Source organism: Haemaphysalis longicornis, unplaced genomic scaffold (assembly GCF_048455015.1).
Source record: "Haemaphysalis longicornis isolate Haplotype H1 unplaced genomic scaffold, Haemaphysalis longicornis Haplotype H1 scaffold_2, whole genome shotgun sequence".
In the NCBI taxonomy this organism is placed as follows: domain Eukaryota; kingdom Metazoa; phylum Arthropoda; class Arachnida; order Ixodida; family Ixodidae; genus Haemaphysalis; species Haemaphysalis longicornis.
The window spans coordinates 67712884-67784219 of record NW_027526295.1 but is presented as its reverse complement, the minus strand read 5'-3'; the positions used below and the strand labels follow the sequence as shown (position 1 = coordinate 67784219).

The 71336-nt window shown below is 50.4% G+C and overlaps 1 protein-coding gene across 1 annotated transcript; it reads right to left on the bottom strand.

Annotated features, from left to right (window-relative positions):
• Nucleotides 1-20202: 20202 nt before the first annotated feature.
• Nucleotides 20203-70430, bottom strand: LOC144168035 (uncharacterized). The gene is made up of 8 exons (XM_077697125.1): nt 70368-70430; nt 68766-68902; nt 60178-60404; nt 57347-57565; nt 55379-55470; nt 53544-53733; nt 36082-36485; nt 20203-20487 (listed from the first exon to the last, which is right to left on the bottom strand). The coding sequence occupies exons 1-8, from the start codon at nt 70428-70430 to the stop codon at nt 20203-20205; spliced, it is 1617 nt and encodes a 538-aa protein (XP_077553251.1).
• Between the last annotated feature and the right edge of the window lie 906 nt (nt 70431-71336).

Below are 71336 nucleotides of genomic sequence, written 5' to 3'. Positions count from 1 at the left end.
TTAACAAAGAGCAGTATACAACACTGTAGGTCACGATAACACGGTCGGTTAAACGCCGTTCAGTCGTTCGCCTTCAGTCGTTCTATAGGCGATAGCCAGTCTTGTGCTGCATAAAGGGAGAAAATTTGATCTGTCTGTCTGTCTGTCTGTCTGTCTGTCTGTCTGTCTGTCTGTCTGTCTGTCTGTCTGTCTGTCTGTCCGTCCAGCCGTCTTTTCCAGCCGTCCAGCTGTCTGTCCGTCCAGCCGTCCATTCAGCCGTCTGGCCAAAGATGAAATGAATTCTTGAAGAGAGAAGTACATATAGGCAAGAGCTTTCCGAACTGCGAAATCTGGAAGCATAATTTACACTTTTCAACACTGTTCAGCAAAATAAAAATATTAGTCTCATTTGAAGCAAAACGTGAATAAACTTAAACTAGCAGTGTTCCTTTAATTAAAAGGGACTGGGCCTAATTTTCGCGATAGCAAATAAACCCGCCGTGGTGGCTCAGTGGCTAAGGCGTTGTGCTGCTGAGGCGAGGACGCGAGTTCGATTCCCAGGCCCGGCGGCCGCTTTTCTGATGGAGGCGAAAAGCAAAAAAAAAAAAAACACCGGTGTGTTTGAGATTTCAGTGCTCGTTAAAGATCCCCAGGTGGGCCAAATTATTCCGGAGCCCTCCACTACGGCGCGCCTCATCGCCTGCGTTGCGTCGGCGCGTAAAACTCTGCAATCAATCAATCAATCAATCAATCAATCAATCAATCAATCAATCAATCAATCAATCAATCAATCAATCAATCAATCAATCAATAAATAAATAAATAAATAAATAAATAAATAAATAAATAAATAAATAAATAAATAAATAAATAAATCGAAAGCAAATAAAAAAGGTAAAAGCAATATTTTAATCTAAAAATGCAAAAAAGGCTTACGTGCGAGGCTCGAGCGCCAGACACGCCCAAGAGTAACAAAACGTCTCAACAGATGGCGCGCCAGCAGTGCGAACGCGGAAAAAATTAATGGATTTCCGCAAACATCCACCGCGTTTAGCACGGGAGGAGCGAAACAGGATGGGAAGAGCGTGAGTGGTAGGCGGGGGAGAGAGGATAGGCAGTTACGGGGCAGGGTCGCGATCGCTAGAAGACTATCGTCTTTTGACGACATTTGCTCGGAAGGGAGCCCATACGCGGCGAATTTTTCAAGCGAAGCTTGTGTTAGCTGGATCGTGTCGTCGTCTGTGTTGCTGCTGGCGCCGTACGCCACAAAGCCTCCTCACCCGCAGCTGGTGTCCAGTAGGCCCGTGGCCGACACTGCACTCAGTCCGCGTTTTTGACAGAACAACGGAAAAAATAAAAAATGTCAGAAACCATGAACTGGGAGGGAGCTGATTGAAAGAAAAAAATATCTAGCGTAAAAATGGGCCTTATTCATTCTTTTTTATTTATTTAAGGACAAACCACAGACCATGGAGGCCCAAGCAGGAGGGGAATAAGGCGGTAACAATATCCATGCTAGAATAATACAAACAGCAAAATCAGAAACAATGCAACAAAATGCAATAACCCAACAAATTAACAACAACAACAAAAATGGCGAATTTCAAACACCAGTCGCGAGGCCGTCTCCGCATGCCTCGCTACGAAGACCGCAGATGGTGCCACGCGGACTAGGACATAGGCCAACTCATGCCAACCCACTGGTCCACGCCACACCACCTGAAAAAAAGGGGTTGGGTGGGGATTGGTCGAAATATAGTGTGCTAGTCGAAAGTTGGGTTGTGGTTGGTCAAAAATTGTGGACATAGAGGCAAGAAAAGCCTACGAGATGCCCTGGTGTCACCTCTACTGAAGCCGGAAAAGTCATTTTTTTGGGGTCGCCCCTTTTTGCTCGTGTTTTGAGCGCACATGCCACCTTCTCCGCCATCGCTAGCTCCACTGTCGTCTGCTTCGTTTCCTCCTGCCGACCGATGGCTACCGGTCGGGCCGCGCAGTGAAGTAGGGGACGCAGGGCCTCGGCAGCCTCGGTGGGCTGGCCTTCCGCGCCGTTGCTACGACACCCGATGAGCTTGACCCCCAGTGAGCGTGGTGGTGGTGGTGGTGAAAAACGTTCTTTACTGAGCTCAAGGGGTAGGGAAAGGGGTGTGGTCAGCCTCCTTCGTCCAGGAGGCCGCGGGCCTGCGCTGCATCCGTGGCTCGTTGCACCAGCGCGAGTTGACGCTCCGGCGCCGAGCTGGTCAGCGCAGACTCCCACTGCTCAGGGGATCGGGATGGGATGGGGTGAGGGTGGTGGGGACAGGAGTATACTAGGTGGTAAGTTGAGAGTGGGATGTCACACTGTGGGCAATTGTAGGGGAACAGAGATGGGGAGATGTGGGACAGGATGGTGTGGTTGTAGTATGTCTCGGTTTGCAGTCGCCGGTAGATATACGCTTGATGGTTGGAAAGAGTGATGAGGAGGTGGGTATATCCTTCTTGTGTTTGTGTAATGAGAGAGAATGGAGCTGTATGTGAGGTCGAGTGGGGTCAGTGCCTGTGGGACAGGTGGGGCTTGTCCGGTTCTTCCTGGCCTTGCTGTTGGGAGTGCCCGGTTGAGGAGGTCGCGGGCTACGGCGTGGGCCGCCTCATTCCCTGCAATGCCGGTGTGGCCTGGTGTCCAGATGATAGAGATGTCGATGTCTTCGGGGAGGTGTTGTAGGATCTGAATGGCTTGAGGGGGTGCGAGGCCGGCTTGGTATAGGCGGCAGGCTTGTTTGGAATCCGATATGATGCTCAAGTAGGGTTTTTGTTGGTGGGTAGTGGTGGCGTGAGCGATGGCTAGCGCTTCGCGTGAAAAAAAAAATGGCTTGAATCCAGGCTGTGAAGGTGGTTGGAAAGCAAAGTTTTAAACGACACCCACAACAACTGCCCAAGCAACATCACTTGAATTCACACACGTGGCTCTACAAAGAGTAAAACCATAGATTCTGCCAGCCGTAACCTGGAATTCGCGGTGGTGGCTTCCCGAAAGCGGCAGCGTCGGCCCCTGCCGGGCTTGAGCGCGGTGGACGCCGCCGTTGTAGTCCGGCCGTGCGTTGGCGGAAAGAAAATGGAGAGGAGCGTCTTTCGAAGGGTGAGACAGCGGAACCTAGCCATCCTGATGTGCTAGCTCGGGGCTACACCACCGCGCGACACAAGCGCAGAAACCCAATCAATTCGGCATGTGAGCTTTGTGATTCCCATAATACCGATTTAAACTGGTTAGTGTAGTAAGTTTGAGAATTGCGAGAAAGCTGAGAGACTAATATAATCGCTATTTATCGGAACCAGTTGCTACTTTCGCCTTTTGTAATACCTCTTAAAACACAACCGAATTGGTATTCAGCAATTTAGAAAAGGGAGTCCCATTCGTGGTAAGCAGTGCGCAAAATGTAGCGTTTCTCTATAGCGGCCAGATGCCTGTATGTGGTTTTCCCGCACTGCAAACCAATCCTTAACGCAACTTTGCCGTTCCCCCACTTAGTTCCGCCGGGTCCGTGTTACTCAGAAGGTGCTGTCGAAAAAAGTCAATCAAGCCGTGCGATGAAAGCGCGAAATGGACACGAAGCAGTGCCAAAACAGGTCAAAACAACTGTAGCTAAAGCGGACGACAAAGCCGTCCCGCCAAGGCGCCCGCCGGTGCGAGCAGTCACCTGAGTGCAGGGAACGCTGGGTAATAGCGCCCTATCACCGCGCCATCTTCACTGTGCTCCTTGAGTTAAAAGCGCCCTCCTCCTCCCCAGCCGCGTTGGGGGTTTCTTGTCCCGCACGCCACGAAAGAACCGTTGGGAGGTAGAGGTAGAAAGTTTCGCTTTAAAACAAGCGACTTCCTCCGCACTTCTTCCGATGCGTCGGTGGCCGCCGGGCCTCTCCTAAGCTTTTCTTTCCTCCATGTATGGGCATATGGTTTGACAGGATTTTACGGTTTCGAAGGGATGGACAAGCTTCGCGTGAACCCCTGTTCAAAGCAGGGGACGTTTTTTTTTTTGTTTTTAGGGGAACTTTTGTTGAAAAATTATTCACGAGGATTTGCTGGACCTTAAAGAAGGTGTTAGCATCTTGCGCCTCTCCCTCGAGAACTTGAAGCTAGGCCCGATGCGTACGCCTTTCGGCGGCTTCAGAAGGCCGCAACGCGGGGTTTGTCGTAAGTCTGTTGTACACCGTTGCAACTGCGCTACGCGCTCCAACATTCTCAGTGGTAATGTGTGCTCACTTAACAGCGGAATTGGCTGCCTATCAACGCTTTTGTTCACCACGAGAATCGGCATTCGTCGTCGTCATTTTCCCTCCTTTTTTGCCGCCCGCACTGGCTGCAGGCACGATTCTTCAGTCGCGTACTGGCGGCAGCGGGAGTCACACGACCCGTCGAGGCACATGCAGATGTTGAGCAGCGCTTGGACTTATTGGGTCCATGGCAAAATTGACAGAGCAGCTGAGACAGCTCTCTCCGCTCTCGAAGGCAGCTCTCCCCACACTCTTCCTCCACTTAGCCATCCTGTGTTCTTCTATCTATCGTTGCGTTGACAAAGCGTCGCGAAAATTTTGCCGACATGCCCCACCTATTTCTCACGCAATAACACTCCAGATTGGAAAATTACGTTACCACGTGGATGACATTACCACATATGACGTCTACGTTCCCTTTGATATATAAGCGGCGCGAATTTTATTCGCTCCATGACTTGTATTACTTAAGAATAATAAATGTAGCTCGAACATCAACGGCTGTAGCCGAAAATAACAACAAAACGATTGCCCGTGTCCGGTTATCGGTTATACGCGTTGCTCGGAAATGTAAAGCTTCAGAAAAAAGTGCGGGAAGCATTTGCAATGCATGAGAGTTTGCTAGAAATATCGAGACCTGCAACCTTTTCACTCTAATCCACCCTGAGCAGTGGGAGAGTCCAGCTCGCTTCTTGGGGACCAATGTAGAGCTACTTGAGATTGGGCGAGTTGGTTCATATCGACTGCAAACTTAAGAAAAATATATGGGCGGTAGGAAAAAAACACTTACACAACGCTTACTATCAAATGAATTTACTAACGACAAAGCGCACGAGAAAGTGCCAACTCCCGCATCCCACGAGATCAGTGCACAGGATAATCACCAAACAGGTCAGCCCCTGTTTTGTAGCATAAGCTGCACTGGCCGAGGTTGAGCAGTTTTTTCGTGGACTCTGAAGGGCCGTGCTGCGCAGCCGCGAGGAGCATTGGATTGGATTGGATTGAATTAAATTAGAGTACGGGTATGTAAAGAATTGGGTCTGCAAATTCGGCGGTCTGCGCATTCCAGAGGGGTGACGTCATAGCCACGGCAGACGCACAGGCGCAGGCGCGTGCCTAGCTGTGCGCTTCCGTTGCGCAGTAGCCAAGTCTGACGCTGTTCCGGAGCCGCTTGATAGCCGTTTCGCGTGGCTCCTGGAGAGCGGTGCTGCACATTCGCGAGAAGCAGTGACTGGACTGGACTGGACTGGACTGGACCGGACCGGACCGGTCTGGACTGAATTGGATTGAATTGGACTGGACTGGACTGGATTGGATTGAATCGGATTGCTGAACCCTAGCTCACGTTACGTATATCCTGGCATAGCCGGGCTAAGCCACTGCTAATTTTTTTTAGTGCGTATCACTTAAGCGTCCGGTACTGTGGTTTGACGGCGTTGCCGGCCTTTTGATTGAGCTGACGAAAACGACACCAAAGACCCAAGGGAAATGGAGGAGGAAAGCGTTGTGAAAGTGTGGAGCGAGGGCAGTATGCCGAAGACGCGCCACAGAAGCCCAGCACACGCTGCTTGCTGGAAGTACATCGATCCTTTGGCGTTCTCCTCGTTGCGTGGCTCACTCGAACCACGTGGCATTTGCGCGGGAGGCCCAAATACGATTTACAACAACATGCTCGGTGGCGGCGACGCGCTGCGAGACAACGGCAGAGTAGCGCGCGCCGCCGTGCGTTCGCTGATCACGCGATCACTTACTGAGATGCAGCAGCTATGCGCAGTAACCGAGAGGAGTGCAGTTCCCGCCGCGCACAAATTTCTCATTAGGGAGTATAGTAATCGTCAGCTGAATTTTTACAGCAAACATGCATACCTCTACCCCCGAACGATTTCGTCGCCGTGGGCAAAAACGATCTCCGTGGCAAAAACGCCAAGGCGCCAAGGACTAAGACGCCAGGCGCATGCGTCAGGCTGATCAGGCATACAACATAGAGCTCAGAAATAGTTAAAAGAAACCACAAAACAAGCATCCGAACCGTATTATGAAGGATAAGGCCCCTGTGAACAATTGGACCCCTCCCGACCACGTGTTCCTGGTAAGATTTGCAGATTATCTCTGCAGGCTAGGAAGGACTAGTGTTACTGAATAGAGTAGTTTTTTTCCCAAGACGCCGAGCGCATGCGTCAGGCCAGGGGTTTATGCAGAATTTCGATTTTGGGGGGTTGTGGGTGGGATGTTTGGGGGGGTGTTGTATAAATCCCTAGGCAGGGTGCATGGTTGTGGAATCTTTTTGGGGGGGGTGTTGGGGGGGGGTGTTAGGGGCGTGTGTATAAATCCCTGCGTCAGGCTAGGCAGGGCCCAGTATTTGCCGCCAGAGAAGTCCTGTAGATAATGTATTAAGATAAGATAAGATAAGATAAGACAGAGTACCGCCACTGAAGCAGACATGTCAGCAACCGCGGCCATTTTTTCGTTCATCAGTGTTGCGAGATTGCCGCACCTAGGGCCTCACCGTTAACTTCTACCGGGTCGTTTGTGTGCAACACTAAACGGCATCTTTGGACACACATCTGCTGCTGTAATGCTGTTACACGCGTTATCTTCGATTCAAATTGGGAACGACCTCAGTCGCGCGCAGCCGCCGAGCAGGGAGGACAAGCTAAGCCTACCAGAGTTGACCGACCGAAACGCATTAACAACAAAGTGGCGGCGCCCATGAACCGCCGCCGTGCAAACAAATGTCATGTAACGCGAACTGACCAATGGTCATGGCGGCGGCACGGAACAATGGAGAAACGAGTACCAGTATAGCTTTTACCCTAGTGACACAAGCCGATGGCAACAGACAATCCCGCCGAGACGACGAGAAACATTTCATACCCTCCTCTTTCACCATTTGTAAAGGTTTACAACGGCTTTGATGGTTATCCACTTTGGCAGGGCGGGAGCGAAACCATTTTTTTTTCCATTTCTTGCATCAACTTTGACTCGCTTTCTTTCTTGGTATCGGTAACAATGTGCATTTCGAGTTGTTGTTCAAGTTGCCTTTACAGTACGTCTAAACGACTGTGGACCTGTTCTGGGAGGGTATTCTGCAGGTTTCCCGTTTTGAAAACGTCCATTTCGTGTCCGTTTTATTGTGACGTACATCCCGTTGTAGGCGAGCTTCGGGTGGAATCTTTCGAAACTGCATCGCAAACACATTTTCCACGACTAAACCTACTTCAAACTATCCTATACGGGTTTATGTGAATGTATTTTGAAAGCGTACACATGGTATGATTTTTATATGACGAAATAAAAATTCTTTACCACAAGGGGGTCAATGTCTGAAGAAGCCAGCTGCGGCCAGCTGTTTCCTGTGGCAGTAGAGCGTAAACAATGCTACGGCTGCTCAATCTTTTCGCGCTTCGACCGCGATTTTTATGTCCATGACGGGTATATCACGATAATAACTCTCTGTTAATTGATTTGATTGATTGTAGGGTTTAACGCGCCGACGCAACGCAGGCGATGAGGCGCGCCGTAGTGGAGGGCTCCGGATTAATTTTGACCACCTGGGGATCTTTAACGTGCGCCGAAATCTCGTACACACGGGCGTTTTTGCTTTTCGCCTCCATCAGAAAAGCGGCCGCCGCGGCCGGGAATCGAACCGGCGACCTCATGCTCAGCAGCGCAACGCCTTAGCCACTGAGCCACCGCGGCGGGTAACTCTCTGTTAAGTTTTTGTCATCGATACACTTGCGGCATGCTGACGCGAGCTTTGCGTTGGAATTTCTGTGGTACTTTCCGAGTGAAAACCTGCGTGAGTGGTCGTTATTGTCGTTGCTTAATTACGTGTCTGCTTCCCGCCAAGCCTACGGACGTTAAGTTTGTATGTGTATTTGTAAAGTACCAATAAAATATAACAAATTTCATGCCGAGTGCTTGTGTAATTTTGGTCGTCTGCTCGGCAGCTATGAAGCTCGCATACGATCGTTTATTTCACTGTGTGATGGCTACGGCGTAGATGCACCGGCTCACGGCGGGTTGCGACAGCGATATCGTTTCTTCGTTACCGATTGCTGACTGAAAGCCACCAGTATACGAAGAAACAAAAAATCCCGGTCCATCTCCACCAACGTGAAATCTGGGGAGGGGCGAAGCTTGTAGCGTATAAGTGTATTCTTGGCGCCTTGGCGTTTTTTCCCACGTAGATGAAACCGTTGGGGGAGGGGGGTAGAGGTATACAGCTTTGCTGCAAGTATCGTGTCTTTGAAGCACGAAGCGTTCTAGCGCGAGGCGTTGGAAAAGGAGTGTCCCGGTGGGTTCTTTTAGCACGCGTTTTTCCAACGGAGACAAACGTTCTAACGCGAAGCGTTGGAAAACAAGTGTCCCGGTGTTTAAGTACCTTGACTACGCGATACTACAACGACATGAGACGACGACGACACGAGACGCCGACAGCCCGAGCCCCTAAGAAACTTCTACCCTTAAAGGCGCATATCACTTGGTCCTCGTCACTGAGCCCATGGTACTACCGGCCAAGTTGGTTTCGCAGCTCGCGCAGCCACCGTACAGTCGTCTTTGAGAGGCGGAATGCTTCTGCAAGCATTTAGAACGGGTCAACATTATTTCTTACCCTTTTGTTCCGCCGGTGAGCCAACAAGGAGGCCGGGACATTCAACGAGGCCAACAACGAGGCCGGCACATGCTTGGCCGGCACATTCAGAACTGCTAAAAGTGTCTGCTCCAGATCATCTGCTGCGAGAAGCCGCGGCTCAACGCAGTAGCTTCGCCGTGCTTGCCTTGCGTCACAACCGGGTGTTCACTCTAAGTCAATTAGAGCTCGTTCAAAACGGACACTTTTGAAGCGGACACGACACGGACAAAACGTCAGAATACCGCACCTGGTTTAACGAATAGTTTTTCTCTAACAATGCGTTATCAGAGCTGCCATGCGTCTGTGCCGGCCCTGCGGCGGTGCAAACGTCGCCCCGGGCACAAGTGGAGATCCTTCTCATTCGGGAAAGACGATTGTAGAATAGATCAGGTTGGGCTCGACTAGGCCTTCAGCTTGTGTCGCGACAACTGCTTCAAACGTTTCTTAGTTAACCCAGCGCACTCGCCAGAATGGTAAAGGTTATCGCACTTTGAGCATACGAGGCTGTTCACATCAGCCGCTACGTAGCCACTTTCTGCCACTCTGTCACTCAAAAGAAAAATCTACAACCAGTGCATAATGCCGGTGATGACATACGGAGCTGAAACCTGGCGCCTTACTAAAGAACTAGAAAGCAAATTTAGGTCGCATGAACGAGCCATGAAACGACTAATGTTAGGAGTAACACTCAGGGACAGGAAACAAGCTACCTGGATAAGAGAACAAACTAGAGTAGAAGATAGCATAGTCGAAACAAAGAAAAAGAAACGGACTTGGGCGGGCCATGTAATGAGACGAACCCACAGTCGGTGAACAATTGGGGTAACAGAGTGGATACCAAGAAGTGGGTCTAGATGAAGAGGAAGGCCAGTAATTCGTGTTTGGAGGGATGGAATAAGGAAATTCGGGCGTAAACTGTGTACCCGAGCAGCGCAGGACAGGAGCGGTTTGAGGTCAATGGGAGAGGCCTTTATCCTTCAGTGGACCTGAGTAGGCTTATGATGATGATGATTTATTAATTAGTAATTCTAGGCCAATATCGCAGTAAATTGGTATGTGTTAACAGCGAGTTATTGGTGACCAATGGCACGAAGAAACCATGCAACTCCGGTCATATACAGCTTCCATGTAAAAATTCTTCGGGCTGCTCAAGCCTGTTTACGTGGCTTCATTGCGACCAACACAGCAACTTCAACTCCGTTTGCGGCACTTCAACTTCGTTTGCGAGCCCAACACGATTTGTGTGTTGCTCCATTGTGTTTGCGTACGTGTGTTTGGGAGAGAGAACAGCATTGGACTAGCACTAACTTCCTAGCGGTTACTATTCTATGGGGCGTATAAGGCTTTCCCCGCAAGGGTGTACTTACATTAAGTTAGCGACGTAGATTAAGCGACGTCTCGTTCTTGTTAAGGCGAAAGCGTTATGTGTCCCCGCCGGCTAAAACCCACCGTTGTCCGCGGTCCTATGGCTGTATAGTTCCACCTAACGCCCCGTGACACAACTAAAAAAATATAACTGGTCAACGGTGCCTCGGTAACCAAGCTGACCACGAAAGCTAACTCTTCCGCTCTGGAAGAGCGGAGGAGTTAGAAGGAAGGCGCATGGCCGTGTCCGCTTTCGTGTTCAGCTTGGTTACCGTGGCGCCGTTGACCCTCGTTCGTTCGAGAAGCATGCCCAGCACCCTGATCTGACAGACCTCCGGGATGACCTGTCTGTTTGCCGTGTGTAAGAGGATGCTTGACCGGTCGTCTCTCTTGCGTTTCCTAACTCCCTTCGGTGGGAGTATCAGCAACTCCGACTTGGTCGGAGAGCAGACGAGTCCCGATCCGCCGAGCTGTTCTTCGATTGCGTCTATAGCTTCTTGCAAAGTGGTCTCGATGTGTCGATGTGTCCGTTGCTGCCTCCCGGGACCCACAGCATGACCTCGTCGACGTAGATGGTGTGGCGGACGGCCGCGACCCTTTCCAACCGATTGGCCACGCCGATCATCACCAGGTTGAACATCAGCGGGGAAATTACCGAGCCCTGCGGCGTTCCGACGCTGCCGAGCTTCTTTTCGGGCAGCTGCAGGTCTCTCGCGCAGATCTTGGTCATTCTGTTCGTCAGGAAGTCCCTGATGTAGTCATACGTCCGTCGTCCCATGTTGAGTTTAGAGACTTGTCCTAGGATTGCCGAGTGTAGGACCTTGTCGAAGGCACTCTGCAGGCCCAGGCCAAGCACCGCTCTGTTGTCTCTGGTCGTCGTCGAGGATCTCGTGTTTTAGCAGGATCATGGCGTCCTCCGTGCTCAGCTTATTTTTGAATCCTATGAGGGAGTTGGGGTAGAGCTCTGCGTCTTTTAGGTGGCATTGCCACCGGTTCATGAGGACGTACTCAAGCACCTTCCCCACGCACGACGTGAGTGATATCGGTCGAAGTTTCTCTGTGCTCGGGGGCCTGCCGGGTTTTGGGATTAGGATCATCTTGGCCGTCTTCCACTGCTTTGGGAGTTGGCCTGCGTGTCAGCACTTGTTGAAGTAGCGCGTCAGCGCCTCCACTGCCGCGTCGTTTAGGTTCCTGAGCGTCTTGTTGGTGGCCCTGTAGGTCTCGCCGCCGATCTTCTGTTGAGGTTCTGCAGCGCGTCGCGCACTTCCAAGGGTTCTACGTCCTTGTCTAGCTCCGCGTTCTCCTCTCCGAGGTAACCCGGGTGGACCTCAGGGGGGGTGGTCGGGAGGTACTTGGCGTCCAGTGTTTTCTTGACCTCGTCCTCTCCCAGTTCCTTGACGGCCCTGTGGAGCGTACGGGCAACGTTGTGTTGGGTACTCTTGGTCGTGGTCTCGTCCAGGAGGTGTCGTAGCATGTTCGACGTCTTGCCCGTGTGCATCATGCCATCCGCCTCGTTACATGCCTGGTTCCATTGCTGGGCGCACAGCACCCTGCAGTGCTTTTCGATCTGTTGAGTTCGGCGATCCGTTTCCTCAGTCGACGGTTGGTGCGTTGTTTGAGCCAGCGGGCCTTCAGTGAGCTCTTGGTTTCCAGAAGGTGCGCCAAGCCACTGTCCATGTTGTCGATGTCCTCGTCCGTTTCTATTTCTTGAGTAGCGTCGTCCACCGTCTTCATGATGTCGGTGGTCCACTCTTCTATGTCTTCTATGTCGTCGTGTGTTTCGGGTAGCGCTCTGCGAAACGCCTCCCAGTCCGTGAGCTTGTGCGTTTTCTTGCCGTAGTTGTTGCGGCCGGCGAGCGGGATTCGGACCTCCACTATCATGTGGTCGCTGCCAAGGTCTGCTCCCGTGTTGCGCCATTGCGCTTCACGCGAGCATGCCGTCCCGATCTTGACGAACGTCAGGTCCGGGGTGGTATCCCTCGCCACAGACGCACTGGTTTTTGTGGGTTGCGACGGGCCCGTCACCAGGTTGAAGCCCGCGTCTATGGCGTCCTGTAATACTTCACTTCCCTTAACCGTCGTTCGGGCGTGTCCCCAAGCCTGGTTCAGGGCGTTGAAGTCGCCGCATACCACTATCGTGTTCCCGCCGGCCAGCCGGGCCGCCTTGTGCATGAGGGCCTTGAAGCGCTGCTGGTGGTGGAGCGGGTTACTGTACACGTGCACCACGAATGCGCTTTCCTTCTTCCTTTTACCCGTAACGAGCTCGAGCATGCAGTGCTCCGCCGAGCTGTTGGTCAGGAGCGTGTGCTCGACGAAGGTTATCCCCCCCCCCCCTTCGAACCAGAATGCACGTACCTCTGTTTCTGCGCCGTTTGCCGTTGAGCACCACGCTGTGTCCCGTCGTGGGTTCTGCGTGAGTACGGTACCCCTGTAATCTCGGCGGGGGACCATCGCAGTGGGTTTCTTGCTGTAGTATTGTGTCGGGCTTGCGCTTGAGCTGCCTTATGTGTTGTAGCACCGCTTTTCTGAGAACGCTTTGCAGTTCCAGTGCCAGACCAGGAGGTCCTTTATTGGCACTGGGGCTGCGGCTGAGGCTGCGGAAGCTGCTGTGCTGCGACGGGTTGTCCCATCCATAGTTGCTGCAGTTTGGCAATGATCTGGTTCTCCAGTCCCTGTATCTGGGCTTGCGTTTGTGCTTGTAGTTGCGTGAACGCGTTCTGTAGTCCCTGCACTGCCTGCTCGAGGGCCGTGAGGCACTCGTTCATTGTGTGAGTCGTTTGCTCGAGGGCCGTGAGTCGCTGATTGGAGATCTTTGCATTGGCTTTTAGGCGATCTGGACGCTCGTCTTGCGTGTCTAGTCTTGCGTTGATTCTGCGGTCTCTGGCGCTCTCCACCGCCCGTCGTTAGGGGTTCGGCTCCGACGGGCGGGCCGCCCTAGGGTCAGTTTCTGGCTCTGGTTCGTCTTCGGTCATTATTTCTTGGTGTCGCACTAGCGTCGGTTGGGGTTGTGGTTGCGGCGTTGCTGGCTGCACGGCCTGCTGCTGCGGCTGCTGTTGGTGCATCGAGATCAGCATGGCGAGCTTCTCGTTGATCTCCTTGATGGTGGCATCTTGCTCGTCGATCTTTTTCTTGAACTTCTCGTTTTCCACGCGCAGAGCCGAAACGGCACCGCTTTCCTCCTGGGTCTTGGTCTTAGCTTGCTGTTGCCTCTGGGACTGGAGCCTCATCGTGGGCGCCATCTTGACCGCGTCGGCCCATGCTACCTTATCCCAGGGCTGGGACGGCGATCTTCTCCGACGGCTGGCGCTCCTTCCCCGCTTCGCGCTGTTGCTCCTGTTTCTCCGGTGGCTGGCGCTTCGCTGACGTGACTCTCGCCTCGGTGCGAGGGGCGGGAAACTTGCCGGTTCGGGTACCCGTCCCTGTCACTGTTGCTGCAGGGTCTCGATCTTTCGTTCCCACTGTCTCTTGGTTACCACAAACGGCTTCTTATATTTGTTCTTGCACTCCCGTTCGCCCGTCGGGTGTTGCCCCCGCAGAGCTTGCAGTGGGGCTTGCACTCCCTCTCGTGGTCGGCGCCGGGGTTGGCGGCTCCGCACGTGAAACATATTCTGGTGTTAGGATATGGGCCCACGTCGCTCCTGTGTCCCACTTTGCCGCACTTTCTGCAGACTTCGAAGTGCTTGCGGTATAAGCTGCATCACACTAGCATGGAACCGTACTTCACGTAGTTGGGTACCTTCTGCCCCGCAAAGAGGACGATCACGGTCGTCGTGTTGCCAATCCGGTGCACCTCCACAGCTAGCGGGCTGTACTGGTTAACTATGTTGTCGTTGATTTCTTCTGGGGTGTCTTCGATCGCCACGCCGCGAATGACTCCCTTGACCGTGCCTTCGGGCACCATGCGGTACGCGTTGATCTCGTAAGTGGACCCTCCGATGTCAAGGGCCCTGATCTTGGAGTATACGTCGGCGCTGCGCTCGTCCGGCGTGCTGACCACGATGATGATAACAAGATGTGCGACGAAGAGAACCAGTCTCGAAAACGGAACTCCAGACACTACCAATAAATAAGACAAAGGTTGTTTGCAATTCAAAAAGAAACACGTATATATGATACGTCTTTTTTTTTCTTCTACTAATTCGTGAAGGCAGAAGCGGGTCCCTGTCGTGCAAACCTTTGCAGTCAAATTGGTTCTCCAGCATGCTGGTGCGCGGCCGTAGTCAGCCCAGTAGCGCTACGTCACTGAGGCAGCCTCCCGGCCTTGAAAACCTTCTCTAGGTGGCGTTGGTTCTAGTCTATTAAGTGCGAACTGGGAATAGATAATGCAAGAGGGTAATTAAATGAAGTGATTGTCAGAGAAAAATTCCCCGCATTTCCCCGAGGGGAAGAATGTGAAAGTGCGAATGCACGAGTTGAATTTGCGCGGTTCGGTAATGTTCGCGAAAGAGAGATCACACACACACACACACAACTACAAAGAAAGAAAGATGCATTTATTCACAGACACCTATTTGTGTTGTCGTTGTACTTGATTGCTAGAGCGGATCTCAGCTTTGAAATTTCGTGTCAGTACTCCTTTAAGCGGGTGCATTAGCCCTTCTCACGCCCGATTCCTGGCCAATCCCCCCCGTGGGTATGTGCCATGTCAGCGGCCAGGCAGCGCGCGCCCATCTCCCCCCGTTGCCAAGGAAGACGAGGAGATTCCTGGCCAATCCCCCACGTGGGTATGCTATGCGGACATCGCCGGTGGACGCAGGTACAGGGTCGCTTAAGAAGTGCATTCGCACTTAACTGGCCAATCCCCGACGTGGGTATGTTATGCGGACATCGCCGGTGGACGCAGGTTCAGGGTCGCTTAAGAAGTGCATTGCACTTAAAACAACAAAACAGAACGGCCACTGAGTTCGCCGGACCGCTTTGCTCTACGGACCCTCCTTTTTGAATCCCAAAACAGATTTTACGCTTCTGACGCTCGCGGCATTTTGTCACTGATCCACGATACAGTGAAAAGGCAAGCTAGCGCTGCACTACGTATTCGTAACGGCTACGCAAACCAGTAGTGTTTAATGAAAGTGAGCGCTCAAGTGCACAGGCGCGCAAAAGCACGGCGCACTGCAGCAGACGAGCCTGCGCTGTCCGCCGGACTCGCTGATTTTTACGCACGATCGTCGCCGATCGCGTCACTTTTTTATTTTTGATGGGCGGTAGTTGAAAAGTTCTTCGCAACAAGAATATTAGTTTAAACAAGAAGCTCTCACTTCAAGTTCCACTTCACAAGACCATCGATGAAACTGCGAGCGGCAGAGTGCCGTCACCGTCCCAGCAGTTTCCTCGACGCTGTAAACGTATTTGGCGCTGCTAAGCTGTTTCCCTTTGTGCCAAGTTGATCGCCGGAGGAGATCGGACGCGTCGGAGATGGGCTGGAGAGCATGCCGCAAAACAATCGGGAGTATCGGGCTCATTTGTCTACTGTCAATACGGGATCCTATGAAACCCCCGCAGCTTTGTACTACCCGGAAGCACTGGCCGGAAGTTGGTTTGGCCTCATACCATGCAGCGCCTCCTGGACAGCTCAGGAGCCCTATAACTCCTTTGAAGAAATCAGAGTAACCCCTCTTGTAGCACCTCTGGAAACAAAATCGGGACTGGCCACCATATGGAAGACAGGCACCCCCCCCCCACACACACACACGACAAACAAATGACTGGATGCTATCGTGGGCATGTGACCGATCCAGCGACTCCGCATAAAAAAATATCCTCTACCAAATACATGAAACCAAGCCTACACAAGGACAAGGGATAGGGCAAGATCAAATTCATTCGAAGAATATTCTAAAATTAGGAAAACACATTATACACCGACTCCGGGATGTGCCAGAGTACGAGGCAGCAATTGTCTGGCCACCTTTGTGACTACATGACTCTCCTACAGGAACGAACTAGAGGTTGGAGCCATCCTCTTGGCTATGTAAACAGCGGAAGTACCCAACAGAGGGGTAACATCATTGCAGGCTCTCAAAGGGCATTAGACTGTTGGCTGCAGGCAGAATACTTAAACGCTTTGGTAAAATACTCCCATCCACAAGGAATAAAGTTAACGTCACTTGGACACCTGGACAAAAGGCTGTGGAGGAGAACGAGGCACTGACCAAGAGGCACACGAACTCACATGGCGTGCTCCGTGCAACCACGACGACAGTACTGCTCTCCCCGAAAAACGTTCAGAAAGCCGCCTCATCCTATGCCTAGGCACACGATCCTTCCCCGGGTCACAAGAGGGTCTCAGTGCCGAAGAATTGCATGACTCTATGGAGGATAAACCAACACAAGTATCTGCAAATTTATGTGGGCAAAGAAGTTCGGTGGGAACATCAGAGATGAACTTAAAAATGTGCTAAATTAGGGGAAACATCCATTCCCTTCCATGTAACGTAGCTATTTCAAAGGGTATGCCCTAGGGAGAACAAGTCAAAAGGTGTACTGAAGGGCGTGTTGGTACATTATATCGTTTAAAAGCAGCGCGGAAAACGGGAATAAGGCAGGAAGAGACGACACTAGCGCTTGTGTCGTCTGTTCCTGCCTTAGTCCCGTCTTTCCGCGCTGTTTTCAAAAGAACAAGTCAGACATTACATATTCCACTCCCATCGAGACATGGGAGGCAGCTCCGACAAGCTCGTTACCTCAAGGTCAACGTGAGCTTATTGAGAGGGCAAGGGAAGGAGCTGCTGCATCTGGGGCCGTGGATTTCGGTTTCCACCGTTCCCCTCTTGAGCTTCATACCATCTGTTACCTCATTTCCCTGAATACAAACTAATTCTTCTTCAACCAAGACCTTCGCTCTGTCTTCGTCTTAGCAAAAAAAACGAAAAAAAAAACTACAAGAAATGTTCAGTCCGGCCAAGACATTAGCGAATAAACACTGAAACACTGACACTGTCGCCTCCTTGCTCAAATTGACCAACACGCCTAGGCCACACGTCTTAAGCCACAGAAGCGCTGAGGGCCTTAGTCTCTCCTGGGCCGCGGCGATTAAACACCCTTGCTGCTAGTCTTTCTCTCTTCGCTGACCTTCAGCCCTCGTGACGCACACACACTAAATGCATCAACCCCGTTCCAAAACGCTCCCTGGACGTCGAAGTAACGCTACAGATCGCGTCGTACATCTTGAGCCCAAAAGGGTGATGTCACCTGCAACTTTTTTATTATACAGCTGTGTCTGATGGGTATCCTTCACACCTAGCACATAATATTTCCCACAAGTAAATATCCTTTAAGCACATACTCTTGATTCAATTTATTTCGGGATAGTTCGAATAGGGCGCGAGTTGCAGTCGTTTCCCATAACCACACGCCTCCCGGAAGAGCCCATGTATTGAGAGCAGGCAGGAGTTCCTAATTACGTACATCTCCATTATGAACAACCTCATTATGACAAGTACGTGATAAATGAACTATTGTTATGCCCATTCATGTATTTATTATAGTGGCCCACCCGGGCACCACCGGGTACCACCGCGAGTAGCTCATAAATTGTATGGCGCAGTGTAGACGATACACGGCTACCCATAATCGCCAGATGAGCCCGCCTACTTACTCGTGACATAGTAGAGGCCAGCTAAAGGCGTTGGGCCTTGGATTGGCATATCCGTGCCACTACGCATATTGTGAAATGAACAACGGTGAGAACTGCCGATTGCATTCATTCAGGTGTCCGAGACTTAATAGGAAACTTTCAAGGACGCAATATACCTCCAAGCCGAGAGAACGGGATAGGTGCATGAATAGACGCACGAAAAAACGCATGTGATAGACTGCGCAGCATACCTAAAAAAATGCAATACTACCAGTACAGGAACTTTACACCCAAAAATTATCTCTAGAAGTATTGAGCCAGTATAATTCTAATCAAACATTGTTTGAGTTGAATTATCATGTTCATAGAAGCCCGTATGAACTGAGAACGTGCTTGGTTGTAAAGTGCCGTTCACGGACAGCCTATGGTGATCAAAGGTTAAAATGGCAAACTCCTCACCTCCTAAATCAGTACCCTGATATTCTGGATTTCATTCAATGGCGTAGCTGAAACAAAGTGTATAAATTATGAAAAAAGAAATTGCTGAGGCAAATAAAAATTACCGCTGACAGCAGTTGTTAGCGATCTAATTTTTGTCAATGCCCATGCAGTGCCAGAAGGATCTGTACGTTGAGATTTCCTTCTTTCTTGTTTTGTTTGTTCCGATATCAGATGTGGGTTGATATTTTTGTTCTCGTATGATTACACAGTGTGCACCTTTTGTTTTGGCCAACGTATGTAACTCGCTTTATTGTATTTTTTGTTTTTTTGTTTATTTTGTTATCTTCTTCCTCTAGTTGATCCCTGTGATCCCGCTGCTCCCCTGATTGTTACGGGTGGCAGGGCCCCGTCGGGCAGTTTTGTTTGCCTTTAGCCATGCCATCCAAGGCAGTTTGTATTGAATTGTCTAAAATAAACGGATACAAAAACAACAACAACTGGGCTCCCTCGGACTGTATTCCGCGAGCGGCTTTCCGGCCGACCCCGCGGGAGCAGTACTGGAGGGCCATAGCGATGCGTGGTGATCTGGCGTTAAAACCTTAGAGGCGCATTCGGCAAGGTCTCAACGCGCAAACCGTGAAAGGCTGCCTGGTTGCGGCGGTGGCAGAGAAACGAGAAGACGTTCGTTAATTATGGGGCGACTCACCTGATAACATTCGTATGGGACTTTCGAATTCATGACCCACGGGCTTAAAAAGCAGTATGTACTAACACGAGAAGTTTACGCGCCCATAGAAATGTTCCTCACTGCCTAATTCGCTTCTTTTTAAAATATATATATTCTGCAATGAAATAAAAAATAAACACGCAACACATTTTCGTTTATCTAGCTCCTATTAGATGGTGCTAGCTGTGTAACTAGCAAAGTTTTTGTCTTTATTTCTGTACAAGAAATGTGCATTTCTAAAATAAGCAAACTAGGCAGTTGTGAACATTTATATGGATTTGTGAAACTTTTCGCATTGGTGCACGATGCTTTTTAAGCCCGTGGGTCACGATGTGAACAGGTGAGGCCCCTTTGAACTCGGGCAGCGTACCCAGCTGCGCACGCGGCCAGAAATCAGCAGCAGCAGCCACCCGTGCAACCGAGGGAAGAGCCAAAGATAGCCCCGCTTAAAATGAGGTGTAAATTCAACGACATCCTATGTTTTCCCTTCCTGCCCTTTTCACTCTCAAGGTGGTTCTGTCTTGAAATACCCGGAACAAACTCAACCAGGTCGGTGAATAAACACGGGCTTTGCGCGAAAAAGACACCACACACAGGAAGGACAGGACGAGCGCAAACTCCCAGTTAAACTTTATTGGACAGACCATACAAATATAAGTAAACTATTATCTGGTACATTGAAGTGTGGCAAAGTCTACGTAGGGCAGGCCGGACGCTGTATCAATGACCGTATGCGTGAGCATGACCTCCGTCAAAAACAAAACTAATGTCTACTTGCCCGCTCACGAGTGGCGAGTGTGAACTGCTGTTAAAAGAAGTTAAGGTTCTGCGCAGGTCCAGTGACACGAAGGAACGGGAAATTTCAGAGGCCTACGATGTAAGAAAGAAGGGAGAAGGATGAGTGAGTGACACATCGGTGTTTCTTCATAAACCAGAGATTGTATATCTTGACAAGTGTCTGTAGCGTTGTGATAGAGCAGCCTTTAAAGATTGCATTAATTGTAGGAATGGGAATGTGTGACCAGATGACAGTGTACTTATATTTGTATTATCTGTCCAACAAAGTTAAGTTGGGAGTTTGCGGTCGTCCTGTCCTTCTTGTGTGTGGTGTCTTTTTCGCGCAAAGCCCATGTTTATTCACCACGTAGCACCAACTCGCCCAACAACAAGTTCCTCTCAACCAGGTCGTCGCCTTAGGTGCAGCCGCGCAATTTTTAATCGGCCCCGAAGGCCCATCTAACGCAGGAAGAAGGCCTCCCAGCAGAAGAGGCCGTTGCCCAGGTAGCCGCGGTCGCAGGCGCAGCGTCCCTTGGTCGAGCCCAGCGCCACGACGCAGGACGCGTGCAGGTTGCAGTCGTCGTCGGCCAGGCACGGCTGGAGGCCGTCCACGTCGGTGCGCAGCCGCTCTTCCTCGCTCAGCCGACTCGCCTTGCCGCCACCGCCACCGCCGCCGCCTCGGGGCCGCTGGCCGCGTCTCAGGGCCGAGCTGCCACGGTGCCGGTGGCCGCGCCAGCGGGCTGGCTGCGTCACAGAAACCCGCACACACTGCAGCCGCAACGGTCGTTTGATGGCAAGATAAGCCCTCATTCACACAGCCGTTTTTCACCCCACCACGTCACCATCACGTCACCGTCTTCCGTCATGGGCGACGGTTTTTCAGGCGATTTCTCGCCGAAAACGGTGCGATGGTGACGGGAGGCCAAGCTCTACGTTCCCGTCGCGTTGTGCCCCGCGGTAAACCAGCCAATCAGAAAACACATTTTTACGGATAAAGTTGGCGAAAAGTGAGCACAAGCCATTTTCTTTACTTTTCAGATTAAGCACGCTCAATTCCAGGCTAAACTGATCACTAGGCAGACGACCCTGTACAATGACGGAGAGCTCCAGTACGAACGCTACTCAGTTCACGTCTCCGTCGCGGTTTCTTGACGTGGTGGTGCCGTGACGGAGAAGATGACGGCTGTGTGAATGAGGGCTTATATGAATGAGGGCTTCTGTGTGAATGAGGGCTTCCGCCTGGCCCGGAAAAAGAAACGGCTCAGGTGGAAGAGTTCTACACCTAGTCATCCCGCGCGAAAGCGAAGGCTAGGTACACAGAGTTTCGTGAAAGTGTTTCTTTGCTGAGATGTCGCAGCATGCCGCCTAGCTATATCTACCGGATGGCTGGATTCATGGCTTCTCTAGCGCTGAAGTGCACGCACAGACGGCCAATGCTTTCGCTTAAAGGGGCCATACAGACGAAATACAAGTCTGTTTTGTTCGAAAGATTCCGTGTTTTATATTGGCCCCAGCGCTTTTCCGGCAGCAAATGATGCCTTATTCACTGAGAAATTAATCGATTTAGGTTAAAATTTTGATTCTTCCGCCAAACTGTGTGTTTTTGTGACTTCTGCCGTGGAGTCAGAAGTGCGCGTATTCAAACGAAATTCCACTGCGTAATTGGGCTCTGCAGCCTTGCTTCGCTTGCTTGCCGTCAGTCCTCCAAGATGGCGCTACCATACTCAGCCACGGACCATTGTCTACCGTTGCTTGGTTTTTGACCGCAACTGGGTTGTTTTTGTTACGGTAGAAAGTAACCGTTACGGTAGAAAGTAAACATGGTCGCGTAAGACAACGTCGCTTACGCCAATCGGCCAGTGTGGTGTAAGACAACTCCAAAGCGGCGAACTGCTGTGCAGCTAAAAAGAGCATAGTGCGCCCATTACCAACAGCAGTGCGCATCGGTACTTCTACGTTTACGGCCATTTTCGTAACTTTCGTTGTTGAACGCACCATTGTTACTGCTGTAAAATGAATATGCATTCCATTTAAGCGAAAATAGCTCGCTCGGCAGTCTTATAAGCCGTGCTTAATTTGCGTTTCCTTTTCCCGGCCTCAGCCAATCGCAAAGCTGGGCACATATGGCATCATGGGCTCTGTGGCGGGAAATGAGCTAGTGGGTCGCATTGCCATTCCCTTTTTTCCTCATTATGTAGGTTCTTTGATCGAAGTGTGCGTTAAAAGTGGTGTCACAGTGTGATTCTAACGAGGCAATCTTTCGAATGAACCAAACTCGTGTTTTGTCTGCATGACCCCTTTAACTATCAAGCGCAAGCGAATAGCTGTTTCACCCTCGTCATCATTAGGCTAGCGTAATTGATCACCGCCAGAAACAATATACGTCCACAAGTTGCCACAAGCTGCCCGTTCTGATCCATTTCGTTCGGTTGAAAGTATACGACTACATAGTCTTGTTAACTTGGAACGCCGTTATCGGCTAATTGCACAGCTTTTGATATAACGAAAACGGCCATTTGGATAAAGGTTATTGAGCGAAGAATACGATGTCGCGAGGACAACGGCTGACACAAAACTGCGAAAAATGAGAACAAAAATTCACAGCATATCCACGGGGTGAATGATGATGAGTGGGCGAAGCTCCTGGGGAAATCATCGGTAAAACCGTGACTCTTCAGTGAAAGTTCGCGCACTACATCTGTGTCCGAACGTAACGTCTAGAAAGTCTCGCTTAAACCGCGCGTCGGCACCTTGGGGCTGAGCTCGCCTGATGCGTTTTGCAGACGCCTCACGAGCTCTCACTGCATCGGGGTCTGCCTGCCGATACGCGCGCTTTCTCGCGGCTTCCCGTTCTCTGACGTTTTGGAGATCCTCTTCGCGCCGCAGCAGTGCCGCTTCGCGTACGGCAGGGTCCTCGCGCCGTTGCCGTGACGCTTGGGCCTCTCGTTCTCGAACGCTCGGATCTTGGTGGCGTCGTCGCGCAGCCAGACGACACGCTTCGGCCTCCCGCTCTCGTACGGCAGGATCTTGGCGGGCGGCGTCGCGCAGCTTCACGGAGCGCTTCTGCCTCGCGGGCTCGCACATCTGCAGCCTTATCCATCGGGCGACTCCGAGCGCGCGCCAACAGCGAACGGATTTTATTACAACGCTCCCCGCCATCTAGTAAACAATCCAAGAACTAAACTAGAGGTAGCCACGTCATCTAGTAAACAATCCAAGCGCATCTTTTCATCATATACAAGTACCGCCATCTAGTAAACAATCCAAGAACTAAACTAGAGGTAGCCACGCCATCTAGTAAACAATCCAAGAACTAAACTAGAGGTGGCTACATACATACGTCGAGGATGGACAGACCCACGCCTTAAGGAGCTTCGCCCCTAAAAAAACATAATAAAGGACGATAGGTTGCAGGTGCGTTATGGGTGTGTAAGCATGGCTGCACAGTCATACGATACACCACGGCGTCATTCTTTTGCACACGGCGACGTCGTGCTCGAAGCTTTTCGTGCGAGAACAAGCGCTCGTGTTGTGTTATTGTCTCGTCTCGCAATGTTAGCTCTGTCCCAGTCCAATAAGGGCTGAGCGCTTATAGCTGCTGTGCGAACGCCGCGGCATAGCATAAGAACGCTTGAAAAATGGTAGACCCAAAAGCCCAAACGCGCGCGGAATAGCTACAAAAGTTGTCTTCTAGTAAAAAGAATACTCTTTTTTGAAAGGGTAGCCGAGGACAGGAAATTTCAACGGTGTATATAAGTCCAGAGATAAATGTGAGCGCACAAGAAGACGCACCCGCATAGCAGCAGTGGTCTAGAACTCCAACAAAAGCATAGGAGAAAAGGAGACAGAGAGAGTGGCGAGGGGGGGGGGCAACTTTCTATTTCTGTGGATGTCCAGTCCCAGCGAGTGTTCTTTAGGTCGGACAGGTGCGTGAGGCAATCTTTATCCCTAGTAGTGGTCAGGAGCTGTAGCTTGTTTGAGGAGCTCACGGTCATGTACAGCCAGGTTGGGGGAGAGTTGGGTAAGAGAAGCTGGGGTAAAAAGAGGTCTTCGCCAATGGCGCTTGGCGTGGAATCTGAAGCGCCACATGCGGGGCAATTTGGGCGTGGATATCGGTAACCTGAAATAGATGAGGTAGATGATGTGTCCGGTGGGGAGGGATGGTGTTTGTAATTGTCGCCATAATCTCGCTACGGCCGGAGAAAGAGAGGTGTGGGGGGAGGTAGTTCTAGCCTCTCTAAACGATAGCGTGTGGGGCTATCGCTATATTAAGCAAGGGTTCGCCAGCTCTTCCTGCACCATGCTGGGAGACGTCTGCGTCTGGTGCTCGGTTCCCGAAATACGATAGCCACTTCTGAAATGATAAGAAAGAAAGTCTAGAAAAAGGAGCCTGTAGTGCGCACTGAGCTCACGACCTTTCAGCTACACACGCCCTCCCCTTCCTTTACTATCCATGTGCATGAAGTGTAGCCTAGGCTCGGAGTTGATAGCCAGCGGTGCTCTGGCAACTCGGTAGGTAGGACGGAGCTTATCGTAACACCCGGGACGTGACTCGATTGTCTACAGCCCGCCAAGAGCAGTTGACCGGCGGGAAACACTGTCATGCTCCCTACCGAGCAAAGGCAGCGAAAACAGAGGCCCTTGCTATGCATATAGTTATAGTGCAATAAAGAATTAGCGGCTCGTTGAATGAAAACCGCAAGAAAAGCTAGCAGTCTAGGATCCCAAGAAAATCACTAGAACGCATACGGAGAATAGAGTGTTTTGGTGCCCACTCGAAGGACACTGGGCCCTCAATCGTGGGATTATGCGGGATCAATCTTCGCCTGGGGTGCGTGTTTCGATCGTGATATCCTTATTAGGCTCTACATTTCTCTGCGGGTGCTCGCCGTCCGCTATCAGCTGGGTTTATCAATCGTCTGCGGAAATACGTCATCTCCGCTAACCGGAAGCTACGACTGAGGCAGGCAGATGCTAGGCCTTTCCTGAATATGGATTACGGCGCTGCGGTAGCTGGGGTGTGGGAAGGAGGACAATAATATTTAAGGCAGAGGCAAAAGACGGATACGTGATTTCAGCCGGCGCCGAACCTGTGCAGCAAAGTTCGTTCTACGCCCTGTCGGTGGTAAACATGCTCGGAAGATGCGGTCGCCCGACGTGCCCTCGAATGACGGTATCACAACAAAGCGCTTCTCCCACCGGCACTGATCCGCGGCACCAACATTGGTCGCCTAAGCAAGAAACAGGGCCGAAAGAGTACCGCCTGTCTCCTAAAAACCAAGGAAAGCCTTGATGATGAACATGATGTGCCCTAAAACAAATAAAACTCAATGTATAGCGTCAAATTATACTATTTTGACAATTACTTTTCGAATTTCCCGCGGCTCTGTCCCCGCCTCAAGCTCTCTCTGGCAAACGACGAATGGCGCCACTGGGACTAGTTAAAAATTAACCCTTTAAATAGGTAAGGATGCCATCGCAGTGAATAGACATGTAAGAATCCTCGCCATAACCCAACAGCGATACAGCAGAACCGATCTCACATCTGTAAAAACACCAAAAATCATTAACCTTTTGGTCCACACTGTAAAATGCCAAACTAAGGGAAGAGCGTGAATAGAGAGGAAACGATTAAAATCATGAAGGCCCGATATCATGAGCCAGATATCGTAAAGCCTTCCGTGCATTATTTAAACTTACCCACAATGAAGAAAAATTTACCACCCCTCCTGGGGAAAGTCGAGAGAAGCGTGAAAGTTTGCCAACACAGAACTGCGTCAGAAGTGCATCAAAACCTCCGCTGAAAGTGCGTCCAATCGATCGTTAAACCTTCAAAGGCCCAAATCACAAACGAAGAACAAGCCCATGCGACGATTTTTGGCGCACAAGGAAACGCATTTACGAACGATCTCAGTGTATAATACCGATACGTGGTTTATGAGGTAAACGTATACTATCGTACTCCTCCTTCATGATCGATGCTTGTACTGCCTTGTATAGATAAGTTAATTTTTCGCGATTTTCAAGTAACCTTTTAACACAACGGAAGCCAGCTTTCACGCACACAGGCTTGTGTCCAGTGATCTTATCACAGCTTTTTGGTCGACCAACCCTACGGGGAAATGCATTAGCTTTTCAGCAGGACGCAATCGTCCCACTAGGAAAGCCTTCGCTTGAACAGCTTTTGCTTAAAAAAAATAAACAGCATCATCAGGACAGCATATGAGGCAACCTTGAATCTCCCAGTGTTCGCCCTCACCGAAAAGATCCTCAAATCGGGTCTTTATGACTCCTTTTAAAGAATCAGCCACTTGGGAAAAAGTAACCAGTGCACTAGCAGGGGAGAATCGACGTGAGCAAAGTTCCAATTGCACGCCGTTCCAAATTCGTCCCCCACAGTCACAAAGTGCCTTTCGGAGTATTTCTGTGCTCTGTCAAATTAGAATCGTTGCTCCTCCAAGGCCACGACCTGTTATCCTGGCTTTCGGAGATGGATTTCGATTTCTATTGAATTATAAAAGTTTCGACAAGTGTGTTCTTAGGACATTTTTATTCGGCATTCTGCAAGACGGCTACAGTGTCTTTTTGTACGTGCCGTTGTTTTATTTTTAGTTTTACTGATTGGCCCTTCACCTGTTCTCTGTGAGCCTGCTGCCCGCGGTGTCGACGTGGACAGTTCTGGCCTTGTACCTCAACTATTAAGCTTCGCTTAAAAGAAAATTGGCACAGGACATCGTATGGAAGATAGGCTTGCCTCAGGAGAAGAAGGGACTTGGCACCATGATGGACATGTTTCTAATACAGCGACTACTCTTAAGAATCCTCCCCTTCCCAACAACATGGAATTAAACCTACACAAGGAGATGCGACAAGCCAGGAATAAAGTCTTACGAGGCAATTTCCAAAACTACGAAAACACAGTATCACCTACGCCGGAATGTACGGAAGTACGAAAAATTTTCCTGACAATTACAATACCCCAAAGAGAAATTTGAGCACAGCGCGAACTGAACTCTTCAGGGCGATTGCTTCGGCAGCGGACACGTTCGGATTCTGGCGTCGGCGGTGCTGCGCCCCTGCTCGGGCAGAACTTATTTCGTCCGACGGTGTGATCGCCTCATCAGCGAAAGCACGACGGCGCGCTCTATACTCTGACCTTCCTGCGCAGCACGTCGCCGCCGCGGAACATGTCTCGCGCGGCACCCTCGGTATACCGCCCTGCCCCTTTCACTTTCGTCATGCTCCCCTCCTCCGCTCTCCTGCTCACTCTACCTACGGTGCCCTGTTCGTTCTCGGTGCCCTGTTCGTTTGATGGAGCTACACATTGTTAACCCTGCTAAGGTGCTTTTTGTCTGTGTATGCATTTTTTATCTTTATCTTCCTTTTTTGAAGTGCTGCTTTTCTAACAGTACATCCGTAATTCTACTGCTTTGATGCATAATTATTGTTTAAGGAAACGCAATCTGTTTGATTTGTATGACAAGTGTATTTCTACATTTGCATTCCCCTTTTGTTTCCCCTCCACCTACACTAATGCCCGTGAGGGCGATGTAGGTATCTGTATAAATAAAATCTCGGTTACAGTGCCAACAGCGACGGATGGCGCAAAACCGCAAGAGCGGGTGCTTCCAAGCTGTGAATTAAAACAAAAATTATTGTAGTGCACCACCGCTGCAACCTTTATAACTTCAGGATTTCTATACGTACAGGAACGGAGAAATGGAAATTCTAGCCGCCCCCTTTGCAATCCAACCTGCGGAACGGTAGGAGCATAAACATCATTACAGACTCACAAAAGACCGTTATATTGCCTGCTGCAGGCAGAGTGATTAAACGCTTCGACAAGTTTCTCCCACCCACAATGAAGAAAGTTCATATCACATGGGCACTCGTACACGAGTGTCTGGAAGGGAACAAGGCAGCCGGCTACCCTACTTCCCTCACCGTCTTCCGTGCCACAAAAAGGCCTCAGCACCGAAGGATCGCAAGTCCTGCACAGTGTAACCAACAGATACATATACAAATCTAGTCAGGCGGAGATGTTATGTGTGAAAAATCCGGCATTAACCTGAAACTCTGCTAAATCAGTGGAAACATGCACCCTCTTCTATGCAACCTGCCCAGGTCCAAGTGTTCGGGGGAGATATCTTCAAACATTACATATTCCCCTTCTTTGGAGTAGGCAGCTTTCCCCCTTATTCCCCTTCATGTTCCCCTTCTATGGAGTAGGTAGGCAGCTTTGAAAGGCTGGTCAAATCAAGATCGGCGTGAGCTGATTGAGAGGGCAAGAGAAGGAGCGACCACATGAGCGGCCCTCGACTTCAGGTTGCGCCCTTGAGCTCCCTACTATCTCTTTACCGCCCTATTCCCAAACCCTTACTGTTGGGGTTGTGTTTCGTATGTACGAAAGATGAGAAACGTTTAAAGAATTCTGAAAATTGCATGTGTGGAAAGTTTAGGGAAAGGTTGATGCGCGTAGACGGGGCGTAAACGATCGACCGCGTGCGCATGTTCCGTAAATAATGACAATGGAAACTACTTGGCCCTTCATAGAGGATGATGCGGATATAAGCACGTCAAGGATCAGACGCATATTTTAAATACGCGTGAAGACCGGCGCGGCTGTTAAATTTTCGAGGGCTTCTCCATTTTGAATGAACAAGGCACTAGATTAAACGCGAATCTGGAGGGCCTATTTGGAGAGAGAGAGAGAGCAACTTTATTTAGTCGCCTGCAGAGCGGTTTCGGACGACCCTTTCACGAGAGGTTCATCCTAGCCGTGACGCGGCCTGGACGTCGTCCCGGCTTGACCCTAGGACCTGCGCCCTTGCTTCCCCGCTCGGGTCGGAGAGAGCCACCACTCCCCCTCCCCTCTGTGGGGTCGCTCGGTCGCTGCAAACCTAGGGCCGCCGAGACCTGCTGGACTGCCTGGAGTTGCACGTCGTAGTCATAAGTCCACTTCGCCGCCTCTAAGGGTGGTGGAAGCGTCGTTTCTTCTGCTGCCTTCGTCGCGCTGATTCTGCAGTCCCACATGATATGGGTCAGCGTGGCCCGCTCACACTCACAGAGTTTGCACACATCACTGTCGTACACCATTGGGCACATGTACTTCGCGAGCACCGGGGTGATCACGGAGTCCGTCTGTAATTGTCTGTATAATACGGCCTCCTCCCGAGTCAACCTCGGGTGGGGAGGCGGCATCGTTCGTCGACACAGTCTGTACCACCGCACAACGTCGTTGTAGCTGGTCATCGTATCCTTGGTTCCGTCGTAATCTTCGGCGCCTGCGTCCACGTCGTCCGAGGCGGCCTGGGCGCTGTTCGTCGCGCGGCGTGCAAGTCCTCGCGCGACTGCGTTGGCCGTCTCGTTGTGGTTCGCGTTGCCCACCTGGCCCGCCACGGTTCTACCCATGTGGGCCGGGAACCACTTGAGCACCACACTGCCTCTACTGAAGCAGCCGTTGGCTTCGGCCTTGCGCAGAATGCGCGCGGCCTCACCGCACACACTGTTCTTGGCATAGTTGCGGATCGCCGTTTTCGAGTCGCAAAGGACCGTCGTGCACCCGGGGTCTGCTAGGGCGAGTGCCACCGCTACCTCCTCGGCCTGATGTGTTTTCTTGGCGTGAACGCTCGCCGCCGTCTTCGTGTCTCCCGTCATGGCTGTCACCACCACCGCCGCGTAGACGTCTTCTTCATCTTGGTGTCTCGCAGCATCCACATACACTGCCCCGTTGTCGCTTGCGTATAGGTCTACCAGGGCCTTGGCCCGAGCGGTCCTTCGTTCCTTGTTATGTTCTGGGTTCATATTGCGAGGGATAGGACAGACGACGAGCCGTGCCCGCGTTCCCTCTGGCAGCGGTTCCCCTGCTGGTTGTCCTCCATCCTTGGGCACGTTCCCCAGGCGTCGGAGGATGTACCGTCCCGTTCTGGTGCCCGACAGGCGCTCAAACTGCGCCGTCTTCTGTGCTTCCGCGATTTCGTCGAGGGTGTTGTGCACCCCCAACGCCGCGAGTTTGTCAGTGTTCGTACTTCTGATGAGGCCGAGAGCCGTCTTGTACGCCTTACGTATTGTCGCCTCGATCTTGGCTTTCTCGCACGCCCTCCAGTTGTGAAACGCGGCGACGTACGCGACGTGGCTTATGACGAAGGACTGTACAAGCCTCATCAGGTTCTCCTCCTTCATGCCCCCCCTTCTGTTGGAGACTCGGCGGACAAGGCGCATGGCCGCGTCGGCTTTCGTGGTCAGCTTGGTTACTGTGGCGCCGTTGACCCTCGTTCGTTCGAGAAGCATGCCCAGCACCCTGATTTGGTCGACCTCCGGGATGACCTGTCTGTTTGCCGTGTGTAAGACGATGCTTGACCGGTCGTCTCTTTTGCGTTTCCTAACGCCCTTCGGTGGGAGTATCAGCAACTGCGACTTGGTCGGAGAGCAGACGAGGCCCGATCCGTCGAGCTGTTCTTCGATTGCGTCTATAGCTTCTTGCAAAGCGGTCTCGATATGTCCGTCGCTGCCTTCTGGGACCCACAGCGTGACGTCGTCGGCGTAGATGGTGTGGCGGACGGCCGCCACCCTTTCCAACCGATTTGCCACGCCGATCATCACCAGGTTGAACAGCAGCGGGGAAATGACTGAACCCTGCGGCGTGCCGACGCTGCCAAGCTTCTCTTCGGGCAGCTGCAGGTCTCCCGCGCAGATCTTGGTCGTTCTGTTCGTCAAAAAGTCCCTGATGTAGTAGTACGTCCGCCCTCCCATGTTGAGTTTAGAGACTTGTCCTAGGATTGCCGAGTGTCGGACCTTGTCGAACGCACTCTGCAGATCCAGGCCAAGCACCGCTCTATTGTCTCTGGTCATTGTGTCGTCGTCCAGGATCTCGTGTTTTAGCAGGATCATGGCGTCCTGCGTGCTCAGCTTATTTCTGAATCCTATGAGGGAGTTGGGGTAGAGCTCTGCGTCTTCTAGGTAGCGTTGCCACCGGTTCATGAGGACGTGCTCCAGCACCTTCCCCACGCACGACGTGAGTGAAATTGGTCGAAGGTTCTCTATGCTCGGGGGCCTGCCGGGTTTTGGGATAAGGATCGTTTTGGCCGCCTTCCACTGCTTGGGGAGTTGGCCTGCGCGCCAGCACTTGTTGAAGTAGCGCGTCAGCGCCTCCACTGCCGCGTCGTTTAGGTTCCTGAGCGCCTTGTTGGTGACCCTGTCAGGTCCCGCCGCCGATCTTCTGTTGAGATTCTGCAGCGCGTCGCGCACTTCCCATGGTTCTATGTCCTTGTCTAGCTCCGCATTCTCCTCTCCGAGGTAACCCGGATGGTCCTCGGTGGGGGTGGTCGGGAGGTACTTGGCATCCAGTGCTTTCTTGACCTCGTCCTCTCCCAGTTCCATGATGGCCCTATGGAGCGTACGGGCAAGGTTGTTGTGTTGGGTACTCTTGGTCGTGGTCTCGTCCAGGAGGTGTCGTAGCATGTTCCACGTCTTTCCCGTGTGCATCATGCCGTCCGCCTCGTTACACGCCTGGTTCCATTGCTGGGCGCACAGCACCCTGCAGTGCTTTTCGATCTGTTTGTTGAGTTCGGCGATCCGTTTCCTCAGCCGACGGTTGGTGCGTTGTTTTAGCCAGCGGGCCTTCAGTGAGCTCTTGGCTTCCAGAAGGTGCGCCAAGCGGCTGTCCATCTTGTCGATGCCCTCGTCCGTTTCTATTTCTTGAGTAGCGTCGTCCACCGTCTTCATGATGGCGGTGGTCCACTCTTCTATGTCTTGTATGTCGTCGTGCGTTTCGGGTAGCGCCCGGCGAAACGCTTCCCAGTCCGTGAGCTTGTGCGTTTTCTTGCCGTAGTTGTTGCGGCCGGCGAGCGGGATTCGGACCTCCACTATCATGTGGTCGCTGCCAAGGTCTGCTCCCGTGTTGCGCCATTGCGCTTCACGCGAGCACGCCGTCCCCATCTTGACGAACGTCAGGTCCGGGGTGGTATTCCTCGCCACCGACGTACCGGTTCTTGTGGGTTGCGACGGGTCCGTCACCAGGTTGAAGCCCGCGTCTATGGCATCCTGTAGTAGTTCTCTTCCCTTGACCGTCGTTCTGGCGTGTCCCCAAGCCTGGTTTGGGGCGTTGAAGTCGCCGCATACTACTACTGTGTTCCCGCCGCCTAGCCGGGCCGCCTTGTGCATGAGGGCCTTGAAGCGCTGCTGGTGGTGGAGCGGGTTACTGTATACGTTCACCACGAATGCGCTTTCCTTCTTCCTTTTACCCGTAACGAGCTCGACCATGCAGTGCTCCGCCGTGCTGTTGGTCAGAAGCGTGTGCTCGACGAAGGTGATCCCCCTCCGAACCAGAATGCACGTACCTCTGTGTCTGCGCCGTTTGCCGTTGAGCACCACGCTGTGTCCCGTAGTTGGTTCTGCGTGGGTACGGTACCCCTGTAATTTCGGCGGGGGACCTTCGCAGTGGGTTTCTTGCAGTAGTATTGCGTCGGGCTTGCGCTTGAGCTGCCTTAAGTGTTGTTGTAGCACCGCTTTTCGTCGTGAGAACCCGTTGCAGTTCCAGTGCCAGACCAGGAGGTCCTTTATTGGCACTGGGGCTGCGACTGCGGAAGTTGCTGTGCTACGGCGGGTTGTCCCATCCATAGTTGCTGCAGTTTGGTAATGATCTCGTTCTCCAGTCCCTGTATCTGGGCTTGAATTTGTGCTTGTAATTGCGTGAACGCGTTCTGTAGTCCCTGCACTGCATGCTCGAGGGCCGTGAGGCGCTCGTTCATTGCGTGAGTCGTTTGCTCGAGGGCCGTGAGTCGCTCGTTGGTGATCTTTGCATTGGCTTCTAGGCGATCCAGCCGCTCGTCTTGCTTGTCGAGTCTTGCGTTGATCCTGCGGTCTCTGGCGCTCTCCACCGCCCGTCGTTTGGGGTTTGGCTCCGACGGGCGGGCCGCCCTAGGGTCAGTTTCCGGCTCTGGTTCGTCTTCGTTCATTATTTCTTGGTGTCGCGCTAGTGTCGGTTGGGGTTGTGGTTGCGGCGTTGTTGGCTGCACGGCCTGCTGCTGCAGCTGTTGGTGCATCGAGATCAGCATGGCGAGCTTCTCGTTGATCTCCTTGATGGTGGCGTCTTGCTCGACGATCTTTTGCTTAAGCTTCTCGTTTTCTGCGCGCAGAGCCGTAACGGCACCGCTTTCCTCCTGGGTCTTGGTCTTAGCTTGTTGTTGCCTCTGGGACTGGAGTCTCGTCGTGGGCGCCATCTTGACCGCGTCGGCCCACGCGACCTTCTCCCGGGGCTGGGACGGCGATCGTCTCCGACGGCTGGCGCTCCTTCCCCGCCTCGCGCTGTTGCTCCTGTCTCGCCGGCGGCTGGCGCTTCGTTGACGCGACTCTCGCCTCGGTGCGAGTGGCGGGAAACTTGCCGGTTCTGGTACCCGTCCCTGTCGCTGTTGCTGCAGAATCTCGATCTTACGTTCCCACTGTCTCTTGGTTACCACAAACGGCTTCTTATATCTGTTCTATTTAAAAACTATTCCATATGCGACAGTGAACTGCAGAAGGCGTTAGGGGCTTTTTTCTTCAAACTTTTTGGGTGTACCTTTCTACTATGCCTTTCCGGCTACCAAGCTTCAGTTTTGTATTTGTTCTTGTAATATTGTTACCGCTGTCCTCTCACCTCCCCGTCCAATTAGCGCTTTTACGACATCAGTCACAGAGTCCATCGTGATTAACTTTAACAGACAGTTCGGAGGTTGCGTTTATGAGAAAATGTGTCGCCAAAAGGGAAGGATAGGATTTAGTGCTAACTGATGAGACTTGAAAAGACGCGGTGATTTATATTGTTAAAATTTACAAATGTGCGAATATTGCCGCAGCCGGATGCAGCTGTGGAACACCGGCTGGTGGGTCAGACATTGATGAAGCGGGCCCTCAAACAACAAAGGGCTGCTTAAGTATTCCGCAAAAATTGTCGCTTAAAAAACAGCTGTCTGGCAAAGTTAATACGCCATCCGGCCTATATTAGACAAGTCCATGAAGCGACACTTGGCCACGTGGGACCGGCACATTGTAAGTGTTCATGCGTGGACTCGAGAGGAACGTAGGAACTACGGCTCCGGAGTTATAATTATTCTGGAATTATTCCGACCGGCGGTGACCACGGAATAGAAAATGAATAGATTGACGGCAGTACTCGGAAGAATGGATAGTGTTAATCTGCCCTTCTTCGCCATAGAATGGGCTAGGTCTATAGGCGACTTGTATCAATTCTTGACTGTGACTTATGCTCTTGAAACCAAATCAGTACCATCGCAGCGACTGACTGCTGCCTTTATTATCTTACCTGACAAGAATGACGCATTTCTTGTTGCCTCGCTTGTTCCTTTCATGATAGGCAGGTAAGCCTATCAAGAACGGAACAAGCGGGGAACAAAAAATGCGCCATTTTTTTCGGTTAAGATATTCGGGCGCGCCAAGGTGAGCCATAGCACAGGCAGTGGCGCATTTATATGAATACGTAAGATCCCGCTGAAGAGTCGAATGACGGCACTGTTTCCTCGACATTTTTTTATATAGCTGGATAGCATACATCAGCAATTCTTTGTCTGCTGTCAGCCACGCTTACAGACCAAATAAATTTTTTATAACACCTCTGTGAATGTGAAAGCGTGCTTGCCTAATTAAACGCTTCAGACGCCTTGTTTCCGTCTCGCGTTGTCGAAGGACGCTTGTAATCTTGCCGCTTGAGACGGCTTGCCTCGCGACCCGCCTTCGCGTTTTGTAGTGGCTCCGATCAGTCTCCTACGCGTTGCGCCGCTGCTTCTTCATGCCGCCATGCAATAGGGGAGTTGACGAGGATGAGGAATCTATTAGCGCCAGAATGTGGCGAAGCGGTCAGGACCTGCGGCTGTGCGCGGTCGCTAGCTCTACTCTCCACTGCGGCGGCGTCTGGGCCCCAGATTCCCACGCTGTTGAGCTAGCTGTAAAGAATTTCGGCCGCCATTTGTCTTTCGGGCCTCATTCCGGATCGTGCGGTGATTTCCAGCAGTACGCTGCGCCGTATTTCATTTTCACCCCAGTTATCCTTTTGTCTTGTATTTGCGGTGAACATTCGCTGTGTAAATAGTGGTAGATAGACGCTTCTTCAACTGACCACCTTTCTGTATCCGTTAACGATTGCTTCACACCCCTCTACGACAGATACACTCTAATGCAACGAACCAAACAGTACGGCGGCGTTGAGGCAGCCGATGTCACACTTGCTGTGATTGTTCCACCGTGCATTCTACAAACGCCTGAAGAAGCGGAAGCATTGCGGTAGCGTCATCCTATCCGTGCAATCACGGCGCACTGGGAATAAAAAGGAACTCAAGCATGTTTTTAACAAAGAGCCTCTGCGATAGTTTGCGCTTAAAGAGACCCTGCAACAGTTTTTCCGACTTCTTTCATTCTAAGACACCTCAGTACTCCTTATGATGTACTGAAAGAGAAAGACGTGTGTTGAATTGTTGAACGGCTATGCGAGTATTGTGGGCGGCGGCATGTTGCACATCTTCTGTTGGTGTAGACGCTTCAGAGTCTATCGCCAAATACACCGCACCGATGAAATTTGTAGAACAAGTGTCGCGTGGAAGGCAGCGCGTTAATTCTATGAGCGGTAATGACGTGGTGCCTACAGTGGCGCGTGGCTAGTGCGACGCATGTGTCCTCTAGCTATCATCAGCGTCATTTTTCCTTTGCGACACTTGCGTTCTACCTCGGTTACTATGACTGCAAGGCTTCGCCAATCAATCTTGATAGGCTACCATCACATTATCGGCGGTGGTGTGCTTCACTACCCCCCCCCCCCCCTCCAATTGCTACTGGTGTAAATACCATGCCAAAATTTTTACTGCAGTACTGAGCACGTGTACATAACATACGGTTTTAAGTTAACGGCCACCACCATTTTCGCCAGGGTCACCTTTGGAATTTGGGTGGAACATTATTGCAAGCTTGAGGAAAGAATAAGGACAAGATAGGGCGCCTCTTTTCTGTTCTTATTCTTTCCTCGAGGTGGGCTTGAGCATGAAAGAAAATCCCAAAATGAAGTACCAACTAGCCCACATAGACTTCTTAATTAATTCAGCTGGGTTCACCTTTAGTCATTTAGAATGAGGGTCCAAGGGTTCGTGCTTGAATTATTTGGTTTTTGTGCATATCATTCTGTTATTACATCACAAATTTGAACCAACTTGGCCAACTCGTCATCCTTCAGCATATATACACCGTGGTAGATATTTAGACTGCCCTAATGCTTCGCCGTCGGAATCACCGAGCGTAGTAGCGTTCAATAAACGTAATTGTTTCTAGAGGGGTGGCTTACGTGGCTCGACTAACCTGTCTTGTAGGAATAGCGGACGTGGGCGGCTTCCTGGGAGACTGCATCGTGGACGACGTCGGGAACAGATCGCAGGGGACGACTCTGGCTTCTCCGTTCTCGCCGGGGACGAGGCGGAAGCAGAGATTGTTCTCAAACGCTGCCACTGAGGCTGGCTTAGGCTTGGGCTTTGCTTTCTCTGGATGCGCACCCGGCCGGAAGTGCTGAGCGATGCCACCCTGTGCTTTTGGGCGGCCCTGGGGAGCTAATCCCCTCTCAGCACCGCTGCTGACGCTGAGGTTTGTCTGCACGATCGTGTAGTCATCCCCGGATTCACCGAGAGGGTCCGGCTTCGAATCAACTTTGACGGCAAGGTTGATGACGGTGTCCTTCGGTGTAGTCCTCTCCATCGTATCCTGGGTAGCTGCGGGAAAAAGTTTTGAAAATAATGGCTGCTCGTTCTATTCCCGAGCTGCTCGATACCGAGGCCCATATGCGGTGTCGGAGCGGGCGTATATGGTGCTGTCCTAGTTGTGTTCGTCGCACACTTAGTGCCACGACGTTCATTCAATTTTCTGCTGCAATATACTAGAGGAAAATCTGTCGCTGTAATCTCGTGCCGCCATGGGCGCCGCCATAGCAGCTAAAACGTTCTCTCCCTACTTGGCTTGGCTTTCCACATAGCTTAATTTGGCTCCTGATGATGAAATTTACAAAAAAAGAGCAACATTTTTTTGAAGCTTTTGAAAAAAAACACGCCAAATAAACCTTCGAGCTCCACTGTTTTATTGATAAAACATCTTTACATAAACGTGTATAACGATACTGTTATTTCGCAGCAACAGGCTATTTTTAGCTACTTAGCGAGCCATGCCAACTAACGATAGAACTTTCCTCCTCGGTACATGACGATAGTGAACCAGGCGTGCTCGCTGAAGCGGGCTTCGCCTAGACTCTGGAGCCAGGTTTGCCACGAGTAAATATTAGTAGAACACTATGACGCTGTCTACTTTGTCAGGTATGGTGGTCAATGATGTGTTGAAGCTTATGCAACAGCGCGTAGGGGTACGGATCTGCGTTTCGCGCTCAGCTGGCAGAGGATTACGCAGCTTGGCCGGCAGAAAAAAAAGAAAAACTGCAGCGTCTCACGCGACTGAGGGACTGAGCAGAATAGAGGTGGGGCTTGCCAAGGTGAGGCAGATTGGGCGTGCATGATCAATGGGCCGTCGAGGCTTGACGGTGACGTGTATACGTCGGGTGTCGTCGGGCAGCCCCATGGGCCACCGCCACTCCCCCACCCTAAAACCAGAGTTCCAATAAAGTGGATTCTCTCTCTCTCTCTCTCGGGTGTCGTGGCGAACGCTGCTGCATTTCAGCGGAGCTGACAAATCTCCAGCGTTTTCCCGCATGTCGTTGCCATCGAGCTTCCTGGGAGACCGGCAAATCAACATTTCAAAACCGGTTCTTTATCTTCGAAAGTGAGACGCGCGACAATAAATACATAAAATATCAGCTAACAGTTTTGTAACACTGCCGAAAGAGCGTCAGTGAAGTGATGTTATGACAACCTAGAATGCACTTTGCTGCAGTGCGATACAGTGAAATGCAATTACATGTTAAAAGTGCTTCTCTGTATTCTCCTTTTTCTGTTTCCCGACAACAAAGTGAATAGTCCTGTACAATGATTACTTAATTGAACAGAGTATACATGGTATGATATGTATATGCCTGATGTTTCATAAGAATACTGGCCAAAGCTGCCAACCATTCGCACATGCACCGTCACCTGACGCCAGTGAATGCCGATTGTTTTTCTATTAGAAGCCTTTGATACGATCAAGCTGTGTGTGAGGTCCTTGTATACTCAAGTGATAGGCATCGGGATTGCAACCGCGATTTTTGGGGAAGATTCAAGGTAGATGAAGCTTTTCTTGCCGATCTTTACCTGCCTGATACTGAGGGAAGGGAGCTCACAATAGAGGTCTACATCTTTCTTAAGTTGGAGCTCCTGCCGCATGGTAAGGTGGTCGCAGTTTAAATCGTTTGTGTATAATGAAGGTGAAATAGGTGCCACTTCATGTCTTTGAACGATTAACCATTGCTTGAGGTGGTGTAGATCGGCCTGGTTGGCGAAATGCTTGCTGAACCCAGTGGCAGGGTGGGCCTGAGGGCATATTACACTGCTTGTGGTAATTCCCCGAGGCATTAGGAAGATCACATATTTCTCGTATTTGTGAAATTTTGACAGCGGCTTGCCAGACTCTGATTTCTACAAAATAAAAAAAATCCTAGATCAATCAGCTTTTTATTTTTAGGATGCGGGGGCTTTAGCATTGTTTCATTTCATTGGAGGGTGGTGGCTTGAGGTTTTTAGAGAGTGCTGTAAGAAATTTGGGGCTCATTGGGTTTGATCATCTTGAGGGTCACCGGCTTTGTCCCCGTATACGCCGTCTTTAGGGTCCTCAGTTTACCACCTTCACTGATCAGAAACGTTTGCGGAGCTGGAGTCAGGAAGGGTCACTTGAATCGCAATGACCGCGGACTACGGTGAATGAGCGGTTTTAGTACAAGGGAGCAAGGGTCTGAACGACTCCAGCATGCCTTTCTTTGGCAGGGTGCGCTGGTTACTCTACTGTAGGCACACTGTACCGGCAAATCGAGAGTTGAGTGCCACCATGACTACGAAGGCACATGCAAGACCACGTTCGCTTGCATGGAGCGCGAGCAGCTCAAGCCCCAGCGGCTATGGATAACGGGAGCTATATAATAAAGCTGCTTTGCGGGAGAAGTGTGAAACACGGTAATAAGAATCCTCCATGGCACGCTCTTCATAAATTTCCGCATTCGTGCCTCTTTTTTATCCCTGGATGTCTGAGTTTTGAAGTACGAATGCTTTTGAGTAGCGAAGCTGCAATTCCTGCAGGACACCCACCGGAAGTGGGGTGAGGGTACCACTATAAATACCAAGCATGTAATACCAAGCATGTAATGTAGAAGAAAGTACTACAGCTGCATCTTACCGGTACTCACCTACGGGGCAGAAACTTGGAGGCTCACCAAGAGGGTTCAACTTAATTGAGGACGACTCAGCGGGCAATGGAACGGAAGATGATAGGTGTAACATTAAGGGACAAGAAGAGAGCGGAGTGGGTCAGGGAACAAACGCGTGCTAAGGACATATTAGTAGAAATTAAGAAGAAATGGACGTGGGCAGGGCATGTAATGCTAAGGCAAGAGAGAGAGAGAGAGAGGATAAACATCTTTAATTTAGAGCTTAATGGTGCAGGATGGTGAGAGCACCACCGGTGGGGGACGTCCGCTAGTTCGGGATGCCCAGGTCCTTGCTGGCTGCTCGTGCCCTCTCTATCAGCATGCGCTGGGTCAAGAGGTCCGAGCTGGACAGCCGGTCCACCTCGTACGTAGGACGGGGATTGGGTGTGAGGGATGGGGGTTGTTGGCACTCCCAGACCAGATGGTACAGGGTGCCTGGTTGGGGGCAAAAGTGGCAGGTCCTATAATACTGGTTGGGGTAGATATGATGGAGGAGGGTACAGTGCGGGTAGGAGTTGGTCTGTAGCCGGCGGAGTGTGGTCGCTTCGGCCCTGGAAAGGTGGGAGTTGGGTGGAGGGAACTGCTGGCGCTCGTGTCTGAAGTGAGCGAGAACGTCCGCGTAGCCATTCATTGTGTGGGGGGCCTTCGTGTCTTGGCTCTCTTCGGAAATGGCCCGGAGGGTGTGTACGCAGGCAGCGGCGTGTGCCGCCTCATTTCCACCGAGAGACTCGTGTCCAGGGGCCCAAACGATATGAATGTCGGGAAGCTGCGGGATGGAATTCGGGATTTTGAGGGAGAAGGGTGATATGCGGCCGAGCTGGTAGTTGCGGCATGCTACTTGCGAGTCCGTAATGACTGTAACGTATTCGCTATGTGTTGTGGTTGCTAGGGTGATGGCGATTTCCTCAGCGGCGTTTGTAGAGGTGGTGGATATTGTGGCGGCTGTGACTTCGGTTCCCTGGTGGCCTAAAACCGTGACTGCGTGGGCGGGTTTGCGGGTGTAGCGTGCGGCGTCCGTGTAGCGTGTCGTAGGGTTCCCGGCGTGCTTCTTCGTAACTGCATCGACCCGTGCTTTGCGGCGTGGTTTGTTGTAAAGGGGGTGCATATTCCGCGGCACGGGAGCTACACGAATGTGTTGACGGATGTGGAGGGGGACACGTTGGGGCTGGTCTTCTTTGGGCGGTACCGGGTATCCGAGGCGTGTAAGGGTGTCTCGTCCGGTAGGTGTCAGCTTGAGACGGGTGATTTGGGAACAGCGATGAGCCTCGTGCAATTCTTCCAAAGGGTTGTGTACCCCTAGTTGGAGCAACTTGCGCGTGGATGTTGAGGGGGGTAGGCCAAGGGCGAGTTTGTAGGCTTGGCGGATAAAAGTATTGAGTTTTTCTTTTTCGACGAATTTGAGAGCCAGGTATAGTGTGCCGTAATTCAGACGACTGATCAGTATTGATTGAGTTGTTCTCAGAGTGTCCTTCTCCTGAAGGCCGTAGCGGCGGTGAGCGATGCGTCGTACGAGGTGCGTCAGTTGTGTGAGAGTGCGTTTTAATGCAGGTAAGACTTGAGAGCCGCTTCCATTTTTGGGTATGTTGAGACCGAGTATGCGAAGGTGAGGGACTGTGGGTACTGCGAGGTTGTTGATCGTTCGTTAATTCCGGATCGGGGATTGGGTCAGTTTGTTTTTTGTAAGTGCGGGCACAGAGCGTGAGGAGGGCGGACTTCTCTGGGGCGCATTCCAGTCCACGAGCTCGGAGGTATGTTTGAGTGACGTGTATTGCTTCCTGAAGTGCGTCTTGTTGGGCGCCGGTGCAGCCGGTGGGGACCCACAAGGTGAGGTCGTCAGCGTAAAGTGCATGGCGTAAATTGGGGATTGCTGCGAGGAGCGGCGGCAAATCTTTCATAGCTAAGTTGAATAGCAATGGTGAAACGACGGATCCTTGTGGGGTTCCCTTGGGCGCCATTGCAAATGGGTCGGAACGGAGATGCCCAATGCCTATCGTTGCCGTGCGGTTGGTCAGAAAGCAAGCGATGTAGGAAAATGTACGTTCGCCGCAGTTGGTAGAGGCAAGACCTTGCAAGATAGCATGATGCGTTACGTTATCAAATGCCCCTTTGATGTCTAGGGCTAGGATTGATTTTTTGCTCTGATTGTTCAGGGTGTCTAGAACGTCGTCTTTAATTTGAAGTAGGATGTTCTGGGCCGATAAGTGGAGGCGGAAGCCGTACATTGTATGTGGGAAGTACCCGTTCTCTTCGATGTGGGGTGATAGTCTGTTGTGCACCATGTGCTCAAACAGTTTTCTGACACATGAAGTGAGAGAGATGGGGCGGAGGTTCTTTGGGCTTGGGAGCGGTCTGTTGGGCGGAGCGGTTTGTTGGGCTTGGGTATGAGGGTGATTTCGGCGTGCTTCCACTGTGGGGAGAGGGTTCCAGCCTGCCAATGGGATTTGAAAAATTCCAAAAGCTTTTCAAGGGCAACGTAATCAAGGTTGCGGAGGAGCTTGTTAGAAATCCGGTCTTTTCCTGGGGCTGTGTTGCGGGTTAGATGTGAACGGCTGCTTCGATTTCCGCCATAATAAAAGGTGCGTCCATGTCTGGATTGGGTTTTCCCTTGTATGACGGAAATGTCAGAGTAGTAGCGGAAATGGGTGCTTGATGCGGTTGCTGAAGCTCTCGCAATAAATCGGATTCTGTACACTGGTAATTATGTATCAGGTGCTTCAGATGGTGTTGGGTGGTGAATTTGGATTCCTTGCTGCCTAATAAAGATCGGAGTAAGTTCCAGGTGCGGCGGGTGCCGGGCGTGCCTTGAAGTTGGTTGCAGAACTCAGCCCAGTTTTGTTGGCTAAGTGGTTTAGCGTACCCATCTGCCTATGCTGTGATTTGAGCGATGCGGATGCGGAGTTTCTTATTTGTTCTGTTCCTTTTCCACCTTCGAAGCAGGCCTTGTCGGGCATCCCAAAGATGGAGCAGGTGTGCGTCAGTGGCTGGGGTTTCTTGGGTTAGGGCAATTTCTTTTGTGTGCTTCTTGGCCGTGTCAAGTAACCGTTGGATCCAGTCATCTAGATTAGTGATGGAGTCCGCAGGGGTGTCGTCTCGAAAGTCTTTCCAATTAGTGAGTCTGGAAGTGCCGATGCGTTGATTAGCGTGTCTTGCGTGCGCAATTTCCAGTTTTATAGTATGGTGATCGCTGCCGGGTGTTTGTCAAGTCGCATCCACGTGGCGCTCTTGACATTAAATGTGAAGGTGAGGTCAGGGGTGGTGTCTCGGGAGATGCTGTTGCCAAGTCTCGTCGGGAGATCTGGAATCTTACACAAATGCAGAAGGCTCTGAAGTATTGCATCATATAGTGTTTTGCCTTTCTTGGTATCTTCTAGGTATCCCCACGCCGTATGTTGGGCATTGAAGTCGCCAAGGACGATTAATGTTTGTCCGCGCGTGCGCTGCGGGACGGTTTTAAGGATTTTGTCGATGCCGGTAAGGGGTTTGTTTGGGGGGCTGTATACATTAAGTACAAATATACTGGCTTGACTTTTCTTGCGTGGAATAATTTCTACAATCGCATAGTCGATCTCAGTTGGCAAAGTGTGAGATTGGGCCGTTTGGGTTGACTGTACCAGGATAGCGGCGCGTGAGCCAATGCCGGTTACATGTGTGTTGTAGCCGAGCAGAGTAAGTGTCAGAATCGGTTTCTTGCAATGCGATGACGTCGGGTTTGCGCTGTTGCGTGTAGTGGGTAAGCGTAGACTACTTGTTGCGGTAGGACCGACAGTTTCATTGCCACCGGGTGAGCGTGGATGGGGGGTTGCCTTTTCTGTTACATGTCATGGTCGGATTGGAGGGTCGATGATGTGTCGCCCAGTTCGGGGGGTAAATGCCGCCTCATGGGCTTCTCTCGTGCTTTTTTGGCCTTCTCAGTTTCCTCCAGAAAGTGTAGCCTGTGATCCAGGTTATTAAGGCGTTCATCGAGTCGTTCGCCAATGCCGCGTATGAGGCGCTCTAAGTGGATGAGGTCGACTGATGCGGATGCAGCAGCGTGTGGGATGGCGGACAAGGGCTCTAAGCTTCTGCTGGCGACTGAGGCGCCTGAGGTCAAGGATCCTGTTTCTGAGTTTGTGTCGGCTGGGGGAGTTGGGGTGCTTAGTGATTGCTGCTGAGTGATTTGTTCCATTTGTGCGAGGAGCTTCTCGATGCGCTTTTCAAGGGTTGCGGTGCGTTGTGCTGTCTGTTCGAGCTGTTGTTTCAGCAGTGCATTTTCTGCTTGAAGCATCTGGATAAGGGTGTCGGGGGGTGGTGTGATAGTGGGTGCGGCAGGCGCAGCGGGTGTGGGGAGGGGGGGAAAAGATGCACGAGCAGTGAGTGGTGGTGCAACAATGGCTGGCCAGCTTACTTGGGGAATGGTGTTCGTTTGGTTGGCAGTCTGCCTTTGGTGCTGGCTGGCATCGTAAGTAGGTGCAGGTCGATGGCTGTTCTGGTTGGCGAATTTGTGCCGTAGTTGGGCGGTGGGTGGCGGCGGTCGTAGTTTCTTTTTTCACTTTCTGCTTGCAGTCAGGTGATCTAGTACGGAGAGCTGACACATGGGTTTGCAGTCATGGTCTGGCTGGGGGTCAGGCGCGTGGCATCGCTGGCAGATGGCGATGTCGGGATTGGTGCAGACATCTCGTCGGTGTCCAAGTTCACCGCAGAGTGTACAGCACTGTATGGTCTGGCGGTAAGGGCGACAACGGGTTAATAGGCCATACGCCTTGATGTAGAATGGGACGTGAACGCCGTCAAATGTGACTAGAGCTGACGTGGATGTTCCGAGCATTCGGGCGTGCAGCATACGTGGGCCATTTGCTGATAGGATGCAGGGGAGCTGCTCGTTGGTGGTGTTGGGATCGAGCCCCGTTATTACCCCTCGAGACGTGCCGGCTTGTGGTTTCAGGTACGGCAGTACTTCTTGTGTTGTTGCCCCAAGTTGTATAGAGGTAATCTCGTTCAGTGCAAGGGCGGAGGCTTCGTCGGGGGTGCTCGCAATGATTAGGTTTTGGGCAGCTTGGGTTTGGATAGTGACACGAGCGTAGAATGCAGCTTCGGGTATGTTGCTTGCCTGCTGGATGCCCTGGTAAACTTGGCAATCGCTCCACGAAGCTACGCGAAACCCGGCTTGCGGTCTGTAGATTATCTTGTAGTCGGAGTCCGGGAGCTGTGGTCGTGGGACGCTACGCGGGGGTGTCCGACGTGCGGCTGCCGGCGTTGTTGGCCGCTGCTTGCGGGCATGGTGGTCTCGTAGTATTTGCTGCCATGGTCAGGGAGCTGGGATGGCTCTGCCGCTGTTGGGGTTGAAGTCCATGGTAGCGTTGGGTTCTGGCGGTGATGCCATGGCGATGGAGTTAGAGCCGGGCTGAAGCCCTGACTGCGTTGGTTTGGCTAGAACTAGGAACGCTAGGCTTAGCGTGGGTTCCGGCGTGGTGGGCTTTATGTGGCTGTAATCTACGTACCGCCGTCCTGCTGACGTAGCGGGTGGGCTTGACGTGAAGCGCGTGACGTTATGAAGGCGTTGGTGGTAATTTCGTCAGGCAGAGAGGACGTGGTCCACACCAAATAGACGTTTTAGTGAGCCCAAGTGAAGCGTGTGTTGGCTCTGTAGGCTGCTGATGATGATTCCCCCCGAAGGCAAGAGTCATTAAGGGTAACAGAGTGGATCCTTAGACAAGCCAAGCAAGTGTGGCAGGGTGTGGCAGAAAGTTAGATGGGCAGATGAGATCAAGAATTTTGCGGGGATAACTTGGTCGCAGTCAGCACAGGACCTGGATAATTGGAGAATAATGGGAGAAGCCTTTGCCCTGCAGTGGGCCTAGATAGGCTGCTGGTGGTGGTGGTGGTGATGATGACGATGATAATGTAATACCGACACCGCCGAACACGTGCCGAGAGCTGCCTGCTAAAGACGCTAGACTCAGCTGTCCTCCGAGAGTAGTCGTTGCCGAAGCGCTTCAACAGGAGGACTCAGATGGCCACATCTCGCTTAGCGGCACAGTATTGCTTTCCAGGTGATGCAGAGAGTGAACCATGCCCTCGAAGTTCCTTGTTGAAAAAGGATGTCAGAATTAATATGGTGTTAAAGCGTTAGGAGACTGTTCCACGGCTAAGACCGTATCTGCGCCGTCATGACTGCGCTCGCTGAGCAAAGGAGCGGGCGTTGCTCCGGCGCCGAGGTATTTTTGTTTGCACGTACGGGGTCCGCTGATGATAAAACACACTGATCATACGTTGGGCTGCGGGCGATGACCAGCCAATAGGGCACATATTTTAACGCGTGTGTGCATTTCGCCTACCCCTTTGGCTGTTTCTGTCCTGTCAACTACTAACTAAAAGTGCATTTCAGGAGGACACCCGCGGAAACGCAGCTGCAAGAATGGCAGCGCAACATTGGCACTCTGCGACAGGTGGCACCCCCGTACTATTTAGCTTAGAGTGCCTCGAGAACAGCGCAGCGTTCAAGGTGGGGACGCCGTGCTCTCGAGGCACCCTAGTTTTTCTTAATTTTTCTAACAATCCCCGTAGTCGACTCCAATGCACTTGGGAGTCAGTTGTTGAGCTATCAGGCCACATGTGTGGCCACGTTTTAGTTTTGCGTCGGAGCCGGACGTCCAGTTGACACTATATTTGTCTCCCTTTAACACGATGGCTGCTCGGAATGGCTGCGCAGCTGCGTCGGGTTGTGGAATCTCTGCTTCGACTATGGAGTCCGCACCTGCTCGTGGCAGTACCAACTGAGCAGGATTAAAATGTTTTGTCTTGTCGGCGACTTTGGCTTGTCGTAGAGTAGGGGCATAGGAGGTAAAACTGGGCCGGGCGCATATTCCGCCTTAGCTGTGCATGTAGCGACGAGATTCCGTTGACTAAGCGATGGGTTATACGTGTCTGCATTTATGAGACACGGGCGTAGCGGAGGGAGAGAGAGAGAGAGAAGAGAGTGTTGCGGTGTCAGAACACCCCGCGAGATTTTTCAAGTGGCGCATCCCCCTTCTTTCCGTCCATTTTCAGCACATGCTTTTTATACGCTTCACCTATAAGTTTAAATATAAATGGGAGAATAAGATAACAAAAAAACTGTGGTTGATTCCTCTGTCATAGGAATCGGTAAAACACGATAGTGAAATGCGCAGCGAAATCTGCCGCTGTGCATGGTTTGCGGCTCGGCGGCTGTCTTGTGGGTGTGCTTGGTGAGCGACGTCCTGCTCGCGGGTCGCTTCGACAAAGGTGTACTCGCGTCATTTCCGAGACGGATATGACGTCAGTGAAATCTTGTCGTATCCTGGCATAAAATTCCTTCATGCTAAAATATAAAACCCGAAAACGAACAACCCGTTGAACGTTGAACGTCATGATCTGATAGCAGTTGTGTAGTTTAATGTGCCAGTGCGTTGATTACAAATTCCCCCGTCAGAGCAGACTTTTTCATCGACCAGGAGTCTTCGCCCTGGATCGCCGTTTTTGTCTCCTGAACGCAGGACCTGCCACAGAACGCATTCTTCGAGGTTGTAATGGGCAGTGAGATGTTTGAGTGCCGCCCCCTGGCTCTGACGTCGGCTTAGGGACTCGCGCCGCTGTCGTCTGCTACACTCCGCTTGTGAGGGGCAACAGTGCTTGTGCTAGAAATCGCCCGCCTTGGTGCTTCAGTGCAATAAAAAGCGAATTTCCAGTAATTCAGTTATTTTATCAGCTTCTGACATCTCTGGATAATTTCAACCTGTATCCCGCACAAGTTTGCAACACGCGAGAGACAGAGAACATCTTTCTTCAGAGCAGCGGTGAGAAGATCGCGTGTAACTTACTTTCTAGCCTATTCGCGAGGTTCAATGCTCAGAGCTCCTCGATAAGTATCCAAATGCTTAGGCTTCCCTGAAGTATTTTTGAGATGCTCTTATGAAGATTCAAGTCCAATGCTACGCGCCAAGCAGCAGGCCCTTACACGCGCATCGCACAGCGGGAAATAAAACGGCTGTCTTCTATTTCTTCTGTTGTTGTTGTCTTGCATCAGATGAATGCTTTTCCTTGCCCAACGCATTAATGTTTCCGCACCTTCACAAACGACTTATTAGGAAGTTTGGGGGGTGTTTGGGATCAAGGCTTAAAACGATCGTGTGGATATTTTCGTCAGGCTGTAAGCATACCGTACCTTCTTCACAAATTGGATTTCGTTATGGCTGCATGCAAGAAGGTTTATATCCGCAGAGTGCGTTCTTTATTCACGTGCAAATGCAATGAAAAGGTTTCTGCTACGCCACTGCGAAACCGCGCCGACAACGTTGTCCACAGTACTCGAAGGCGGCTTTTTTATTCCCAATTTATATCGTAACCATCGTTATCATAATGAAATGACTCTCAACCCGCACAGTTATGACATGATTACGGTGTTGAAGGCTTGATATACTCGCTGACGAACGCAATAAAGTATACGTGCCCGTTTACAGTACAAGAAAAATTGAAACCGATGAATATGTACAAGCAGTTCTTTATTGTTTTCCAAGCGTTTCCAGCGTAAAGAACAAATCCTGGCCCACTCGGGAATGCGTTCTTTAAATCGAAGAAAATTACTCTCCCTCTAGTCTCCTGGACTGTGGACCCCGCCACCTAACCAGGTTCATTTCACTGTAAAGGTTTTCTCCTCTCCTCCCACCCCTCCGCTTGTGTGCAGTTTTACTGTAGCGGAGATCTGAATATTGTGAAGATATGGCTGTGGGAGATGTACTGAAATATGCCCCCAGTTCTCAACAAACAGAGTTTTACTGTATTTTTAAGGTACACGTGACTCGTTTTGCTCAATAAGGCTCCGTACTGATTAGAAGCGCGGTATAAAACCAGCACGCGCCTATACACACAGGTTAGTTGGAACTCAACCGGAATTTTTTGAGGCCTATAGTACATGTCGGCATACTTTCATGCCATGACAACGTGAAGTTTTGTGATAGAATACTTTCGAGCGTTCGGCAAGGTTCAAAAAACTGTTTTATCTTACATACGCTTACCGGGAATCGTCATGCCTTCTGCCAAATCCGACAGCGCCAAAGGAGAATTTGTTTTGGTCTTGCATTTTCGCTGTTCTCGGTTATTAGCAGAGTACTGTTCCCTTTGTTCGAAAGTGTTACACTAGGATCGTGCAGAACTCAGTGAGAGGATTGCCGGACGCACACACAGGACGAAGTGCATTTACAACATATTGGAGGCGGTGGACGGCCACTTCAAGAAAATAACGGTAACTCAAAAAATTACCCCGCATTTCCCCGAGGGGGAAAATGTGAAAGTGCGAATGCACGGTTGTCGGCCCGCTTGCGGCGCTTGCGCTCAGCCCCCGCAGCCCACCGCCTCGCCGCCTTCTCTTCCATCTCTTCCATCGGGTTTGTAGTATCACGTGTACACCACGTTATCAAGCCGCTATAACGTCGCTGAGTCGCCAACGCACGCCGCTGACGACGTAGTTTGAATGCGTTAAAGATATAAGGCGCGTCTAACACTGATATCACCGTCGCGTCCGTAGCTTGGTCGGTAGAGCGTCGCGCTGCGGCCGCAAAGTCCTCGGATCGAAACCTGGCGCCGGATGCTGTTTCTTTTTCAAATATAGAGGAGCACTGCGGACGCCAACGCCGCCGCCGGCGGTGGATGGTTTGGGGTCGCTTATAAAGTGTTAAAAGAAATGTTCACAAAGCGGGTTCAGTTAGCTTTCCGCGGCACTGGCTGGCGCTAGGCCCGCAAAACAGCTGCGTTAAGCACGGCTCACCGGTATGCCTCGTTGGAGCAACGTGGTCGTCGAGGGTGAGGGTGCCATCATAGTAGTGCCATCTCAGTTGTCGACAGTGCAAGCGATGGCGAACTGATACAGCCTTTTTCTTTTCGGATGGCGTAGGCTTCCCATATCTCGCGGGTGATCGTTTCTGAAGATTTAAAGAGCACCGTGGTGCTTTCGAATTTCGCAGAGCACCCACGTCTGGCGCAGTGGGCAGCCAAGTGCCCTGGGGCTGAGACTTGCTTGCACATATTTTTGTTTCTCTGAGTCGTTCGTTAACGCAGCGTCCAGTTGGCCTATGTAAGCCTTCCTGCATTACATAGGTGTCCTATAGACAACCCCGGAGCAGCATTCGACAAACTTACGCGTGTGCTTAATGCCACAACCTGTTTGTTTAGCATCTCTGGTTTTGTTAGCCATCTTGCACAGCATTTTTAGCTTTTTGGGAGCAGAAAAAACAACCGGGACATCATGCCTCGTGCCAACCTTCTTTAACCTTTTGGAAAATTTGTGGATGTACTGCAGCGTCCGTGATTTTAAGCCTTTTATTGTGATAAAAAGTTACGCACAAACAAAATCTGTTGCGGACAAGCATAAGACATCAAGCGAGCGCAAAGAAACAGCAGGTAGAGCGAGCCCGAGTGAAGCAGACGACAAATGCGAGAATCCGCCGACGTCATGGGGACGCGCTTCGCAGCGCTGCCCGTGGTCGGGCACACCGCCAATAACGTACTCTTTAGTACGAAAAGTTGCTTCCCCGCAAAAAGACCCTCTGTGCAGGCGTGCACCCTTTAAAGGCCGCTTGCTTCATTGTACTGGCGTCACTTCCGTGACGGATATGTCCCAAGTGAAATCTTCGTGAATCCCGTAATAAAACACTTTCGTGTTAAAAAAATATATGCTATTTTTAGGTGCAGACTATCTTTTTTAAATTTTTTAACATACCCGAGAAATATTTCCCGCTACACCACTGGTATGAGACATTAGCTGTTCAATGAATTACTGTTTTTTTTTGTTTCTGCATGAATGTATCGCCAACTTGGGTACAATGTTGCTGCGGTGACTTCATAGGCTGCACAGTGGTGTGCCAATAACTACACCCAGCGCAATGTTTGAACATCGACGCGATCAGGGTTTCAGTTTCGTGTAATGTTGACGAATTTTCTTGGATTGGATTGAGTTCGATGTTGGGGAGGAGTTAGTGTCTATGGCGATGCCGGTGTCCGCGTTGAAGTTTATTATAGTTCTGCGCTCGAGTGTAGCGCGCACACAAATTTGTAGGCTACTTTATGTGTGCGTCAGAATCCTGCAGATACGGTAATCCTGGCTTCAAGAAGTAACGACGAAATAGAGGTATTGTGATCGCTTTTTTTACGAGTGAAGGATACAGAGGCAGAGCAGGAGAGCGGGAAGCCTTTGTAGGTAGCGTATACGCAAAGCTCCAGTATTACACTATTGGCCAAGTGCCGCTGATTTCGTCAACTTCTGCATACGAGTCGTTTTGACCCCTATAAAAGGGCTAGTACATTCTGCAGGACTGGATTCTTCAAGTTTAATACTGTAGCCGTTAGTAAAACAGATTGATGGTCATCACAAACTTGCTTGTACGTACTCAACCACTGCCCTTCAGCTTTTGTGTCGTAACACTTCATTGATGGCCCTGTCGAACAGCCGAGAACTTTCTATGGCCGACGCTGACGTCGGCTAAGCAAAAAAAAAAAGAAAAAAAAGAATGAAGAGACGCTCTCAGCGCCTTACGTCACCAGTATTTCTAACGTTACTCGTGCGGGGCAGCCTAGTAGTCACAACAAACAAAACAATTTTTGAGGTGTCCGGAGAATGTGAGAGTCCCCCAGAATCCGGCATGAAAGGAATAAAATGTTTGAGAGAAAAAATGGGAGCAGAATTGAGGAACTGTCGGCGGCGTACGGTTGCTTTTGTTGTTCCCAGCTTTCATCAGTTGCATCTGCACTATGCATGCTATCAGAAAATTTATAAAAGAACGTGTCCTGCGGACCCGAATGCCTCTCTAGATGATGATGATGATGTTTGGATCTTTATAGCGCAAGGCCGACTGAGGGCAAAAAGCTCCAAAGGATAGTTGTTCATTTGAGTGATATGACCACTAAAACATTTCAGTAAAAGTAAACGTAAAATCCCACAAAAGTCAATAAAGATGACATGTGTAAAAGGCTAGGTTGTCATGATGCATGATAAGAAATGAGAAGTAAAAATTTGACGTCAGTGAGAAACTCAAACACGCCCTTGATTGAAAACATGGGCTCGTCTCCTAAGAAGTGATGGGCGTAACGGGATGCGTTGTCTGTATAGTTGTGACAAATGCTTGCGTCGTGTGTGTCAAGTGCCTTGCATTGGATGAGCACGTGAATTACGCATAGGCCCTCTCCACACCCGCTGCACATGGGTATTGGCGATTCAGTGAGCAGGTGGGAGTGTGTTACATGTGTGTGGCCTATCTGTAACCTTGCTGAGGTCCCTTCGGTGTGTCTGTTGGGGGAGTCAGTTGTGTATCGTCCCAAGTGTGGCTTTATTACATGTAGTTTGTTGTCTGTCTGTTCACTCCAATGTTTTTTCCATGTTTTACGTAGTTGTTTTATGTGTGGCTTGTGGTCGGTGTAGGGTACTGTTGTTACGTGCACTGTGTTGGTGAGTGCAGCAGCGGCGGCCATTTCATCTGCCATCTCATTTCCCGCGATCTCTGAGGGACCTGAGACCCAACAAACAGTCACCTCCAGGTTTGAGCCATATGCTAACATAATCGTCCTTAGAACAAGATTGATGACGTAATTTCTAGACTTCTTTAGGTATGATATTGCCCGTACAACACTTAGTGAATCAGTGTAAATGACAGATTTCGGAATATGTAATTCGGCAATAAGATACACAGGAAGAATTCTATATGCCTCTGCTGGAAAAATGCTACTCTACATTCATGGTCTCAGAAACATTAAAATTTTGTCCGTGCGCGGCACATGACACGGTGGTGGCAGTTTTGGAGGCGTTGCTGTAAAATTCTGTGCACTGGTATTTTTCCTCCAGTGAGAAAAAGTGCTGCAGAATCTCATTTCTTGGTACCCATTTTTACAGAGTTGGATGTAAGACAAGTCACACGACACAGTGCGAAGGTGCCATGTTGCTATAAAATCAATCAAGATGATTTGAAGGTGTTTAAAAAGGGGACATCAAGTAGAGCCGCCTCCTCTCTCACTCTTTTTAAGAAGGCAAAATACATGGGTGGGCGATTTAAAAATAGCTGTGATGTGGATGGATCCACAAAAACAGGTTTAAAGGATGGTTATCGATTGATGAGATTTTACAAGCACATAAAAGATCAACATAAGTTCGCTGGTACTCTAGGCACGATTTGTCGCATTCCACATACAGGCTTTGGACACGGCTTGTACGGAAAGCACCAGATGAAAGGCAAGCCCCAAGTGCAGCACTGGGTGGAGCATTTTTGGCGCTGTTTTCGTGGCCCCCCGTAGACAACATTCCCGAATTTCTCCCATTGAACGTCATGATGTCATATCAGTTGTGTAATTCAATGTGTCAGTGCGTTGATTACAAATTCCCCGTCAGAGCAGACTTTGTCGTCGACCAGGAGTCTTCGGCGTGAATCTCCGTTTTCGTCGCCTGAACGCAAGACTTGCCACAGAACGCACTCTTCGGGGTTATAATCGACTGCCCTTGATAGCGGTATATCAGCGGCCATGTTAGTGCAATGTACAGGACCAGAGTTGGACTAAAATTTATATAATTTTATCTGGCATCCTGGTGAGCCTCTTTATCTTGTATTATTTTTCTTAACCTTGCATTCAGGACGCAATTAGGCTTTAGCATGGTGTACTGTACCTTGCCTATAATTATATTAATATCGCTTTTTTTCCAACTGAAAGCTCTAACTAGCCCCTCGGCTGCAGCAAGCTAAAGCCGATAACCCCTTTTTGACTTTGGTCACGGGCAGAGGTGTCTTTTTTAAGGTACACACACTAAAATTGGCAGTGAAGACAAAAAATGTTTGTTTACTTTTAAGGAGCTACATTTCTGTGACTAAATTACCTGCATTCCACCCAAGAAATACATTCTTCTTATAAAAAAAAAACGAAGGAAAAGTTGAAAAAAAATTATATTGTGTGCTGTAGTGACGTAGCATGGCAGGAGTGTCGTATTATAGACCAAAACTGAAAAAAAGTTACGTGAGGGCGTTAACTGCGTGTTAGCACACAAGTGATAAGATCAAAGGGAGCTTGACGCCCCACTACAATAGTCGGATCTTGTTGCTTGGCGGTGGTTAAAGAGGGCAATCGCCAATCGCACAAAGCTTGTGTGACGTGATAGAAAAATTGCAGAAAGTGGCCGTGTGGAGTCGCCACTGATTCACGCGTTTTCTTTCATATAAAGTAGTTTAATGTTCTTATAAAATTTTCATCGTTGTTATTGGGACGAAGCAGTATTTTTGAGGAACCAAACTTGTATTCTGACTGCATGCCCCCTTTAACGGTGACAATGGGTTGAAACAGAGAACAAGTCGGATAAGCACGCATCACGTTTTTCACATGGTGCCACGTGTTGGCAGCACCGCGTTGCTCTAACGTTGTGCCCGATTGTTCCCAGTCCCACGTGGCCGTGTTAGCGTGCACCCACCGTTTCCCATCCCCTGGGGCGGCACGAGGAAGTGGCGCATGGCGAAGAATCGGCCGTCCTTGGCGTACACGGCGCAGGACATGCTGAGCGGGGACTTGCCGGTGGGCAGCGTCACCAGGGCCAGCCGGCCACCGGCGAGCAGGCGCACGTTGGGCGGCAGGCTGGAGAAGCGCACTCGGGAAATCCGACGCTGGGCAGAGAGAGTGCACGCAATGCTTCGAGAAAGCGTCTTTAAAGGGACAGCCAACCGATTTTTGTGGAGTATGCGCTGTTCATAGCAAATGAGAGAGCATCGCTCAAGACACCTTTAACCGAAATAGTTTTCCTAATAGTTCCCTAGAAAGTTCGAAGGCGTAAATTTAGATTTACCAGCCTTAAGTATGCAGCAAACAGGTATGATGGCAGCCATGACAGTGAGCAAACACTTTCAACTCCATGTGAAATAAAGAGTTAAGCGAAACTCGTTCCCAGCTATAACAAAAATAAAATGCAGTCTTTCCTATTCCTCTATGCGGTTTTTGAGTTACGCATTGAAACCTACGGAGCTGTTGGTATATACGCACGGCAGTGTCACGTTTGCACACTACTTTCAGAAAGATAAATGTCAAAATTATTTATTCCAATTTGTACGTAAATTTCTTGCGGTGACTCCACTATATGAAACGCTGGCTTTCATAGGAGCTATAGTACATGCACTCCGCAAAAATCTGTTGACTGTCCTTTTACCTACACATTTCAGTGTTTGAAGGGCCAAGTAGATACGCGCGCGTTCGGTTACAGGCACAGCTACTTGTTGGAGCAAATGAAATTGAGATCTCGACGGTCGTGGTTGAAATGCCTGCGCAAACACCAGGTAAAGGAGTGGTGCATATCAGAAATATCTGCAGCAGCAAGTCAGGTCCAACCCGCCTCCCAGCAGTTCACTGGATTTAAAAAAACAATGGTTGAGAGAGAGAGAGAAGACTTTTTCTTATTCGTCGAGCAGAGGCTGATGTTAGAAGCCTCACTTGTCATTGTCAAATGCATCCCTATAGTCCGGGATTCCTTTACGTAGACTGGCTGACTTTGCACGGGTCACCAGGTTGACATGGGTATCGGGATCTGGACAGGCCAGGAAAGCCCTCCACTGCTCGTAGGTTCGCGTGGAAAGGGGGGGGGGGGGGTACAAATCTGGAGTGTGTTTGCACGCCCATACTATAGGTATAGGGTGCCAGGCTGGGGACAATGAGTCCAGAGGGAAGGTTGTTTGGTGGGGCAGACGAGGTGAAGGCGGGTGGGATGGAGGCAGGTATTTGTCTGGAGCCGCCGCCAAGTTGTAGCTTCCACTCCCGCCTTTTTTGACACCCCTTGTTCACGGCGGAACAACTTATATCATTGTTCTCCGGAATACAAGTGGACCTTTGTATCATTCTTAAATATGTTGAGCGCAAAAACCAAAGACGGTACACAAGAAAGGAGACGGGACAAGCGCTTTTCCCGTCTCCTTTCTTGTATACCGTCTTTGGTTTTCGCGCTAAACATATTTAAGAATCATGAACCAACTAGCCCCCCAACAAGTTTTGTTAAATTACTTTGTATCACTGTTTTCCGAAATACAAGCGGAATACAAGTGAATACAAAGAAACCGCCCGAGATCGCAAAAAAAGAGAAGGAAACTGAGAGCAAAGAGGTTTAAATGCGGTAACCAAGTTGGTAACAAGTATCGCCATGATTTGGCTTTCAAAGCGCGTAAGCAGGCATAAATTTCCCGAGATTTTGTTTTTATTTTTTGCATTAGACACCGGGAGTGCAGGATAGTCTTTTCAATGTTGAGACAGTGGGCGATGGTAGCTCACCTTGCACTCAATGAGAGCGCCCTGCGGTGGTAACGTCAGGTAGTCCTCCAGGGCCAGCGCGAGCTCCCGGGAGCCGGGACTGGGGTTGACCACTTGCGTCGAATGGACATGATTGCAGCAGGCATAAGGAAACAGCGAGACGTAGGGGCACGAATCACGATGACAAATACGGAGCTCACAAATACTAACGCAGACGGGGAGGAGCACACCTCTGATCGTAACGGGATGATGGCGAATTTGGGCCTATATTTGTTCCCGAAACATTAAATATAGCATTGGCTGCTCCTACTTTAGTACTTTTTGTGAACCGTGTGAAATGTTGATATCTGCGGTCTACATACGCTTTTCCTACGCAAATAGTTTTCTTTTTCGAGTGGCTGGATTTTCAGCCGTATGATCACCTAGAATGTTCTCTACAAGAAATGGTTTATTTTTGCAAACAAATTAAATTTATAATGTCTTAGAATATGTCATGTCCTGTGATGATGATCATGGGCGATGAATGGCTGCTGCTTATAGCATTTCGCGACAAATATGATATAGCTTCCCGGTTTAGTGAGAAAAAAATAGGGGGGGGGGGTGATTTTCCGGGTAGTGGTTCGTTTGTTATGCTACCAAAATTTTCTGGACAAGCCCTATACCTAATGCGCACAAATCCGAGGGCTGCGCGATGCTCCTATACGTTAGAAATTAAGCTGTATTTGGCTATTCGTCGATTATCGCGAGCAACTCGCCAGCATCGATCCACGCTACCAGCACAGAACCAAAAACTCCTTCACAACAGGGCACTCTATACGTGCCTAGAATGAGCTGGATCAGTGGTGGTTTGGGTGCCATCGCTGACTAAAGAGTGTAGAGTATGTGTTTGGCCTTTCTGAACGACTTAGATTTTACAGCAAACCTTATTTAAGGCTTGGATCTCACGGTCCAGCGCAGGCGGCAACAATTTACTCAGCGGGGTGTTTTCAGCGTTTACGAAAACCTCAAAAATTATTACAAGGTCTGAAGGGCCCCCATATTTTGATATAAGACGGCTTATATTGCCCCCCGGAGAAGCGTGTTCACAGAAATACATTTCTATTGAGAGGTGAAGCCGACTTTAGGCGGGTCGGTGCAAGGAGGTTAAAAAAAATTGCAATTTTTTTTAACCTCCTTGGGTCGGTGTAACTTTGGCCATCGTAAGCTGGGTTTCCCACATTGGGAGTCGCACGGTGGAGCATATCCACCTGCGCTGGTGGTACGGTTACAGCCCACCTTAAAATCCTCTCCGCCACAGCCACTTCGTCTCTGAGTCGTGTACACTCCCCGCAACGAGCGGCGCCTCTCTATTCCCTGAAATCGCGCAATCCCGCGCTCTCTACGGAGGCCACTCGCGCGGCACACTGCAATATTATTACAACGCGGTGTAGCCACGTTATATTAAACCACCGTTGTCTCTATAGTCGGGAACAAGTTGAGGACGGCAATAGCTCATGCACGGTATCACTCGGCGGACCCGGATGTCAACGGGCGGGCACGTTTTGAAAGGAGATTTCTGTGAATGCGTGATATCGCCTGCCTTTTCTCACGTAGTTTGTTTGTCGTCGCTGCAGCAGTTCATAAGCATATTAAGTAAAAAAAATAACGGTACCGGCTCGTGCCATCTCCAAAATGTTCCCAGTGACGCACTACTTGCGCCACGCGGAGTAAAATCCGGCTGCGGTGGTGAGGCACAGCGGCAACTTCCGTTGCCGTTCTTGCGTTGTACCCAAGTATACCCCTCAATCGTGCGTCCTTTGTCTGTAAAGTACAGATCTGGCCCCTGTCCTTAAATCCCACATTGAAAATTCCCAATAGATCTAACCCTCCACATCGCAAACCAACCAGAACGCCAGCTTCGCGGGACGTTCCTCTTCACATGCAGGATCGATTGAACGGCTCTCATTTTTCACTGCGGTTGGTAACGCTCGCCATAGGTCGTGCACATACCAGTGGGTTGCGAGTCGATGACGTAGGTGAGCTCCCCGTACAAGAGTTCCCCCAGTGCGGCCGAGTTGCTGTCGACGACTTCGCCTGCCACATCCGCGCTGCCGGTACGTCTGACGTACACGAGCGCCTCAATCTTGTTCAGGAAGCGGTCCCGGTCGGTCAGTGGATTCAGCTCCAGCGAGAGGGGGTCGTGCGACAGAAAGGTGCCGTAGCTGGTACCTGGCCGAACACGTCACTTGTTACGTGGAAGTCACAGGGAACGGTTGCGGTTTTGAAGGTCCACCCAATGAACTTAGTTTTAGCACCTCCCACAGATAGATCGATCTTAGTCTTGCTGAAGGTACAAGGGCAAGACAGCTCAGGTTCGTCTATGGGCTTCTATAAGAGGCGCACATGGAAAGAACCAAGATAGAGGCCCAAATACTGCTTTTACTCTTTCTCTGGTTCACCGTCGTAAATCTATACATCTAAATATTTCATAACAATGAAGCAATATACCGTATTTTTGCGATTCTAAGCACCCCCTTTTACTTTCGGCTAAAAATATCGGAAAAAAAATTTGCATGCGAATCTAAGCACCCCCTTTACTCAGCAACCATCAAGCGGTGGATTTCAGGCGCGTGGAAGCGGGCCCCAAGTGACGTTGTGGCCAGGTAAGTTAGGAAGTTTTCAATTCAGAAGACGACCTGCCGGGGGATACTGGCAGCGGCGGCCCAAGCGGCACAATGGACTCGAATGATGGTGAGGTTGACTAAGTATCAGACGTAAACGGTGGGTTCACTGTATGTACCTTATTTCCTTTTGAATGTTTGCTAAATACGCGCCCGTCTTGTCGTGATACGGCCGCGAAAAAAGCGGCTCGGGGGGGGGGGGGGGGGGGGAGGGGGGGTATAGGTTTCTTGAATCTAAGCACCCCCCTGACTTTGGGCATCGCGATCATGAAAAAAAAAAAAAAAAACGGGGTGCCTAGAATCGAGTAAAAACGGTAACAGCGTGCATAGCCAGACCCAGGATGTTGGGCCTACAGCAATACTGAGTACGTGTTTTATTTGAAGTATAAAAGTACGTGTTTTATTTGAAAGTTTTCGTCTTCTTATCAATACCGCAACACACCTCGACAAAAAATTCAGCAGGCGGACTCTAGAGGCGTGGCTGGATGCTTTTATGTTCAAATGCAAGAGAAACCAACTTTATTGGGTATTTAGCCCCCAGGAATTCTAGGGCAACTCACAAAAGCTCCAAAGCAGCTGCTTCGTTGAACAACTTGACAAAAACTATTTAACCGTATAGATGGCGACACGCTCTGTATGCACAATGCCCCAACCGTTCAGATTGGAACCCGCTCTGGTCTTTACCCTCTTGGGCCTTTGATACAGCCGAGCAGCTATCGCCGCGGTTATAGCTTTCTTTTAGTTGCGGAGAAACCCTCCACTCAGGGCTAACGCCACTACGGGTGGCTAGTAGCCGAATTTCGCGGGGATTATCTAATGGGAATTTGATATGCGAATCTTGCTTTGTCAGTGGTGAACTTTTTCCTGTTTTGATTGTCTACTTGGAATGAATTCACGCTTTGTATTTTTTTTGGAGCGTCTTAGTTGTTCTTGGTGACAATGTTTTTTGTAGATATTACATCTGTATTAACTCATCAGTCACTCACTTTAGGACCCCTGTGTGTAGTGTTTTTACCTATGTGTATTTCTAACGCACTTCAATAAACATCTAAAAAAAATCACGCCTCATTACGACGTCAAGACCAGAAAGAAGTCGTTCGGATATCCACACGGGCCCTCATGCCCCGAGTAAATCGCATTTCCCCAGTGGTCTTTTCCATTGGGACGAAATATTCCTCCGCATACGTCCTCTGGGTGCGGCACTATAGCCAGCAGTCACCCGCAGTTTGCCTGCCCTTTTCAGAGACCTGCCCGTTTTTCCTGGGTCTCGCTGGCTTTGCCACGGACGAACACTTGATAAGAGCGCCCTGCTCTCTTGAACAGTCACCGTGAATACTTGCTGTAGTTTGGACCCCCACTAGGACCCATAAGGAACTACTGTTGTTGTATTTGGGGTGTCATTAGCGACTCCTTGCTTTCTTTCGCGAGTTGGAGTCTTGGTATATTTCTATTATGCCCAAGAGCAAACTTTCTTACGAAATTCACCACCTCATCTATCACGCATTCTAATTTACTTTACAATGGTTCCTATTTGACTTGTCTTGATGCCCCGTAACAACATATAGACTACATGCGTATCGAAGCCCTCGGTTTCGTCAGCCTTGGTGGCAGAGGTAGTATGGGGGTTCTGGTCGTCTCAGGCACGGCCCAGGCGTCAACGGGCAGGTTACCTTCACACCCAATATTCATGAGTAGCATAGGCCTCTCTGATAGTACGATGGTTAAGGGCATGATAGTTACACAGGCAGATACACCAAAAACGGGGGTAGGGGTGTATTCGCCTTCATATCCGAATTGGTAAGCCATGGGACGCGTAATACAGAGGTTGTGGGTTTGGATTCCACATGGGGCACATGTTTTTTCCTCGTACGGGCTGTTTCGTAAGAGTAGGCTGCTCCGGAATGTATGGATGAATGCCCTGTAGTAACGCCCATTTCCATCAGACATCAAACATGCTGAGCTAAGAACGGGGCTTACGTTCGGGCTAGTTGGTATTCTATAGCGTTCATCTTAAGCGCAGAAAAAAAAAACAGGGACACAGTAGACAAGGACAAGCGCTTGTCCTTGTCTACTGTGTCCCTGTTTTTTTCTGCGCTTAAGGTGCACGTTAAGAACGGGGCATCGTTCTTCGCCCAGCCACGCAGGATCGAGAGTACGAACCGGAGGCCTCGATGTCCTCGACGGCGTAGAGGTTCTGTCCGCGTATCTTGTGCTTGCGCCTCCAGGCGACGCGCACGCGGCGCCGGTCCAGCGCGTCGTCGGCGAGGGCGAGCCGCAGCAGGAGGCGCGTCTGGTTCAGCCCCCTCAGCAGCCAGCAGCTCCACTCGGTGCGGTTGAACAGGTCGCAAGGCACCGACGAGCTCACGCGGCCCGTGTGCTGGCGACGCCTGCAGGAGGCACGAGAAAGAGAGAGAGACTGAGAGACAGTGGCGTAAGCACAATTCTATGACTAAGGGGGCCGGACACCCTCCCCCCACAGATCAGATCAGCCCCCCAGATCAGGTCAGATAAAACTTTATTGTTGCCACGGGTGGGGCCGTTGTCAGGTCGACTTCAGTGTCCTTCCGGCTACGGCAGGATTCATGTAGATCTCTCCGGCGTCTCGGCCACCTGGGCTAGTAAGACCTCGGTCATAAGGTCTGTGGTGAGCAGCGCGGTCTCCCACTGCTCCTCATTCGTAATTTGTAACAAAATGGAGTACTTTTTAAGAGTTTGAAGGGGTTTTGTTTCACAGGACCAAGTAACACCGTGGTACGTCTGCGTATTTAATGGCAAAGACGGCATCGGTTAGAGTGCAACTCGGGGTAGCAGAGTGATAAGCGGGCAGGGGTGGGAAATGTGGATGTTTGAAGTTGGCGCCATGCAACAGCGTGGTGGCGGGAGAGGGAGGGGTCGGGTAGTGGGAAGCGAGCTTTGGACAGTCGGTAGTGATCGAGTACCGATAGGTAGGCCCAGAGGCGGTCCCTATGGGAGAACGATTGAGGAGATTCTGCAGCGTCGCTGGGCTCTCGGATTACCAGTTTTCGAGCAACCTCGAGTGCTGATTCATGTCGTGGGAGTTCGGAGTGGCCCGGTGGCCAAAAGATATATATTTTTCGTATCGGGAATTGATGTGCCTGCAGGAGTAAACGCCGATTCCCGAAACGAAAAAAATATGTATCTTTTGGGCACCTGGTCACTCCGAAATCCCAGGGAATGAATCGGCTGAGTTGAATAGTTGAGTCCGTATCATTCTTTATTTGGATAGTTGCGGTGCTAGTAATCATCGTCTAATGCATCGAAGAGGTCATCGTCTTCATCTAGGGTTACCACATCCGCCCCTCCCCCCCCCCACCCCATCCCCCCCAAAAAGAAACCGGTTCTTCGGGGGGGGGGGGGGTATATAGAATGTTTAATTTGTGTTGAAAAAAGACGCCATGCTTTTGACATGCAGTGCCATTTATTGTAGCGTTTTCTTAGAGATAAAATCGACATACATTTTGCACTGAAAGTGATTGAAAGCTTGGCTATTGCTCTGTATGTGCTTCACTGTAAAGTTACCGCGATTGCTGACCGCTACGGCAGCATTTCGTTGTTTTGTTCCTTCCCTTGGTCCCCCTCCATATCAGGCAGCGCGCTCGCCCGCATATTTTCTTTGCTGGGGTGTCTTTGAGCAGCTTGTCGACACATATTTATCGACTTAGTTGTTGAATTGACGCTTATAAAACACCAAAACGGACATAATCATGGCACGAGGGCCAATAAACTGGCCAATGACGGCCGGTTTTAAGTATTGACCGGCAACCAGCCCGCTGTTTAAAAAATCGGTCGGGCGGGTCCAAAACTGAAAAGGTGCCCTATCTTCCTCGCGGTGAGTGGTGGATGCAAAGTCATCCTCAGCATTGTAGACTTCCACCAGCTCTTCGTCATCGACTCAAGGCAGCGGTGGTGGGATCTGCAAGTCGTCTCGGGAAGGAGTGGCACATTTGTAGCCTTGTCTCCAATCATCTATAATGGCTTCTAGACAATGCGGCGGTCACGGTGACCTCTCCCAAGCAGGGTGTCTTTTCAACTTTAGCATTAGCGCTGGATTTTTTTTTACATGCGCAGTAGCGCTTGAGTTTTTTTTTTGTTGTTGCTAAGGCCACTAGACGAGTAGGGTTTCGGCGGTCACCGCGAGGCACGCGCTCACAAGCGCTGGGCGCTTTCTCGCTCCTCCGATTTTTCGCTTCTTCCTCCTGTTTTTTTTTTTGCTGTTCAAGCAACTGCGCGTGGCGGGGACGCTCGGCGGTCGGCGCGAAGCACGCGCTCACGAGCGCTCGGCATTTTCTCGGGTTTTTTAAATGCGAATGCATTTCTTAGTCGGGGGTTGTCGTGCTCCGTCGGCGTGCGCCTGCATTCCTCCAGCGCGAGCGCACGTGAGCGCGCGCCTCGTAGTTCTGCCTTCGTCGTCGTCGTCGTCGTCTCGGCGCGGCGGACCCGCGCCGCTACAGTCGGGGGTTGTCGTGCTCCGTCGGCGTGCGCCCGCAGGTGTTATCTCTCCGCGCTCCTCCTCGCCCCTAGCAACAGCTGTGGCGCGCCTAGCAACCGGAGCTGGTGGTAGCTCGGGCGGGTGTAGCGGAGGGAAAGGGGAGAGGAGGAACGCGCTCGGGCGTGTGAAGGCGCTCGCATCGCGGAGCTCGGCGGGAGAGAGAGCTCGCGCGCGGGGTGGGCGTGTTGCGCGGGTCTCTCTCTCCTCTCCGCGTACCCTCTCTCCGCTCGCTGCGCTCGGAAAATGTATATAAATGCAGTGGAGTGCACGCCTCTCTCCATTACTGCTTGCCGCAGCGCACTCATCGGTGCACCCAATGCATTCGCATTTCCGCACGATCCCCTTCGGGGAGGTGTGGGGAGTTTTTTCTGCAACGGCAAGTAGTAGTAGTAATAGTAGTAGTAGTAATAGTAGTAGTAGTAGTAGTAGTAGTAGTAGTAACTTTATTTTGTCCAAAAGTTGTGGGGATTGCACCACTGAGCTGTTCACTCAGTCATCTAGACAGCGGGGCTCCCGGTGTTTTGGGAGCTCGGTGTCTTCAGCCAACTGGGCGAGGGCTTCTTCCACGTGGGGAGCTGGGCTAGAGATGGCAGCCTCCAACTCTGTTAAGGACGATATTTTATGAAGGATGGGATGATTTCTTCTACGTGATGCGGGTATTAATGGACATGACCAAATGATGTGGTGAAGTGATGCTCGTTCCACAGAACAGAAGGGGCAAGCGTCCTTATATTCGCCAGGATATATGATGGACATGAGATGTGGAGTGGGGAATGAATGTTTGGAGCTGCCTGAGAAGGACTGCATGCCTTCGACTGAGCGATGCATGCGGTGGTGGAAAACTGCTCGATCCTGGCGAACATGGTCAAGGATATCGCCGAAAGTGTGGAGGCGGTCCTTTATAGCCGAAAGGTTGCGGGATATCTTCAGGGGTCCCATGAGGCTCTCGGCGAACCATATCTCGAGCAGTCTCATTGGCTGTCATTTCCCATCAGGCCAGAATGTGCCGGTGGCCAGATGATGCGGAAGGTCCGGCTATGAGGTGTGGGCCCTTGCGACAGGGTTGCCAAGGTTCTAGATGATACCCTGCCATTTAAAAGATTTAGTACAGCCGATTTAGAATAGGTTATGATGTTAAGATGCGGAGACCGGCTGTGGGCTATGGCTAGACCGATTGCCATTTCCTCTACCTCTGGGCAGGAAGTGCAGCTTACAGATGCTGTAGCGATGGGGCTCCCCTTAAAGTCGACCACCGCTGGTACCGATGTATTCCTGTCTTGATATGGGGCGGCATCGGTGTATACCACAGGAGACCCCGGTGGGTGTTGTTTGGCAAGGGCCTTCGCTCTTGCCTCACGGCGTTCCTTGTTGTGGATGGGGTGCATTCGCCTAGGCGTTGGGGACACTCTGATGACATTCTTCAGAGGAGACGGAATGGAAACAAGTCGCCTGTAGTGTGGTGTTTGGGGTACCAGGCCCAAAGACCTCAGGATGCACCGACCGGCAGAGCTGCGAGAGAGCCTCTCTAGCTGTGTGGTTCGCTGGTGTTTGGAGAGGGTATTGTGTATCCCGAGGTGCAGCAGGTTTGCAGTTGATGTGTGTTAGGAGAGGCCGAGCGCTCGCTTGTGTGCCGTACGGATGAGGCTATGAACTTTCTCCTGCTCCGTCTTCCGCAGGGTAAGAAACGGCAATGCGTATATAACGTGCGAGATGACGAAGGCCTGCACCATCTTTATGAGGTTGGACTCCTTGATGCCCTTGTGCCTCGTCGAAACCCTGGAGATGAGTCGGGTGGTGTGATATACCCCCTTCTCGATCTCCCTGAGTGCATCTGTATGCCGGATATTAGTATTTAGGTGGATTCCCAAAACCTTTATGGAGTGAACTATAGCAATGTTGGCCCCTGATGATGTGGTTACAGCAAATATTGGTGGGTTTTTATGATTTGGTTTGTAGATGAAAAGCTCCGATTTTTGGGGGGAACACGATAAGCCGCGCACGGCTGCGTACTCCTCAACGGTTTGGGTTGCCCGTTGCAGGGCTTCCGGGATTTGGTCGTCGGAGCCTCGATCCATCCACAGGGTGATGTCGTCTGCATAGATGGAATGATGTAGGTAGGGTATGTCCGAGAGAAGGGCCGGAAGGTCCCTCATGGTGAGGTTAAACAAGGTGACAGTACCTATCCTTCGGGCGTTCCTAGGCTACCCAGTTTAATGGGGTCCGAGTGGATGTTTCCGAAATGAAGGCTGAGTATACGAGATGAGAAGAATGATTTAATGTAGATGTACGTGCGCTCTCCAAAGTCATTCTGGTTCACCATCTGTAGTATGGCCGAGTGTCACACAGTGTCGAAGGCAAACTTGCTGCCAGTAAAAACCACTCCGCTGTTAAAATTGTAGGGGGTCCATGGCCCCTTCGGTCCCCCTTGTGTATGGTACCACAGAGAGACCTAGCGCTATCGTCAACTGGTCAAGGTAGAAGGCAGTCATGTTTCGCACTTGGGAAAAAATTCCCATTTCTGGGTTCACAAATTAGCCATTTTTAGCATTTTCTCCCGCAAGTTTATCAAGAATTCTCAGCATTCTCTTCTTGCAGTTGATATATCTTTGGGCATTAGTCAGCGCAAACTATGTCTACTTTACGTAGCTTTGCGGACCCAGACGCCGTTCCAAAAATCAAAGTTTGAGCGTGAACTAAATTCTACAACATGTGCCATTCAGCAGCATTTGACGGCATTCCACGTTTTGCACCTAACATCATGCTTAGATTGCATGCTAAATCTCTAATTTAAAATTGCTCGCGTGAAAAAATGCAAGACATCCTTGGGTAATTCAGGCAATTATAGCTCAGCGCCGGGGCTGCTGGCGCCATTTCTTGTTGACAGCACGTGGACTAAAGGCCCAACCACATGCACGCGCAAAACCGACGTACTCGCGCAACGACGTATGCCTGCGGCGACATACGCCGCTGCCTTTACGCCGACCGACGACGTCGGAGACGGCGAGTAACCACATATCGCCGCAACGCGCGCGTGAACCAATGCGCCGCGCAGTGTAGCGGTGTGGCTCGACCATAGGTCGGCGTACTCACTCGTGAGTACACTCATTTGTACTCATTTGTACTCAAACTCACGAGTGAGTACGATGATGAGTGATCACACACCCAGAAAAAAACAGTGAGTACGATGACGAGTGAGTACAGGAGTAAGTCCACTACTCGTGAGTACAGTACTCATGAGTACACTACTCATGAGTATGAGTACTCATGAGTACAGTATTCATGAGTATGAGTATTCATGAGTATGAGTACTCATGAGTTTGAGTACTAATGAGTATGAGTACTCATGAGTACACAGCACTCATGAGTACACAGCACTCATGAGTACACATCACTCATGAGTACACAGCACTCCTGAGTACAATAGTCATGAATACTGTTTTTGCGAGTGCTTGCACTCTTGAGTATATGCACTCCTGAGTACAGTAGTGCAAACAGTAGTGCAAACAAGAAAACGGACGACAAAAGCTGCCACCCGAAGACACGCAGAAAAACGCAGTTTACGGCCACGGCTGCACCGACAACCCCCGAGCTCCCCTGAGACCGACCCGGCCTGAGAACAAGAGGAGACACCAGACGCAACGCGAGTGCTTACGTTCCGTTTTGCTTTGTCACATGTACTTGCCTTCGCGCAGTAAGTCGCCCAACGACAGTGCACCGCGTCAGACGTTTTCTTCCTCTGTCCTGATTTATATGTAACCTGTGTTTTTCTAATCAATTAAACAATTTATTTTTTCTACTTAGTCTTTCATTCGAGCTACGACCTAGCTAACAGTGCAGATAAGTTGATTATTCGTGAGTAATACAAATTGAGTACTCATGAGTACAGATTGAGTACTCATGAGTGCAGAATGAGTAGTACTCATGAGTGCAGAATGAGTAGTACTCATGAGTGCAGAATGAGTAGTACTCATGAGTACAGATTGAGTACTCGTGAGTACAGATTGAGTACTCGTGAGTACAGATTGAGTACTCATGAGTACAGAGTGAGTAATCATGAGTACAGATTCAGTACTCATGAGTACAGATTGAGTATGAATACTCGTGAGGACAAATGAGTTTGAGTACAAGTGAGTACGATTACAAATGAGTATTTGATGAGTGAGTACGAGTGATTTTGTGAACAGACGAACTTTTTGAGTCTGAGTTTGATTGAGTACAGCGTGAATGAAAAAAATTGTGATTGAGTTTGAGTGAGTTCTTTCTGTTTTGCCGACCTATGGGCTCGACAACTCCGGACTCAGCTTTGTGGCGACCATTGCAACTACATTTTACCTCAAATAATGCCTATTCTTACAAAAGTACGTATATTTAATACAGAATCAACTAAAAGAGTTCTTGGGACATTAAAAAACGTTGAGGATTAGTATGCATACTTGCCAGGCACAAAACCCTCCGCTACATTTCGCGTAAACTGCGTTGCTTCAATAGTTGCTCGTCTCTTCGCTTGGTTTGTCCGGTTGTTTGCTCCCCGTATTTTACAAATTACTTCGTTTTATTGCATAATTTATAGTAAAGTTAGCTTATTTATGAATTTGCTGTCTTGGTCAGACAACAGACAACATCAGACAACATCACCGCCAGAGGTCTAAGTCAACATTGTGCGCCCGAAAGTTTACGTCGATGTCTGGCAGGGTCTACTTGGGCGCAACAAGCGCTTAGCAATGCATTCTGCGTACGACGGAGTATGCCGGTTCCTTACACTCTTACGCCGGTTTACGTCGTTGCGCGAGTACGTCAGTTTTACGCGTGCATGTGGTTGGGCCTTAAGGCGCACCCGAAATACTTTTTTGTTTATTGCGCAGGAACACATGCGAACAGGTTCAGCCCTTCAGCCGCCGCCGCTTCACGCTTGACTAGCTCCTTCTCATGGAGTATTCTTTCCTATATGCTCCAGCCAGTTTTATGAGTTGGTTTGGAAGCGGTCTTGGCTGCTTCTAACTTGCGGTAGCAAGACTGCGGATATTTCAACATTAATCCGACGAAGTGTTAAAGTGACTGAAAAAGAAAACAAAGTAATGAATGATGCGAGGTCCGGTTTACTGACTTATTTTTCCTGTTTACTCCACGACCCCTAAAAATTTTTGCATCTTTAAAGATTCCCTTTTTCCCTTTTGGCCGTAATTACAGCCGCTAATTCCCCGAAAAAGGGAAAATCGCTCGCACGGGACATCACTGCTGGAAGGTGCGAACTGAGACAGAACGAGTATTGAGCACTGGGATTTAACGAATGTGGTAGGATTCGTGGGTATGATCCTTAACTGGATTTTAAGTGCATCCGTGCAAGTTTTGCCATTGCCTAACAGAGTTCTTTTTTTCGCAGGACGTTTTGTTACGTGTTTAGATTCGCTCTTCAGTTGCTATTTACCGATAGACAGGTTTCGGGGTTAATGCCTGTTTTGCCACCGCAACTGGGTCGCGCACAGGGGGAAAGAATGGGGGGGGGGAGCCTCCCGCCGATTGCGTTTACCTACCCATCCATTCGTGCGAGCCGTATAATTTTCGGGGTGACGGCGTTGCCGTTATCGGGTGTGCTGCTCTTGACGTTCAAGCTGACGCAAAAGAACCACAACTCCGCTGTTACAGCAGATTTCACATGGATGGCAATGGGTTTGATCTTTTTCTTCGGCTGCTAAGCCGAAATTAATATCAAATTTTAAACACTGATTTGAGACGACACATATCGTTTGGAGGTATTTGATTCGCGCCTAATAATCAATGCTTTTGATTTACTGCCGAGTCCAGAGAAGAAATGCTCCGTGAACTTAAACGTCTTTACTTACAACAACAGGGAGTCGCCATAGCGACGCCCCGAAAATATGCCTTATATACCAAACGTATTATATAAGAAAATGTTTTGAGGAAACCCTAAAAAGGCGAAACTGCGCCCCACAAATACCTTTTAGAGCCTTAGAAACAGAGTGGAAAAACCTCTTTTAAACTTCGACCCACGTAATAGGTGATTCTGAGGGTACTACGGCTCCATTATTATCTTACGCAGCAGGATTTCTTGAGATGCGTAGGAGCATGCATCGTATATGACGATACTGAGCAAAATCTTAGAGGCGGAGTGGCTTAACTATGACCAGGGTTAAGCTAATTATTAATGATGTATTTGCAGTCAGTGATCCTTGCGCGGGATTGCCATATTTCGGCTTTCACTGCGAAGGCCGACACGCACCCTTCGTGTCGGCTGCTAGGCGGTGCCTCCATGCCGGCCACCAGGGCGCGTTCGCGGATCCTGTTTAGCACGCCGGCCTCCTCGGTGTCTGTCCAGTAGCCCCTGCCACCGGCAGCCTCCACCGCAAGAAGCACAACCTGCGCGCAAGGGGAATATCAAGAAAGCAACGACGGACACTCATTGAAAGGACCATGAAAACGTAATACACATTTGTTCAATTGGAAACAAACAACTAGCATTTGGTAATTCACTCCGTCATATTCAAACATTTTTCACATTTCGCGCAACAATGACGGAGTTGGGGTCAGAGTGAAGTTATATGGGCCAGCATTTAAAACGTAGTTATCACTGCGTTGACCGCACGTCAATATTCCAGTGACACGTTCAAACGTAACTAAAGGCCCTCCTACAATCACTCACTCAGTCATGTTTCGTGGCGGAGGCTTATGTAGGTGGCCCCCAAAAACACGAGCAATATTCTGTGACGCCGTAGAGGAACCACCGGAATGTTGCTGGGGGGTAGCCACTGCTCCGTGTGCTTTCTTTAATGCCCACGCGGCTTATGACGAAGATGATGAACGATAGCTTAGATAAACATAGGCGAAATTCTACACTTCACCTAACTCTGCATTTAGGTTTTACTGCTACCGCATTAAGTCTGCTAGCGCTTGGCGCACGGCAAAACACATGACAGTGAAGCCAGCTTTACACAGCCATCCGAAGGAAAAAAAAACGCTGCTCGTGGTTGGAACCGAACCTGGGTCGCTCGCGTAATGAAGCCGATGTCTATCCTATTGCGCTATTTCGATACGGTCAAACCGGATCGCAAACTGACGTTTGTAAGAAAGCTGTGTGGTGTTACGACGGCAGAAACTCTAACTGTCGTCCACAGCAACCACAAGGCCGACCTGTGCTCGTGTAAAGTCGTCGACGCAAGTGGGAATATGTAAATCATGAAAAAGTCTCAATGCAATAAAGACAATCTCTTTTATATGTGTCTCCATTAAAGATTAAGTACAACCCTCTGCGATTCATTGTTGGTTTGACTTTGGCAGTTCACCATTTAAATCACACGCAAGAAAACTTCGCGTTTCAGCCATTGTCATCGTTAGACGGAGGGGTGTGTAATTTTTTGCCTCTATTCATGAACGTGCGCCGGCCCCAGTTGCCGACATCGACAAGGCCGAGGTTTGGGTGGCGGAATAAAAAGTAGCACTCACATGATTTTTATATGCAACACACAAGGAGGTCTATCTCGTCTGCACCTCGAAAGGTGCCCACGCCGGTCCCCTAGCGTAGAGAACTGAGGTCTAAGTTATTGAAATCCAAGTTTAGTTCTATGTGTAACGTACGTATATTATTAAGCTTTCCAACTTGTGGTAATCAGCAAAGCACATTGAACACTGCTACATACACACACCAAATCTACCAATTCATACCTACGTGCATACGCAGCATTTCATCTCCTTTTAGGTGTAAATAAACCAGCGCACATGTCCGTTGGCTGGGTTCAGTTAAGGTACACCGCGGGGGGATTTGTTGGAGAGAGAGAGACTGAGGCTTGTGCGGAGAAAATGTGGGGGAAGTCTTTTACGTGCTTACATGTAGAACGATGGTCGCGCAGATGTTGAGCCGGCGGCGGGGACCGCTGGGCTCGGGCCACATTGCCCGCACCACCCATGTCGTCCTGTACGGGAGCTTTGCTTATGCTGATGATAATGCACCCGAATAATAACCATCAATCACGATTCGGATGATTACATCTTGTGTGACACATATCCGGTAAGGGGATTGGAAGAGACACAAAGGTAATACACGCGAGAAAATTGTGATTAAATGAACTGAGACCTAACAAACCGAATAATGAAATTATGGGCTTAAAACGTCTAAAAAAAGATGTCTAACTCATTAAATCGAACAGTAGCAGTCACGAATATTTCAAACAAACGTATACGGCTCTGGCGACGTTGCCAAGATTTATCGCAGGGGACTACCAAATAAAGAGTGTTCGGAGCCCGCGAGAGAGACGACCGACCCGTTCAGCAGAAAGAATGGAACTCCCTTTATTCCAGAAGCGTCGGAGCACGCGCTCCACGTCAGGCGCTCTCGCCCTCTCGCTCACACGTGTCAGAGTGGCCAGCGGCCCCTACATCTCCCCTCTTAGACTATAACAAAGGGGTACACTCGAAACGCTATAAGTTCAATCTTTGCGGGGGTCGGACCACTCGGCCAGATCTCGTGCGATAGCTGCCTGGAGACCGCGCCGAATCAGGAACAGAAACTGTCCCAGAAGTTGGCGAAGTTGGCCATCTTCCCGTACTTTCTTCCTCTTCGTGTCCCGTCCACTCTTCTCCCTCGTGTGACGTGGAGTTCTGCGTCGCGTTGGGCTGGGGAAAATCCGGATGGTCCCGGTGTATCACGATAGGATAGGAGTGCCAGGTACGGGTCATCGCTTTTTTCCAGAAGGTACTTTACCGTCCGTACCATGCGTTCCGCCTCGCCATTGCTTTGCGGGTACCGCGGGCTGCTGGTTTCATGGCGAAAACCGTACGTTTGAGCAAACTTGGCAAA

What these genes read in the sequence shown, in the direction of transcription:
- LOC144168035 (XM_077697125.1), bottom strand. Translation starts at nt 70,430, where the DNA reads ATGTGGCCCGAGCCCAGCGGTCCCCGCCGCCGGCTCAACATCTGCGCG. An exon ending in CGAGGACATCGAGGCCTCCG is followed by an intron (nt 57,566 to 60,177) that starts GTTCGTACTCTC and finishes GTGTTCGGCCAG; the next exon opens with GTACCAGCTACGGCACCTTT. An exon ending in CATCGACTCGCAACCCACTG is followed by an intron (nt 55,471 to 57,346) that starts GTATGTGCACGA and finishes ATTCGACGCAAG; the next exon opens with TGGTCAACCCCAGTCCCGGC.